Consider the following 60,948-nt stretch of genomic DNA (forward strand, 5'->3'; position numbering starts at 1 on the left):
TTACCATACAAATTTGTGACAATATTTTTTACTATATTCCCTATGCCGTACATTACTTCCCCATGTCTTATTTATTTTATACCTGTCCCTCTTAATCCTCTCTGCCTATTTCACCCATTCCTTTGCCCTTTTGGCACCACCAGTTTGATTTCTGTATTTAGGAGTCTTTTTCCATTTTGTTCATTCTTTGCTTTGTGTTTTAGATTCCGCATAAAAGTGGAGCCATATGATATTTGTCTTTCTCTGTTTGACTTATTTCACTGAGCATAATACCTTCTATATCCATTCATGCTGTTGCAAATGGCAAGATTTCATTCTTCTTTTAATGACTGAATAATATTTCAGTGTAGATCTATCCCACCTCTTTATTCATTCTTCTATGGATGGACACTTGTGCTGCTCCCATAATTTGGCTATTGTAAATGATGCTGCTATAAACATTAGGAATACTTGTATCTTTTTGAATTCATGTTTTCATATTCCTTGGGTAAAAACCGAGTAGTGGAATTACTGGATCATATGGTAATTCTATTTTTAATTTTTTGAGGTTTTTCATGCTGTTTTTCACGGTGGCTACACCAGTTTGCATTCCCATCAATAGTGCATGAGGGTTCCTTTTTCTCCAGATCCTCACCAACACTTTTTGTCTCTTGCGCATATTATCATTATTTTTTAAAGTTTTATTCAAACTTCAGTTAACATACAGTGTAATATTAGTTTCAGGTGTAGTGTTTTGATTTTAGCTATTCTGATAGTTGTGAGGTGATATCTCATTGTGGTTTTGATTGGCATTTTTCCTGATGGTGAGTGATGCTGAGTACTTTCATGTACCTGTTTGTCATCTGTATGTCTTCTTTGGAGAAATGTCTGTTTACATCTTCTGCCCATTTTTATTTTTTTATTTTTTTTTATTTTTTTTTATTTTTAAAGATTTTATTTATTTATTTGTCAGAGAGAGTGAGCACAGGCAGACAGAGAGGCAGGCAGAGGCAGAGGGAGAAGCAGGCTCCCCGCTGAGCAAGGAGCCCGATGTGGGACTCGATCCCAGGACGCTGGGATCATGACCTGAGCCGAAGGCAGCCGCTCAACCAACTGAGCCACCCAGGCGTCCCTTCTGCCCATTTTTAAATTGGATTATTTGGGTTTTTTTTGTGTTGAGTTGTATAAGTTCTTAAATATTTTGGATACTAATACTTTATTGGATATGTTTTTTGGAAATTTCTTCTCCCATTCAGTGGGTTGCCTTTTAGTTTTGTTATTGTTTCCTTTGCTGTGTAGAAGTTTTATATTTTGACGTAGTCCCAACAGTTTATTTTTGCTTTTGTTTCCCTTGCCTCAAGAGACCTATCTAGACATATCTGTTAAGTGGATGTCAGAGAAATTACTGTCTATGGTCTCTTCTAAGATTTGTATGGTTTCAGGTCTCACATTGAGATCCTTAACCCATTTTATTTTGGGGTATGGTATAAGAAAGTGGTCCAGTTTCATTCTTCTGAATGTGGCTGTCCAGTTTTCCCATTGCTATTTGTTAAAGAGACTGTCTTTTCTTCATTGCATATTCTTGCCTCCTTTGTTGAAGGTTAATTGGCCATATACTTATGGGTTTATTTCTGGGTTCTCTGTTCTATTGATCCATGTGTCTATTTGTGTGCCAGTGACATACTGTTTTGATTACTTTAGCTTTGTAATACATCTTGAAATCTGGGATTGTGATACCTCAAGTTTTTTTTTTTTTTCCTTTTTCAATATTTCTTTGGCTATTTGGGGTCTTCTGTGGTTCTATTAATATTTTAGGATTATTTTAGGATTATTTAGGATTCTGGTTCTATGGAAAATGCTGTTGGTTAAGTGGCCGTCTTTAGCTCAGGTCGTGCATGATCCCAGTGTCCTGGGAACAAGTCCCACATTGGGCTGTTTGCTCAGCAGGGAGCCTGGTTCTCCTTCTGCCTGGTACTTCCCCTGTTTGTGCCCCCTCTCTCTCTCCCTCAGGCAAATAAATAAAATCTTTTAAAAAATCTGTAGATTGCTTTGGATAGTGCAGACATTTTAACAATATTTGTTCTTCCAATCCATGAGCATAAAATATCTTCCCATTTGTGTCCTCTTCGATTTCTTTCATTGGTGTTTTATAGTTTTCAAAGTATAGGTCTTTTACCTCTTTATTGGTTAAGTTAATCCTAAGTATTTTATTATTTTTGGTGCAATTGTAAATGGGACTATTTTCTTAATTTCTCTTTCTGCTACTTCATTATTAGTGTATAGAAATGCAATGAATTTGGATGCCTGTGTGGCTCATTCAGTTAAGCATCTGCCTTTGGCCTCAGGTCATAATCCCAGGGTCCTGGGATCGAGTCCTGTATCAGGCTCCCTGCTCAGCAGGGAGTCTGCTTCTCCCTCTGCCCCCCACCCCACTCCTGCCCTCTCTCCTTCTCTTGCAAAAATAAATACAAGCTTTAAAAAAAGAAGAAATGCAATGGATTTGATTTTGTATCCTGCAAACTGGTTGATCCATTTTCATTTCTAGTAGTTTTTTTGGTGGATTTTTAGGGTTTTCCACCTATAGTATCATGTTAACTGCAAAGAGAAAGTTTTAATTCTTCCTTACCAATTTGGATACTGTTTATTTCTTTTTCTTGTCTGATTGCTTTGGCTAGAACTTTCAGTACTATATTGAATAAAAATGGTGAGAGTGGGCATCTTTGTCTTGTTCCTGATATTAGGGGAAAGCTCTAAGTTTTCCCCCATTGAGTATGATGTTAGTTGTGAGTTTTTCATATATAATCTTTATTATGTTGAAGTATGTTCTAACTAAATGTATTTTTTTTTTTTAATCATAAATGGTGTTTCTTAGGAAGCCTGAGTGGCTCAGTTGGTTAAACCTCTGCTTTTGGCTTAGGTCATGATCTCAGTGTCCTGGGATGGAGTCCCATATTGGGGTCCTTGCTTGACAGAGACCCTGCTTCTCCCTCTTCCTACTGCTACCCCTGCCTGTGCTCTCTCTCTGACAAATGAATAAATAAAATCTTTTAAAAAAATAAAAAAAATGATATTTCTTATCTTTTTGATAATAGCCATTCTCATGTGTGAGAGGTGGTATTTAATTGTGGTTTTGATTTTCATTTCCCTGATGGTTAGTGATGTTGATCATCTTTTCATGTGCCTTACGATTTCTTAAAATTTCTTATGCTGTGACCTTACTAAAAATAAAATTTTGGGGGTGCCTGATTGGCTCAGTCAGTGGAGCATGTGATTTAGGATTGTGGGTTCTAGTCACACATTAGGAATAGAGATTACTTAAAAAGAAAAATCTTTAAAAAAATACAATTAAAAAATAAGTGCAATTCTGTTTTTGTGTAGTATTAAAATTTTTTATATTAAGAGATTTTATTTTTTAAGAACAGTTTTAGATTTACAGAAAAATTGAGCAGATAGTACAAAACAGTTTTGTCCCCACCACCTAGTTGCCCTTATCATTAACAGCTTATGTTAGCTTGTTACATTTGTTATAGTGAATGAACCAATATGGATACATAATTGTTAACTAAAATCTGCAGTGTACATTAAGGTTAATTCTTTGTGTTACACAACTCTATGGATTTTGCTAAATACATAATGTCATGTATTTACCATTAACATGTTAATTGCCATTATCATATAGACTATTTTTACTGCCCTAAAATTCCTGTGCTTCACCTATTTGTTATCCTTATCCTTTACTTCCTGCTCCAACTCCTGGTAAAAAACTGATTTTTAGATTTTGTTTCTGTAGTTTTGTCTTTTCCAGAATGCTATATAGTTGAACTCATTACAGCTTTTCAAGACTGGTTCTTTACTTAGCAATATGCATTTAGGATGCCTCCATGGGTGGGTTTGTTTTTTTTTTTGTGGATTTATGGTTCATTTTTCTTTCCCTGCTGAATAATAATCCACTGTACATACATACCACAGTTTATCCATTCAACTTGAAGGACATCTCGGCTGCTTCTAGTTTTTGACAAATAAGAATAAGCTACTATAAACACTTGTATGCAGGTTTTCGTGTGACCCTAAGTTTTCAGTTCATTTGAGTCAATATCTGAGTGTGACTATTGGAGGACACGGGAAGAAACTACCTAACCTCCAAAGTGATTGTATCATTTTGCATTTCTACCAGAATAAGTGAAAGTTCCTCTCATTCTACATTATTTACCAGTATTTGGTAATTGTTAGGATTTGGGGTTTTAGCCATTCTTAAGCTGCGTAGTGATATCTCATTGTTATTTTAATTTGCAATTCCCTAATGATATGTTGTTGAGCATCTTTTCTTTTTTTTTTTTTTTTCTTTGCCATCTGTAGGTCTTTTTTAGTGAGGGATATTTTCAGATCTTTTGCCCAGTTTTTTTTTTTTTAATCATTGAGTTTTAAGAGTTATTTGTGTATTTTGGATACAAGTCCTTTATCAGATACATGTCTCAGCAGAAAAAATAGTTTCTTCCATTTGTGTTTAAATGGTTAAGATTTTCATGCTTAAATTTTTGTTCCATCTGGAGTTTATTTTGGTAAAGGGAATTTCCAGATGGCTACCAGTTGCTCCAAGACTATATCCTGATTAATCCATCTTCATTTTCACTGATTCAAATGCTACCTTTTTTACATACAAAATACCCATTTATTTTTGGGTCTATTTTAGGACTGCTAGTTTCTCCAGTGTGGTTTTTTTTTTTTTTTCTTTCCAATGTTTTGTTCATTTATATGACAGTACCTCAGGTTTAAATGTTCCCCCTTTCAATGTATTTGAGTATATGATGCTAGTACATCAAACACTCTGTTTTTTCAGAGTTTTCCTCAAGACACTATGTCCCTTTCTTCCCACCTGTCAAGTTCATATTTACCTTCCAAGATCCACCTTTAAGGAGCTCTACTCCCTTGCTACCTCTGTACCTCTTCTGTGCATTATACTTTTTTTTCTTTACACTTTTCACACTGTAACTGGAATTGATTTCCTTCCTGTCCTCCCTTCTAGAGTGTGAGTTCTATGAGGGTAGAGGAAATGTAACCCTGGGTAATTTGCTTAAAAAACAAAACCCAAAACAGGGTGCCTCAGTTGCCTTGTTTGTAGTATACTGTGATTTATAATACAAAAACTGTGCTTGGGTTGTTATGAGGCTTAAATGAGTTAATACTCATATCTGGATCAGTAGCTGGCATATCGTAAGCATGCAATAAATAATTGGATACTACAAAGTATTAGTATTATTTTGAATTTTCTGTGCCTAGCATACTATCAGATAGATACTAAGTTATCAAGAAATGTTGACTCAACAAATGAATGAATGAATGCCTAAATACATGAATAAGTAATAAACCTTTAAGATATGTTATTTCCCTGCTTTAATGAGTTCCAATATCCATTTTTAGGGGTTGGATAGCTTTGTCTCAAAACCCACTCATTGTGTACATTGCTGGACAAAACTAGTTGTAAGATATTTTGTCAAAAACTAATCCTATGGTTAGCAATATAAGTTCAATAGCATTTATTGAATACCTACTGGAAAATCTACTTGAGGGAGATGCAAAATTATTTCCAAAAGGCAATCACATCAGTCTTTAGAAAGGATAAAGTACTGTCATACAGTTCAAATATTGCTATCTTCAAAAGAAACAAATTCCCCTTTGATTTTCAGTACTGTCCTCAGTGGGGAAATTTAATTCTTTCTTACTTCAAAAATTATTTTTCTAGGGTGCCTGAGTGGCTCAGAGGGTTAAGCCTCTGTCTTCGGCTCGGGTCATGATCTCAGGGTCCTGGGATCGAGCCCCACATCAGGCTCTCCGCTCAGCGGGGAGCCTGCTTCCTCCTCTCTCTCTCTGCCTGCCTCTCTGCCTACTGGTGATCTCTCTCTGTCAAATAAATAAATAAAAATCTTAAAAAAAATTATTTTTCTACATGGTTAGGAAAAAAAGTATAAAAGGTAACAGTAAAGAATATCCCTCCTATACCAACCTGCATCCTCCCAGTTCTCAAACTTCCTGTAGACAACTACAGTTTTCTTATGTTTCCTTCCAAGGATTTAAGGCCTAAACAGATGTTTATTTAATTCTCCCATCCCCAGTCCACTAGTGGTAACACACTATGGGATCTGCTCTACATCTTGAGGTTTTTAAAAATAATATAGTTTAGAAATATTTTCACATCAGTAGGTAAACACCTTTATTCTTTTTTTTTTTAATAGCTTGTAGTAGTATTCCATTATGGATGTACCACAATTTAACCAATTCCATACTTACAGATATTTGATTCCAATCTCTTATTATTAAACATACTGTGACAACAAATAACTTTATAGATATGTTACTGCACTTAGGTACAAGTATTTCTTAAGATAAATTCCTGGAACTGGAACTGCTGGGTCAACAGGTACATGCATGTGTAATCTTAACAGATACTGATTACCTTCCATACCAATTTATACCCTAACCAAAATATATGAAAATGGCCCATTTGTCATCCTGGATGTTATGCTATTAAGTCATTTAGGGCCCTTCCTGTGAATCAAGTATATTAGGGTTAGGTTTCCTTGCGGTCAGAGTGGAGTGGGGTGTTAGAGATTATAAGGAAGGGTCACAAAGGGGTGCTGGTTACATTGCCAACTTACTGTCTCAGTTATAAACCCAGCCTTCTTTGCCCAACTTTGTGATATTGTACCGGATCCTGTAAACATACTCCCTTTGGAACATTAGGCTTTTTCAACAGAAGGCACAGGAATGACACCACAAGGCTATTGTGTCAGGAAGACACCTTCCTTCCATTTCAGCTTCCTCGATAACATTTTAAGCACTGAAACTCAGCAGCCTAGACACATCTCAGGTTGCATCCTCAGGCCTCTTGTCCCACCAGCTCAGCTCTACACATCAGCTCCAGCCTGCCTTCTGGCAAATCTCTCTACCAGCCCTTGACTCGACTGCTATGATAGCTGCACCCTTTTCAAAAGTGTTTGAATCTCAGCCTTTTAGGTCTCCCTAAAAGTCCCAGTTCCCTTAATGTCTATCCTCCTTCAGCCTAGTAGTGTTAACTGTTATTTTGCTCCTGCTTTTCTGTAAAGTCTTTTATCATTTACTTTCTACCAGCTAAGAATTTCTTATATCTTCCTTGTCCAAATGGCTGATTTGTATCACCAGAATGGACACTGATAGGACATGTGATCATTTTACCAAAATTCATTGACTTGTACTTAAAAATTACGTACTTTTGTATGTCTATTTTTGGTGTACAATTATATGAATTGATTAATACACTGATAAATGTGTATTATTAAAAGATCACAAACAATCTTTTAGTTCCTGTTACAGTTTCTTGCCAACTTTAAACTAGAGTCCATATTTAAGCAGGGCAGATCTTCTAAGGGTTCAAAGTATTCCAGAATTTAAAGTGTACTTTTAAGAATAAATATTTCAAAGCAGGCTTATTCCTCATTTTACCCCAGGACTTGGCAGTGTCTGGCTCATACAGGTGCTCAACAAACACCTGGTGAAGTAAGTACATATTGCTGACATATAGTAACCTAGGCAGGTGGTTACGTAAATCTGCAATGGTTGACCAGGATGATAGCCTCACCTCTGTTGCATGTCCAAAGCTTCTACAGCCATTCAGCTGCAAACCCGTTCTCTCTTCCCTTTGCTCAGAATCTTTGTTGCAGGAAGGCAGTTAAATATGACATTTTATCACTCTACCATTTCTCATGGGCGTATGGGGTGGCTGGTAGCAGCAAAGAGGGAACCTTGAGATCCCAGGGGACCAGGGAAGGATATGGGAAAACAAATGTCCATTTAAATTGGTACAGATTTAGTTTTTCTCTTTATCAAACTGTTGTAGAATGTTTCCTCACTTAATTCTCATAATAACCAGGGAGATAGTTTTATAATCTTCATTTTACTGATGAGGAAACTAAAGGTCTGAGAAAGTAACTTGTCCTACAAATAAGTATCAGAATATGCATCCAGGACTGACTCTATGCCACTTCTCCTCTGCTAGTCTCTCTGATGGAGGTAATGAAATAAACTAGAAAAGATACAATCCCCATGGATGGAAGGGCCTTTATTTGATGTACTCATTCTAGAAGATTCTAATCTTCAGAAACTTAAAAATTAGTATCTCAGAGGAAGCAACTTTTTCTTTTCCCTTAAATGTGTTCCAAACCTACTTGAATATACTTCAAGATACCCTGTAGCATGAGACCATCCACAAATCTTGTGTGTGGTTATATAGTCATAGTCCAAGTGGCTGATGAGGTATACATTTTAAAAATCAGAATGGGCTGGAGTTTAGGCCAGCCTGCCTGTATTATTAAGATAATTTCTCTTTCTTTCTTTTTTTTTTTTTTTTTTTAAATTTCAGATACATCTAGGATCCCAGTAATTAGGATTTAAAAAAACGAACAAATTATGTTTTGGGGGTTGTTCAACAGACAAAGTACACCTAGAGAACATAAAAATTCTTTATTTAGCCTAATCCAGCCAGTACTGAGATAGTCTGCTATGTTAAAAAACAAGACGTTTAAAAAAATTACAGCACAGTTAGCAAGACAGTGACTAATTAAGTCACTAAGTTTAATTTTATATTCTTCACAGTCATTTGATAATCATGTAATGATGAACAATATTTTCAGCCACTTTGGAGATAAGTTAAACTTCTGCAACGGAGAGAATTTTACTAGTTGTCACTGAATTTTATAAAAGAGGTTTAAAACATTAAAGTTTATAGAAATAACACAATAAAGCAATGTGAAAATAAACTGGAAAACACAGAATATACCCAACCCATCCCAAAAGTCTACACCATCCCTTTAATCTGTCCCCTAACACCATTCTCTTACCTCTTCGTTCCCTTTTCCTAGAGCACAGACTATTTAACAATTAAGAAACAGCTACTGCTCTGTAAGGGCTGTCTCGAGCCTAAAGTGCCTTTGTTCCTTTAATTTCTCAGTTAATCCTAGAAATGGTCTTCTGAGATAGAAGTATTACTTGCATTTCAGAGATGACAAACACTGTAGCTGACAGAAAACCACTCAGTCAGGTCATACATCTGGTTATTAAAAGTAGAATTAGGATTGGAACCCAGGTCCATCAACTTTAGTCAGCCCATGCTCTTTTGTTGTTCATGGTGGTACAGGCCACCATTCTGAAGACTGGTACATGGTACTTTCGAGCTAGGATTTTTAGACTTAAAAGTGTTCAGTTCCAGGGCTAGAGGACAATCTGGTTTCCAGGCACTTGCAATTCCCTCCCACATCCCTAAAAACTCCTCACTGCTGCCCCCAAAGAATTAGAGTTGTTTCCCTGGCTTCATGAGCCCTGATACCAACAGACGCAAGCAGCTACTCCCCCCATCTTGGGCATCAAAGTAGTAACTGGGGAACGGTGTGCTTGTATAATTTTATTAAAGGTTGCCTAAAAGCTGTTCCATATAACAAAATTATGCAGAAATATCTACTATGCCTTTTATATTGAAAATTAAAGAAAAGACAATATATTTTATAATTACAGCTATATAATCTAAGTTATTTTTATATATAATCATAGATTTTATATTTCCCCTTTAGAACTGTAGCAGTGTTCTTAATAAGGCTCACTGTCAGTCAAATATTCCCTTCCTCCCAAAATAATTACAACTCTTAATGTTCAACAGCCATTCACATTAAACTTTATAACAGAATTAAGACATTCATACTATAGAAAGGTACCAGTCTTAAATTACTAAAGTTAACATACATTATTGCAATCTAACATAGCTCAATCTATATTTGCTACATTCCTAAAGAGAAGTGGCCACTTATCAGTAAGGGAAACATTTATTGTTGTCATGCATTAGATACTGTGAACAAGAAAATAAATAGGGTTTTTAGAACTATCTTTTAAAAATTTAATTTTAATTAATGAAAATAACTGTGAGACCATTCAGATTGCCAAACAACATTAAAAGGGCCACTATTAAAAATGGCTTAAAATAAATAATTGCTTTTTAAAAATGAACATAAAACTAGTTATACAGTGATTAAGGTGCTAGCCTCAATATGACAAGCAATTAAAATCTAAAAACATTAGTACTGGTTTTAATAATAGCTTGACTTAAGCCAAAAACCTCAATATTTACTCAAGACTTATTTTCATAATTATCTCCTCACTGACTGGTATAAAAACAAAGAGCTCAAGGCCTCACCTTGGTTTACTCACTGCTGGTTTTCTATCTGTTGAAACTAGACAGTAAACTGCATAAAAGCAGGAACCAAGTCTATCGTGTTCACCACTGTGTCCCACAGCACTTTGTATAATGCCTGGGCAAATAGGAGGTGATCAACAAACACCTGAATAACTGAATCAATGAAAGAGAAGAGTAAAATAACTTTATTGATTTTTTTTTTTTTTTGCAAGTCGTTCTGTGCTCAAACTATTAGAAACTGGCAACTCTAATTTCTAGAAATACGGATTTAAAAACGTTACTCCAGTGATTGAAGGTCCTTTGACTCTCTCCCTCTCTCTCTTACACACACACACACACACACAACCACACACACACACACACACACAGTAATTATGACTGCGTGAGTCAAAATTACATTATGAACTATGAGATGTCAACATTATATAAATAAAATTTAATAGTGAAAAAGTGATTTGGAAGCCCTGTGAATTTTTACCCTACACATTTGAGGATGTCACATGGGTTAAGAAAAACACAACAAAATCTCATTTGTTCAGATAATCATTTGAATGTTTACATACATTTTTGGTTTGTTATTTTTTATAACTAATTTACATTTCCTCATATTAACATATACTCCTGTTTAGCATGTAATCAAATTATGTCAGTGAAAAAAAATCCTCATAGTACCTTCATTGAGTTGCTGATTCTAAGAAAACACTGAACATGAACATGTACAAAAGAGGCATTTGAATTAAACAGCATGTGCATTTTTAAATATTTGCACAGTTTGATCTTTACATTTCTATCTGGAGAAAATATGAACAAAATCCAGGTTTACCATGCTAAGATAATGGTTCAGATGACTGCCATAAAAGAAGTACATACAAAACAATGAAAACAAATCACAACTTTAGGTTCCGTGATTACTGAGAGGATTTCCCCTGCCCTAAGTGCTTTATTGTATTTCTTAAAAATATGAGCAGCAGCTTATCGTAAGTCTCCACTACTGTGCATTAATGATGGAATCAGAACAACACAACAGACTCATAAGGATGAGAGGACTGCAGAACAACTAGAAGTCACAGTTTTATGCTTCTTCTTGCTCTGGATAATTTAGAATTTTGCGGTGTGCCTGACGTAAATATTGCTGTTGTTTGAAGTAAACCTTGAATGCTCCTTTTATGGCAACAAAAGCAATTCCACCCTAAAATAAAAAGGAAAATTAGCTTTTTAACATACAGATTTAGAGAAACATAATAATAAAAATAATTTTACTTAGATCACAAAAGACAGCCATTGCTGCTAATTCAGATGAATGCAAAGAAACAGTTCTTTTTTCTACTGGGGGTAAGACAGGCGGAGACACTACATCTAACAGAGACACCTTCCCTGTTCTCCTATTGATTGGGTAATCTCTCCACTTAGCTTTACGTCCATTCTGATATAACAGGGAAAAGGCCTGGGCACATGTGCAGGTGATAGGTGGAGAATAATGACATCAACACAAGGGTTGACTATGTGCTAGCACTTCAAACGAATTACCTCATTTAATCCTCCCAGTAATCCTGATATAGCTATGAATTCGATCTGTATTTATAGGCACAGAGAAGTCAAGAAACTTGATTTAGTTTTTTAAGAAAAGCCCTATCTGTGACAGGATATAAATCAGGCAGTCTGACCCTAGAGCAGAAGCTCTTCACCATAATCTTTGTTGTCAAGAGGGATGGGCGTGATAATTCATGCCTATTCTAAGGAGAGAAATCACCCACAGCACTGTTCTGGAAGGCTAGACATAATGGATCCTCCCCTCTTCTTGCTATTGGACAAGTGGGGATCAAACAGAACCTTAAAGCACAGGAGCCACAAAAGGACTATTTATAAGGTCCCACAGGGGTTTTTTTGAACAAATACACAGTTCATTCTTTTTTGTATAGTCACTTGAAAAAAAAACCCATCTTACCAAGATTGTCCTTTGTAAATTAGAGTTAACACTACTGAACATCAGTTTACCAACTATTGTTGCAATAGTAGGAAAGACAAGGGCTCCACACAAAATTCGGGTGGCAGAGACATGATCTGCTAAAGGATTAGCCTCAGCTGGAATTCGAGGAACAGGACAACCAATGCCTAGAGAAAAAGAAAATGCAGGATATTAGTGCTAATGATTTAGAATATTTAAAATATCTATGCATACTAAGATTCTTTCACAAACACTAATTTGGTGTGCTCATTATAGCCACAATTCAGGGCCTTACCTGGAAATATACTGTTCAAAATTTGTAGTTTATTTGAGTATTTGCGCCATAGTCTAAGCACATAGTCTTCCCAGCGTATCATCTTGCCTAATATCAGCATGACAGGAATAGTAGGAAGTCCAATTAAAAGGAACAAAGGATCAGCTCTCTCCATAACATCCAGACCTTCTTTATGGCCTACAACCTGTGAAACAGACAGCATTTGCTAGAATCATTTCCTTATCTAATCAAGGGTTGTATGCTTGAATTCATTTTAGAGGAAATGCTAAATTTCAAAAGAATACAGAAAAGGGGCGCCTGGGTGGCTCAGTCATTAAGCGTCTGCCTTCGGCTCAGGTCATGATCCCAGGGTCCTGGGATGGAGCCCCATGTCAGGCTCCCTGCTCTGCGGGAAGTCTGCTTCTCCCTCTCCCACTCCCTGTGCTTGTGTTCCCTCTCTGCCAAATAAATAAATAAAATCTTTTTAAAAATTTCAGAAAAAAAATTTTTAAAAAATAAGCTGGAAAGCTATCAGTCCTGATTTATTTATACATGTCTCTCATTCAAGGGAAGAAAAGCTCCTAAGCCATTTCCTATTATATTGGAATAAAAGCTTTTAAAAATGGTTGCCCCACAGTGATTACAATTCAGTAGAGGGGAGCAGACTTCTGGTTTTTTTTTTTTTTTTAAGATTTTGTTTATTTATTTGACACACAGAGAGAGAAATCACAAGTAGGCAGAGAGGCAGGCAGAGAGACAGGAAGGTGAGCAGAGAGCCTGATGTGGGGCTCGATCCCAGGACCCTGAGATCATGATCCGAGCGGAAGGCAGAGGCTTAACCCACTGAGCCACCCAGGCGCCCCAGACTTCTGGTTTTTTAAATTCCTCTTACCTGATTTGATTAGATTGGACTACAATTTTAAGTCCTATTTGTCCTCCAGCAGAGCGTCTCTTTTCCTGCTCTTCCTACTAGGGTAAGCACAGCCAGCCAAGGGGCAGGACCAGCCTTCAGGGAGATGGCCTGAAAGCTCACTTCTCTTTGGTTCTTTCTCCATACTGAGTGGTGTCTGGGATAGAGTGATTTTTCTGGCTGGCCAAATGCTTGTTCTACAGAACTAACTTGGCTAAAAGGCAATTCCAAGGTCTACTGAAGTAGCTCTTGCTACAAGTTCCAGTCATTTTTCCAGTCCAGGAACCCTAGAGTGTCCTATCTATGGGGTAATGAAGCTAAAACAATCCTTCCTTTCTTATCTGGGTCTTGGGGCTATTTCTCAATTGGATTAGATTCCAGAGGGCAAGAAGGACATGATTAATTCTTATTTGTGAATCTCCATACTTCCCTGCAGGAAAATCCTTATTACTGGATCAATCTAGGCCTTATACTTCTCTCAACATCTCCATTTTACTGATGAGCTTCTTACCTTTTTTTTTTTTTTTTAAGTCTTAATTTTTGAGAGAGAGACAGAGAGTACATGAACACAAGCAGGGAGAGGGGTAAAGGGAGAAGCCGGCTCGAGATGTGAGACTTGATCCTAGGACGCTGGGATCATCTGAGCCAAACATAGACGCTTCATGGATGGAGCCACCCAGGCGTCCCACTTGGTATTTTTAACTGGAGATTTTCCCTGAAAATTCTCTTTCAAAGGTCTCAAGTGATCTTCCCTATAGCCAGAGTCTCAACTGCTTCCAAATTAAACCTATTTCTCTAAGTGATTATTTCTGGCAGTTATGACAGGTGAAGGAGACTATTTCTGAATCTTGGGCTTATACCCGAGGTATCACGCAGTGAGGACAGCTTGCTGGGAGGATACTACTAGAAAGACTCCATATTGTTTTTCTGATCACACTTAAGGTCTAAACCAGGAAGAAAGGATTGGGAAGAATCTCGTCTCTATCTTTGATAGGGAGGAGGTGACAGGAAGGAAGGGCAGGCATGGAGGAAAGGGAAGAAATAAGGTAGGGAAAACTAAAAGCTGCCAGAGACACCGAGGAAAACAAGCTCATGAAAAAGTATATGGGGTTTTTGAAAAAAAAAAAAAAAAAGAAAAGAAAAAAAAAAGAGAGATGCTCTTTATGTCAAACTATCATAGCAGATCTTTTTTTTAGGTGGACTACTCTAAGTGAAATAAGGTAAAGCTGAGAATGGTCAAAGCAAACTGAAATTCTAAACAACACACTCAATCCAGGTAAAAATATTTTATAAGTATGTGGGAAGAAGCAAAATGGATGCTTTTAAAATCTGACCAGGGATATAGTCCAGGCTTGTACTTCAGTAATTTACCTAAACACAATGTAATATTCAAGGGCAGGAGGCTAACCCCTTCTAAGTGATCAAAAACTATGGTATAGGCACCTAATATTCTTGTTTCCACAGAGAAACCTAATGCCTTGTATGTGAAGGCTAATAGTTCTGAGTTGCCCTAAAGTGAAATAGTCTGGTTCACGAACAGTTGACCTTTGAACAGCATGGGTCTGAACTGTATTGGTCCTTATATATGTACTGATAGATACTGTACAGTACTGTTATTTTCTCTTCCTTATGATATCCTTAATAACATTTATTTTCTCTAGCTTGCTTTACTGTAACATAGCATATAGTACATTTACAAAAATGTGTGTTAGTTGACTTTATGTTATCAGTAAGGCTTCTGGTCACAGCAGGCTATCAGTAGTAAAGCTTTTGGGGAATCAGAACTTATCCATGGATTCTCTACTGCATGAGGGAGGTTATCAATGTAAAATGAAAGCTGAATTAAGCAATGGGGGTGATTTAACTAAACCCCATGTTGTTCAAGGGTCCATTGTATTTCATAAACCCTAATCCCATACTAGTGGCAAAAGTGGACTGGCCCAGAGACTGTGTCTCCACCTATGCCTTTTCAGGACATTCTGTTTTTAATATCATTTTATTATTTTCAATATAATGATCACTTATAAAGTTACAACTAAATGTGATTTAAATATTCTCAAAGTATTAGCAAATAAATTCAGAAATTTCAAAAATTCCTGTTGGTTTACATTATTCTTTTTAGAATTTGGGATTTAGAAATATAAAGCAGAGTGAATATTCAGGTACAAACTATAGTAAGAGAAAGTTTATTCCTCATGGGTAGCAGTAAAAACCTTACAAGCTGGTGTCTAAGAATAAGGAAACAAAAAAGGAAATAAATAGGACAGACAGTAGCAAGAGACCCACTGTCCGACTTATTATATCTGAAGTGGAGAGAGATGCGTTGGGCTCACCACGCATGCATTCAACTGAATACTGATTATGTGCCAGACACAAGCGTAGGTGTTGCAGATAAAACAGTAAGCTAAATAGATGTCTTTTGGAGGTGAGAGAAAATCAAATCAAACCAAACAAGCATGCAAGTATAAATGCTGCAAAGGAAACAGAATAGTACAACTGTAGTTTACCACCTGCTACTATAGTCAGACTCAAGGGCAGAAAATGAAAGCTGAATTAAGCAATGGGGGTGATTTAACTTTGGTCAATACAAATCCAGCAAATTGTGTATGATCATGTTCACTCTGGTTTTATGCCCCAAGATTTAAAACGATTATTTTTAAGACTTCAATTTCAGGGTGAGATTCAGGAACCAGAGAACATCTTCTCTAAGAATTTGTTATCTGTGTATAAAATAAAGGCCTAGGAATTGTGGGTTTAGATAAAGGTTTGTTTTTCTGCTTAAGAGCTGAAAGCTAGATCTTCATATCCAAGAGTTCACCCACACTAAAAGGCTCAGAGTTTTAACTAAGGCCTAATCTTATAAAGCACTTCCTTTTAAAAGCCTGCTTTTAAATGGGAGACTCAAACAGTGGTGAACTAATAGGTTTTCTTAGTCAGTATTAAGGATAATTTATGGTAGTATAAGTTAAGAAAGGGCAATGCTTATGGGGGTTATCTTTACACTAGAGACAAAAGTAGAACTAGAATGGACATTAAGGTCTTATTGTTCCAGGGTAAAATGATCCCACTGCCTTTGGAACCAGGTTTCACCTAAGGAGCCCCAGATTAGGGAGAGGGATGGGGGTCCTAATGCTTCTTTCTTGCTGTGCGGCAGTGACATGTAAACTCGCCAAATCTGTAAACTAGGAATAATTGATAGTATCACAGATACTATCACAAGACTGTTACAAGGATTAAATATACCAATGTTAGAAAGGTGTTTAGCCCAGTGCTGGGAAAAAAGTTACCTATTGTCTTCTCAATAAAAATGTAGGCAGAAGGTCTCATTCAAATTCCTCACAACTAACAGGGATTGAACCTAAAACTGGTTCCTGGAGAAGTGGAAAAAGAATAGTGGTCTAGGGGCATCTGGGCAGTTCAATGGATTGACCATCTGACTCTTGATTTTGGCTTAGGTCATGATCTCAGGGTCAAGGAGTGAGTCCCGAGTTTGGCTCTGTGCTCAATGGGAGAGTCTGCTTGAGATTTCCTCTCTCCCTCTAAAATAAATAAATAAATAAAATCTTAAAAAGAAGAATAGTGGTCTGATTCCTTAATCTGATTTACTTGTACTTCAGAGTAGTCAGAGAACACTCAAGGGTTAAGAAAGAAACCCCTAAATACTGCTGATGGTACAGTGGGGCACATTTTCTATTACATATATTCACACAGGTGAAAGTCTTCCCAATACTATTAAATCATACAATACCTACCTACTGTCACAGGTAATCTCTTTCACTCTAGGCTTAAAAAAAAAATCTTTTCAAGTGAGACAGTACATGCGAAGATTATTTCTAAATGGTAATTATTTCTAAATGGCAATATATATGTATCATCATAATTTTGAGTCGTCATCTTTACTGTCACCATTAACCAACATGTTCATTTTTGTCTCCTTGCTTGTATCATTTCTTCCCCTCTACAATTCCAAATTACTGCCTTCAAAGGTCAGCTAAAGACTTTTTTTGTAATTTCAAATGATCTTCCATTTTACTGAATTAAAATATTGTTTGTGTAGTCTTCTGTCTGTACTCTTCATATTTGTTTATATAATGTTGTAACTGTTTTCCAATTCACTTATATACAGCTTGTCTTGGGGCTGGGGATTAGGGTTTTCAATTTGTCTTGTGTTTTACATAGACCTCAGCTTGGTGTTAATGTCTTGAATGAATCATACCAATATGGATTCAAAGTGCCAAAATCCGCTTGAAGCCCCTTTTAGAGGATACAAACTATATTCCTTAATTGGCTCTTATCAATGTGTCCCATTAATTATCAAATTTCTTTTAAGATTGAGCAAGCCTAAAATCTTTCCTCAAAAAGAGCCACCCTACTTCTTATGGTCAATTAGGTATTAAGGGAAATCACACAATCTCAGAGGGACTTCGTTTCCTTATCTGCAAAAAATATATGTCTGTATAATGTGTTTGTGCATTAAATAATGTATATATCTACTCTAAGTTTTTGTGTCCTTGTCAGTCCTAGTGAACCATTCTAAACCTCCCTGAACTAATGATCTACTCATTACTGTAATTTTAATAAATTATTGCAGGGGAAATAGTAAGTCAAACAAACCTGCTACTACCTGATTGAATGAGTCATATTAAAAAAAAAAAAACACCAGTATTTTATACAAGCCTTTAAATGTTATTCTCTGTGTATATGCTATATTAGGAATATAAGTATAAGACAGTCTACTTTCAAGGAAACTACCTTCTCACAGGAAAAGCAAGGCCTGAATACAGGAAAAGTTAAATAACAGGTAGCCTAAGAAATATCACTTGGTCAGCACAAGATTAGCTGCCATATAAGGACTGAAAATGTTATGAATGTAGAGGAAAAAGAAATGACAGTGGTCAGGAGTTGTCTGGTAGGTTTGATGGGGGGAAAGCATCTGAACTAAGCCTGGAAGAAGCGATTAGATTTGGATAAGTAGAGGAATGGAAGGACTGGTATGAAGCAGGGAGGGTGACAAAATCCAAAGGACAGAGGTAAAAAAACTAAACAGCATAAGGTTGGGTTGGAGGTCAACAGGCCTCAAAGTAGAATGAAGTGAGACTGTGAAGCACCCTGTGTAACAAATCAGGTTAAGGAAATGGAATCTTTTTCAAGTCAGTGGTTCTTAATCTTTACCTATTACACTCATGACAAATGATGCAATTCATTTTGCAACTCATTCTAGTGACTATATCCAGATTTTGGGGGTGTCATCAGCACTTCATGAAGAAGCCTTGCAGTATCTGTCCCACCATGAATATTAATGAAGCAACTAGAAATGCCATTCACTATGGACCCAGCATAGACAGGTTATGTGCAATTTCTAGAATATTATATAGTGTGTCAACTATTACTGAGTTATTTATGAAACACTTACCCAATCTTAGTGCTGCACTGATAAAGCACTACTTAAGGCAGAGGAGATGGTGAGGTTGGAGTAGATGTTGGAGGTATTATTTTAGGAAGACTGATTTAGAAGGATGGACTGATAGAATGAAATTAAGAGAAACCAATCAAGAGGCTCCTTTAGCCCACAGGTATGATGGGGGAGTGACAAGAAGTCAGGTGGTTAAGACTGTGGAAAAGAAGCTACGGATATATAAACAATATAAAAATGAAAATTGCTTGGACTTGGGGTCAGTGGACTGATAAAGGTCTATGAAGTAGAGCTAAAGGTAATCCGAAGAATGTAGGATATAGACTGATTAGATGGCAAAGAATAATAGCTATCAAAGGTATAGAAAGATTATGATGGGGAATAAACTGATGTTTCAAATTGAGGAAAAAACTAATCTGATTTCAATAATATTGAGTGTGAAATCATAAGAGGTCATTTAAGGAGAAGGGTCAAACTGTGACTGTAGGACTGGATTTGAGGAGAGATTAGGGCCAAGACATAGATAAGCACAAAAAGCACAGGGATGAGAGCTGGAAATCTTTAGAGAAGAAATATAAAGAGAGGAGTCAGGGTCTGGGACTAAATCTTGAAATTTAAGTCTAATAATCTTCACCAACAGTTACTGATTGTAGCAAAAAACAGGAAGCAACTAATCGCCTAATCAACAACAGACTGGTTAGTTAATTGTTCTAATTCCACACATAGAATGCTATGAAGATTTCTGCATACTTATATGAAAAGATATCCAAGGTTCACTGTGGGGAAAAAAAGGGGGGTACAGTTCTAATTTGCTTCCTTTAAGGGGAAAAAGGTATGTGTGTGGGAGAACAAATTTATTTTTTCTTGCACACGCACAAAGAAAGTCTAGAAGAACATTTTATACTAATAATAGTGGCTACCTGGAGAAGCGAGGAGGAATCTGGGCAAACGGGCAGGAGTAAGGTGACTTTTCACTGGATAAGCTTCTTATCTGTTTCTTATTTATTTATTTATTTATTTTTTAAAAGATTTTATTTATTTATTTGACAGACAGAGATCACAAGTAGGCAGAGAGGCAGGCAGAGAGAGAGGAGGGAGCAGGCTCCCTGTTGAGCAGAGAGCCCGATGCAGGACTCGATCCCAGGACCCTGGGATCATGACCTGAGCCGAAAGCAGAGGCTTTAACCCACTGAGCCACCCAGGTTCCCGACTGTTTCTTATTTTTAAGCCATTAGAAGGTTATTACTTGTTCAAAATAATAGTAATAATTTTTAAAACTCTAATAAAAATCTATTTAATAGATCTTCACATAAAAAATATTATCACTGAACACAGTAAAATAGTGAACCTGCATCACTGTCACTGCTCCATAAGTCACAGCCGTCCAATAGATAGAGCCAACCATTATTCCTGCTGCAGCAAATGGACAAGCTTTTGAGATCAGTCTATCCGCAAGATCCAAGACGTAAACAACTGGACCTATAATAAAAAAAGAAAGTAATGTTTCAACACAAGACAGATTTTTAGAAAATGACTTACTCAATATTTTCCATTGATCTAAATATTTTTATGAAGTTGGATGTTCTGATGCTTTAGAGGTAACTATTATAGATGGGATGGGAACCTGTATTTGACTAAATTTAGAATTTCTCAGTTGTCTGCAAAAATAGCCAAGTTTTACTTTCTAAATTCTTGGAAACAGCTTCAAATTTTTTATCTTTATCAGCAAACCTAAGATTAAAGTCTCGAACACAGCTCCTTTTTATGAAGAAAATAGATTCTCACTTCTTCTGTTCACACTGGATACTGAAGAACGAAATGGCCATTTCACCTTGCTCTTCCCAAACAGTTCTTGCCCACGGTTAGATTCTCTAGTACTTAGTAAAAATACCACTTCTTGACTTCACTCATTACTTCCTTGGTGCAGTATGTCAAGGTAACCAAGGCTATTTTCTTGTAGTTATACAAAGTCCATTTATCTTACTTTGATTTTCAATATGGAATAGTTGAGTATTATTTTCTAACGTCTTCCCCCCCCCTACATTTGTACGTAAATTACAGTTAGCTAACATATAGCATACTATTAGTTTTAGGAGTAGAATTTAGTGGTTCATCACTTACATAAAATACCCATCTAACAAACTTCTTTTAATGATCACAATGCTGGTTTTTATGGCATTCCAACAGCTGTGTGTGCCAATTATACTTCTATTATTGTATGCTTACTGTTAAATCTGGCTACTACCTTTCTTTGGAGGGTATTTAGAATAGCTATATTTGGAGGTTTTCTAACTGCTAAAGTCCAATATAATTTAGCTCCAGAATTTTTCAGAATAGTGGAATGGTCTCAGGTCTGAATTAGAGCAAGTCCTAAAGAACTGAGTACCTAAGTTTAGTCACAGAAATATGAAACACTGATTTACTAATCACTACATTTGTTGAATACCCTCTACATACTTGAAACTATTACTTGAGACATTTTCTTGGAAATGTGTAAAAATTATTACCTACCTTCTGGAGGATTACAATCTATAGCAGGATGCTGTATACAAAAACTATTTTTACCGTACAAAGAAATTAATATAGCATGATAAAATAATTAAGATGCATAAGAACAAGCATCCACCTATGGAGCCCCTGATCACTGGGGCCAGTAATATCACTAGTCACTGTATAAAGAAAGACCACACTGTGAAGTAGAAAGAACATCAGGAGGGACATCAAAGGATCTATGATTTCAATTTAGCATATTTACTAACTATGTCCTCTAATAATAGTTACTACTTCTTGAGTGTCTACAGGATACCAGTTGCTGCGCCACAAGAATTACATGCATCATTATTCAATCCCATGATGTAGGGTTTAATCCTTAAAATATACATATTTGCTAGGTTAAGTTTAAAACTCCCTCAGAGGGTACAATAAAAGTCATTTTAATGAGTCACCAAAGATCTCTCAAATGCTGGTACTAAAAGTAAAAAACCATAGGTATATATAAAACCTCCGTACTTCAACTTTCATACTCTCTACTGATAATTCTTTAATCAGAAAATTGAAGCTACAAGACAAATCTAGACTCTCCATGGCACACACACGTACCAACCTACCAACATCACACCTATCTGAAGTTAATCCCTCTACTGACACACCAGACCCCATTCCCTTGCCAACTCAAAGCTCCAGCTCCAGCAACTGTCTCCCATATCATTTCCTCTCTACTCTTTACTGGATTATTTCCATCAGACAGGTCATTATTTCTTCTATCTTAAAAAAACCCAAATTCTGGGGCGCCTGGTTGGCTCAGTGGGTTAAAGCCTCTGCCTTCGGCTCAGGTCATAATCCCAGGGTCCTGGGATCTCTGCTCGGCAGGGAACCTGCTTCCTCCTCTCTAAATCTCTGCCTGCCTCTCTGCCTACCTGTGATCTCTGTCAAATAAATAAAATCTTAAAACAAAACAAAACCAAATTCTTCTCTTGGTCCTTCTTCCCTCACTGCTCCATCTCTCCTTCATTTACAACAAAATTCCTCAAAAGACTTACCTGTTTTCACTCTCTCCTTCAATTCTCTCCATGAAAACTACTCAGACTGGTCACTAATAACCCAAGACTAGTTAAATTCAATGGTGTAATCTCAGCCTTCCTATCTGGCCTAGCAGCAACATCTCACACAGATGTTCCCTTCTTCTTCCCGATATATGGTTCTTCATTATATTTCTAGGATATCACCATTTTTTTTTTCCCATCACCAATCATTAACTTTTCAGTCTTTCTTGGTTCCTCCTCCTCTTGAACTCAGTGAGACTCACCCTGCCAACTCCTGCCTCATGATACTCCCTATTTAAATTATTCTGCACTATTTTTCTTTTTCCCAAAGTACTTATCACCTAACACACTCTAATTTACTCATTCTGTTTCTACCTACAAGGATATGGGTTAGGAAACTATGGGCCACTGACCATATCCAGCCGGCTGCTAGCTTTTGTAAATAAAGTTTTATATGGAACATGGCTACACGCAAAACCTAAAATACTTACTTTCTGGTTTTTAACAAAAAAGTCTGCTGACTTTTGAACTAGAACACAAGCTCCAATGGGAAAAATAACAGTTTTGTTTTGCTTATTGATGAATCCCAAGTTTCTGTGACTTTCAAATATTTGCTCAATTCTCTACTGAGGTACTTACTTAAGACTATGATTTGAAAATCTACAGGTGTTTCTTTTTCACTATTCTATACCAAGCCCAAGTTAACTACAAGACTATTTTCTAACCCATTCAGAATAAAAACTGGGAAGGAAAGAACGTATTTTACATGCTTCCAATGTACCTTCTTCCCTCTCTCCTTTCACCAGGGTACTTGGAACTATCTACTGATGGAGTGAAGCAATACAATTCCTAAAAAAACCATCACTACCACTTTTATATATCATGAACATGGGCTATCTAGAGATGTCTGAATTGTTTTTCCTTTAAACATCTCAGATGGTTCTAGTATAATGAGCTCAATTTTCAGTTTCCTTCCTGAATCAGTGGGTGTGAATTCTTTTTGTGCATGCAAAAACAAAAAATCTGTACACTTTTGGAAATTTTCTACCTATTCCTTGAATCATATACAAAAGATGCACTAGATTAAATGAAGACACTGGCTATTTTACAGTTCCTATTTCCAGTTATTCTGAAATGATTTTATCTATACTTCTATCTTTATTTTGCCTAAACCTCTCCAGGCTCTTTCAGATAGTCTAGTCCAAGAATAGTTTAATATTTAAAAGAAAAGATAAATGTTTAGTAGTAAGCATACCATGAGAATAAACTGTCACCCAGGGGAGGTATTTTTTAGAGCTAAAGACTACCTAGGCAAGCTATGTAGTGAGTTAAAACAATCACTAGATTTCTCTGGATGGCAATCCCTAAATCATACTCTTCCTATTAGGAAGCTTACCATGTCCGTGACTTGGGGTCAAAAAAATAGCAAGTTACTAGGTTCTTCTTATAGTTATATTACAGCACAAAGAATTATGGAAAATGAGGAAAGACAGGACTAGCCCTATAAAACCCCAATTCTAATGAGGAGGCAGAAATATGAATAAGTGCACATTACACAAGTCAAATACCTAAGGGCATAAAAAGGCTTCAATATTTTAAAAAGGCATTATTGAATTTTTAATGTCTCAGTGGGGTTCACCACTAAGTTTTCAATGTACTGTATTTACACAATGGACAGCAATTGAAGAAGCTCTGTATAAATATAAGTTTTGAAAACCCAATAATTTAAAGGGCACTAGGGAAGCTTGCAATTAAAAAAAATCTATTGTGAATTATTTTGTACAATAAAGAACCTCTGTAAAGAAAATACACTCCAATACTCTGGGTAAATTCAAATTTTCACATTTCAGATGTGAATGACATCAAACAGCGAGCTGAGAACTATTGGGGAAACTCCTAAGCCTGTGTCTACTGAAAAAGTAATCAGTTTTATCTGGCATACACTGTGAAAGTAGATTTGTTGCAGCTGTGATTTAAATTCAAATTTATGTACGCATGGTGTTAAAGGCACATCTTGGAAGATAAGAAATTAATGACTTAAGGGCAGGTAATATTTAGGGCTCAACATCTATGTGCACTGCTTACTGTAACAACCAGAATTCCTACGACCTTTCTCTGCGACAGAAAGATACCTTAAAAACAAAACAAAACAAAACAAAACAAAACAAAACCTCTCACCAATTCTTGAGAAATAATTTCTGTATGTTGCCAGAGTGCTAACGTTTCTAACACAGAACACAATTTAATGAGCAAAAATAGGTGCTTCACAAGACAACCTTGCGTATGTTCCTGAGATGATAACCGCTCCAGTTAAGTAACCAATGGTTTATAAGAGTTTTAATAAGCAAAACAGAATGTTTGTAAAAGCCATGCAAGTTTCCAGGTTTTCTTGGTTTGCTTTTTGCTCTGCATTGAACTAGTTTTGATTTAGACCCAACTTTAATGCCAACCTGCTAATAAGCCAAAACAACCCCACTTTAAGATTCAGAACCATCCAGAATTACAATTTTGGACATCATGAAGAGTCCAACAATATAGTTCTAAACTTCTCTCTTTGCTCCAAGTCTTCTTTTCATTGTGTTTTATTTCTGGAATGTCTGGTCCCTACTTGAAGTCTGTATGAAAACCCGACTTTCCAATGAAAACTAATCTAATCTGATAGAGATTGCTCTACCCCACCCTGTTCATGTCCCATGAGGCTTCCTTTAATACTATCCCACAAAATGCACTTACCCCTTTGCTTGTGCATAATGTTAGTACTTTATGTTCTTGTTCAATGTTTGTTCAGTTGTCTCAATATCCTTATGTCTGTCCATGTCAGCATCATCTTAGATTGAAAATTCCCAGGGGGCAGGGGCCAAGTCTGTTTAACTCGTTTTGTACAGTGCCTAGGATAGAACCATGTATAGATAGGTGCTTAAAAAAATGCTTTTGATGATGATTGGCATCACTCTCAGGGACTCCGTAGGCCACAGCTATTTTAGCACATGGTACTTGGCAGTACATTGGGGTACTTTGGCCTGTTCTGCAGGACATTAGAATATAATGGCATAGGACCTAGCTGTAGCACTCTGTGGCAAGTATTTGACTCGACCCATTTGTTAAAAAAGGACCTTTAACATGGGCACCTGGCTGGCTTGTGTAACTCCTGATCTTAGGGTTATGAGTTTGAGCCCCATATTAGGAGCAGAGATTACTTAAAAATAAAATCTTAAAAAAAAGTATATGGTCCCAAGTCAACAAATGTGGAATTTATTGAAGACATGAAATAATATCACAACAACCAACTCAAAAGTTAAAAGTATGTGGAACTCCTAATGGGACAGTAAAGAGTTTTAACCCTTTCTCTAGCATTCATCACTACTTTAAACACTAGACTTCAGAGGCCAGGTTGAAGAGCCTCAGACAAGATTATGTAAATGTCATCCTTGATTGCTCTGCTTGTAGGTTGGGGTTTTACCAATTTTATGTAAGAATAAATATCCTGCAAACTCAGGCTATAAATTACTTTGCTTAATAACAAGAAGTTAGACATTAAATTATAAACAGAGAAGAAAGAATATTTGGTTGGGCAATTTTTTAGATAACTAACCCAAAGCCCTCAAAACAAAACAAAACAACCCTGAGGAATAAAAGATCCAGAGTCAAAGCAGATGAGTACCATTCTTCCATGTGTATATATAGCATATTACCATGAACAGTAACTAAAGATCATCACAGTAATTCTTTATTACATAGTTTGTGCCAAAGGAAAGCTTAAATTTACCTCACAGAATAGAAAGCCCAAAGAATATCTGTGGACTATAAGATCAACTACTAAGTACCTATTAAGCACCTACTGTACATATAGCATTTTACTTTAAATTAAAATAAATGTAAATAAAACTTAACACACCAGCCTCTGCCTCCAAGGAGCTTCCAATCTAGTTAAGGACAACCAATAAATACACATTTAACAACTGAGACACTTTTTTTTTTTTTAGAGGTAACTAGAAGGCTCTTTTTTCCTCCAAGATTTATTTAAGAGAGAGTGAGCGCCAGGGGGAGGGGCAAAGGGAGAGGGAGAGAGAATTTTTTTTTTTTTAAGATTTTATTTATTTATTTGACACACAGAGAGAGATCACAAGTAGGCAGAGAGGCAGGTAGAGAGAGGACTAAGCAGGCTCCCTGCTGAGCACAGAGCCTGATGCGGGGCTCGATCCCAGGACCCCGAGACCATGACCCGAGCCAAAGGCAGAGGCCCAACCCACTGAGCCACCCAGGCGCCCAGGGAGAGAGAATTTTTTTTTTTTTTAATTTATTTGATCACAAGTAGGCAGAGAGGCAGGCAGAGAGAGAGGAAGGGAAGCAGGCTCCCTGCTGAGCAGACAGCCCAATTAGGGGCTCCATCTCAGGACCCTGAGACCATGACCTGAGCCAAAGGCAGAGGCTTAATCCACTGAGCCACCCAGGCGCCCCACAGGGAGAGAGAGAGAGTCTTAAGAAGACTTCATGCTGAGCCCCTTGTGGGCCTCAATCCCATTACCCTGAGACCACGCACGACCTGAGCTGAAACTGAGAGTCAGCCACTAAACCAACTGCGCAACCCAGGGACCCCAACAATTGAAAAACTTCAAGGCAAATTTAGCATATGTACAGTAATATGGTACAAACTTAAGACACGTGTTAATGAAATTTTAAGTAAAGATTATAGGGGGATAAGGATACAATGAGTTTTTTAACTGATGAATGCACATATGAATTTACTAATTAACAGAAGTAAATCTTGACCTAGACTGAAGTCCATGATCTGAAAAGGGGGCATTCTAAGAGACTCTAACGGAGGCAAAAGACTCTTCAACAGATTTACATGTTTTTCTTTTTAAAGCTGGTATACCACTAAGATCAGGAACTGACAGAAACCTTGACTAGATCTTTGACCCAATATGTAGGAAGTTCCTGAGAGACATGCTAAAATGAAAACCGTATTTTAGGAAAACTAATTTTATAACAGATTATTTAAAGTCAGAATAAACTAGAATAAAATCCACAAAATTTTGTATCCAAAACAAGTACAGAGAAAGAGAAAGTAGTTATCAATCCAGAGAAACTTAATGTAAGAGACTTGAATTAGAAAACCCCCATTTTCTTCTAGTTTTATAATTTCAGGTTTTGTACTGAAGCCTTTAATCCATTTCAAATTAATTTTTGTAAGTGGTATAAGATAGGGTCCAATTTCATTTGTTTGCATGTGAATATCCAGTTTTCCCCACACCATTTATGGAAGGGACTATTCTTTCCCCATCAAGTATTCTTGGCTCCTTTTGTCAAATATTAGTTGAACATATATGCATGGGGTTATTTCTGAGCTCTCAATTCTGTTCCATTAGCCTATGTGTCTCTTGTTTATGCCAGTACCATATTGTTTTGATTACCACAGCTTCATAATAAAGTTTGAAATCAGGAAATGTTATGCTTCCCACTTTGTTCTTTCTCAGGACTGCTTTAGTATTTGGGGTCATGTGTGGTTCTATACAAATGTTACGATTATTTTTTCTGCCTCTGTAAAAGATGCCATTGGGATTTTGACAGGGATTACACTGAACCTATGTATGGCTTTGGTAGTATGAACATTTTAAACAATATGAATTCTTTCAATCCATGACCATAAAATCTTTTCATTTATTTGTGTCTTCAACTTCTTACATCAATGTCTTACAATTTTCAGTTCTAGTCATAAGTACTTAATTACTTTTAATATTATAAATGGGATTTTCTTTCTTTTTCAGATAATTTTTTGTTAATGTACAGAAATGGACTGAGTTTTGTATGTTGATTTTGTATCCTGCAACTCTACTGAATTTAATTATTTTAACATTTTTGGGGGGTAGTCTTTAGAATTTTCCATGTATGACATCATCTGTAAACAGACAGCTTTACTTCTTTCTTTCTGATTTGGATACCTTTTATTTCTTTTTCTTGCCTAATTGCTCTGTCTAGGATTCCAAGGATTCCAGTATTATGTTGAATAGGAGTGGTGAGAATGGGCACCCTTGTCTTGTTCTTAATCTTAATGGGATAGCTTTCAAAGCCTTTCAATGTTAAGTATTGTTAGCTGTGGGTTTGCCACATACAGCCTTTTATTATGTTAGGGCATGTTCCTTCCACACAAAATTTTTTGAGAGTTTTTATCATGAAAGGATGTTGAATTCTGTCAAATGCTTTTTTTCTGCATCTACTGAGATAATCATATGATTTTTATCTTTCATTCTATTAATGTGGCATATCACAGTGAATGATTTGCAGATGTTGCACCATTCCAGGGACAAATCCAACCAGGTCATGGCATAGGACCCTTTTAATGTGCTGCTGAATTTGGTTTGCTAGTACTTTGTTGGGAATCGTTGAATCTATATTCACTGAGATACTGGCTTGTGATTTTCTTTTCTTACAGTGTCTTTATACAGCTTTGATAGCAGGAAAATGCTGGCCGCATAAAATGAGTTTGGGAATTTTCTTCCTTTTCAATTTTTGGGAAGAATTCTTTTTTTGCGGGGGGTGGGGGGAGGGCAGGGAAGAATTCAAGAAGGACTGGCATTGATTCTTAAATATTTAGTAGAATTCTCCACCGAAACAATTTGGTTCTGGGTTTTTCTTTGTTGGGAGATTTATATTTCCTTGCTGTTGGTGTGTTCACATTTTCTATTTCTTCATGAGTTGGTCTTGATAGGTAGTATGTTTCTAGGAATTTATCTTTTACTTCTAGGTTATCCAGATTGTTGGATACAATTATTCACACAAGTCTCTTATGATCCTTTGTATTTCTATCAGTTGTAATGTGTTTCCTTTGAAAACACTACACATTATATGTCTCATATTATAGTAAGAAGTACATAGAACTATGGAATATCTTTGAAAAAAAAATCATAGGGGCACCTGGGTGGCTCAGTCTGTTAAGCATCTGTACCTGGGACTGAACCCTGCATCAGGCTCCCTGCTCAGCAGGGAGTCTGCTTCTCTCTCTGCTCCCCCACCCCCAGCCCTGTTCAGGCTCTCTCACTCAGTCTGAAATAAACACAATCTTTAAAAAAAAATCAGACATAACTTCACTGGTGAGATCTAACCACCATGATAAGAAATGAAGGGAATAGAGCAACATATTACCCAAGTTCTTGGGTTGTGAGTAATAAAAAAACCTGGAAAATGGGAAATCCTATGATGACAAATGATCCTTTCATCTAATGAAAAAATTACAAGGAGAAAAGCTTAAATACAGGGGTTTACAAGTCATGCTAGGTTTTAGGTCCATACATAGCTGGAGAGCTGACTCAGGGGATCCTCAGAAAGGTTGTCTGAACCTCAGTAAAAGGGTAAGCCAGGAAAAAAAAAAAAATCCACATGACAACAAAGTAAGCCAACAAGGAAAACTGTCTTATCTTCAAGAAGAAAAGTAGGATGATGAGGATAGTTTCCTCTAAACATTTGTAACTATAGTCAATTGGCATGCTGATTTCAGGTTAGAAATCCATCTGTGCTAAAGGAGAAATCCCAGATGCAAATCTGGAGTTCTTTCACCTTCAGGATATCCATAGCTCACAAATATGAACACAAATGTGAATGTTATCCCCAAACTCAAGAGAAATAAAGCATCATGAAGAAGAACCAGAAGAAAAACAACAGCCTTAGGCTACCAAACACTTTAGATAATGGAATGATCAACCCAATCATAAAAATGATGTAACAAAATACAAGATAACTTATAAATGAACAAAATGGAAGACTATAAATAATTACCAGGCAAATTTAAGAAAAAACTAGAACTTACAGAAAACAAAATCCCTTGCAGATTAGACATTGCTTGAAGAGAGAATCTGGGAACCAGGTAACAGTTAAGAAGAAATTATAATGCAGCAGCACAGAGACCAAAGATGAAAATCCATAAAAGTTAAGAGACATGAAAGAAAATGTCTAACGCCACTCTAATTAGAGTTCTAGGATGGGGGAGGAGCAGTATTTGAAGAGATAAAAGCTAAGACTTTAACAACAACAACAACAACAACAAAAGCTAAGACTTTTCAAGGATAGCCATTTAAATAGGGAAAAAAGTATAAAACTTAAAAATTAATAAAGGGGAAAATACAGTATCAGAGGAAAAAACACTTCAACCCAGGAGATACCCAAGAAAAGGGGGAGGAGAGGAAAAAGTGGTACAAAAAGAACATACAAAATTTGACAATAAAAGCCCAACTGTATCAGTATCACAATAAACATAGAGTAAAATAACTCTGAAGAACTAAAAAGGATGAGAAAAGATGAACAGGCAAATACAACATTATCAAAAAAAGCTGATATAAAGGAGGAAAAGAGTACCTTTAAAGTGGGGATATCTGACAAACACTACCTTAGACAGATGATCAAGGTCGGTATCACCAGTGATAAGTAATGTTGACAGTGTTTGTTGTTGATGTGTTGTGATGAAAATGGCACTTCACCTCTGTGATTTTGCTCCCTAAAGCTCATAACCCCAACAGATAATGGGAAAAACATTAAACAAATCCCAACTCAGGGACATTCTACAAAACATCTGACCATTACTCCTCAAAATTGTCATGGTCATCAAAAACAAGGAAAGGTCTAAGGAACTGTTATAGTCAAGAGGAGCCTAAGAAGACATGACTAAACGTAATATGGTACCCTGGAACAGAATGAAGACATTAGGTAAAAATGAAAGAAATCTGAATAAAATAATAACATAACAACACTGGTTAATTTTAACAAATGTACCACACTAAGAAAATGTTTAACAACAGAGGAAACTGGATATGGGATATATGGGAACTCTCTGTAGCATTTTTGTAATTTTTCTGTTAACCAGAAATTGTCCCAAAACAAAAAGTTGATTTAAAAAAAGATGGTGTAGGGCGCCTGGGTGGCTCAGATGGTTGGGCCTCTGCTTTTGGCTCAGGTCATGATCCCAGCGTCCTGGGAGGGAGTTCTGCATTGGGCTCCCTGCTCGGCAGGGAGCCTGCTTCTCCCTCTCCCTCTGCTGCTCCCCCTGCTTGTGCTCTCTCTCTGTCAAATAAATAAATAAAATCTTTTTTTAAAAAATGGAAAAAGAAAAAAAAAATGATGGGGTAGAGGAGCCTGGGTGGCTCAGCCAGGTAAGCATCTGCTTAACCTTTGGCTCAGGTCATGATCCCAGAGTCCTGGGATCAAATCCCACATTAGGCTCCCTGCTCAGTGGGAAGCCTGCTTCTCCCTCTCCTGCTCCCTCTGCTTGTGCTAATAAATAAATAAAATCTTAAAAAAAATTTTAAAAAGATGGTGTAGCTATATTATTATGTCCATTCTATATCATCGTGTCTATATTATATACAAGTTTAAGGCAAAAAAGTATCATTGTGGATAAAATAGTCATTACTTTATTGATAAAGTGTCGAACTCACTTCTAACCTAAAGGGTAGGTCAGCAAGTGATGGTTTATTAGTCTTTATTCCTCATATGTAGTTACGATATATTCTTTTTCAACAAATATTTTATAATAACAGAGAAAAAAATACCTGAGTGAACATTCATTCTCCTGAGCTTTGATCAATGTTAAGGCAGTAGATATAATTAGTTCTGTATATTGATAGCAGCATGCTGGCAAAGGCAATGGAAAAGCAGGCACGCCAATACACTGTTGGGAAGATTAAATAGGTATAATCTCTACAATAGCCAATCTGATGATATTTATTAATGTTATAAATGCACACACTCTTTAACCCAGCAATTCTACTCCAGTCACTTATCTTAGATATATTTGTGCATGTGCATAAAATTATTTTACACAGTTGTTTTTGACAGCACTGTCTGTAGTAGCGAAAGATTAGAAACAGCCTTTATGTCCATTAACAAGACTGGTTACAGAAATAACGATACAGGGGCACCTGGGTGGCTCAGTGGGTTAAAGCCTCTGCCTTCAGCTTAGGTCATGATCCCGGAGTCCTGGGATCGAGCCCCGCATCAGGCTCTCTGCTGAGCAGGGAGCCTACTTCCTCCTCCCTCTGCCTGCCTCTCTGCCTACTTGTGATCTCTGTCTGTCAAATGAATAAATAAAATCTTAAAAAAAAAAAAAAGAGACATACATCTGTGTAATGGAATATTATGTAACTATAAAGAAAAAAAGCTCTTTTTACACTAATATAAAATGGTATCTACTATATATTGCTGAGGGGAAAAAAAAGCAAATATAGAACATGATCTATGGTATACTTGTCTATAGTATTTTGACATATAATTTAGTTGTGCTCAGTATCTTGCTTGCTTCTCCAGGTTTACTGCTCGTCTTTCTCTACCCTGCTTTGTGCACAATTTGCCTAACATGTGTCTTCCAGGCAACCCTGCCCTCTAGCTTCTGATGTGTTCAAACAATGAGTGGGATGGCTAGATAATCAGAGGGTGGTAAAAGTGTCCCCTCCATCCACCCGGGTTCCCTCACTATAGGTAGTTGGGATTTCTTTCTCTAAAACCATAGACCCTGTTAAACAGCCTCTCTCCTGCTAAAGCTTTTGTCAAGTTCTGTTAATAGATCCCTTCCCATGCATTTTCAGGCCTAGGAATGGAAATGATTTCATACAGTTGCTGATTGCTGGGTATTTTCCTATCCCTTGTTTATTCCTTTAACTCTACCCTATTATTTATAGCTTTTCAGGGTGTGGGAGAGAGAAGAGGGAAAAAAGAATGGGGGGAGAAAAAGAGAAACATCCTGGAATAAAACAATGAAACTTCTAATAATGGTTGCCTCCAAGTAAGAAACTTACTTGGCATTATAGCTGGTGGACATGGTAAAAAGACTTTCATTGAACACCCTGGTATATTCAATATCTTTTGAAATTGGTCCATGTGAATATATTATCTAGAGGGAAAAATACATAAAGTAAACTCAAACACTTAAAAGAGACAAAAAAAAATACTAAGAGATAATGTAGTTGTGGCATCTTCTCTTTCAAACATTTGCTATTCCTAGCCATGTCCAGCAGGGCAAATATGGACACAAATGAAATAAAGAATAGACCATTTGTTGGTGCAAGCCCCTAGCCATCATTTTGCTTCTTGGCCATGTTTCTCCTTCAATTCTAATAGCATCAAATCACTGAAAATTTTTATTTACACATCATACACATAATTTACTAACAGTATCTCAAAAAAATTCAAATTCACACCATCCCTATTAGTTCTTAAAATACCTGGAAACTACTTCTTATCTATATGTGGCCAGGTAGCTGACTCACTGAGTGACAGTAACAAGAAATTCAGCAGTTTAAAATCCTGGCTCCTTCACTTACTTGCTAGAAGCCCATGGGATTCCATTAAATAAATTTACTGAGTCTGTTTTCTTATCTGTAAAATAAGGACAGTATCTAACTGTGCAGAACTTTTGAGAGGCTTAAATAAAATAGCACAGGCAAAGTGACCCACATAGTATCTGGCAAATAGCAGGAGCCTGTTAATAAATAATAGCTATTGATATCACTGTTAGTATTATTTAAAAAAAAAAAGATAACATTACAAAAAAAAAAAGATAAAATTACAAAATAAATTTTGTTTGCTAGATTCTCTAGGAAAGATTTCTCCCAGGAGTCACTCCTCTCATTAACCTAGCGAGTATTTTTCTCTTCTAAGTTTTACACTCAACATCTGATAACCACTTTTTTTTTTTTTAAGATTTTTTATTTTTAAGTAACCTCTATACCCATGGTGGGGCTCTAACTTACCACCCCAAGATCAAGAGTCACATGTTCTACTGACTGAGCCAGCTAGGCACCCCTGATAACCAGTTTTTGAGGGTGATGATTATCTTCAACTTTAACACAGAAGTTTGAATTAATGTTTAGTTGAGAATAACAAGAAAAAAATCAAAATTGTAATAAAAAAATTTAACGTGAAAGTAATCTAAGGGGGCACCTGACTAGCTCAGCTGGTAGAACAATGTGACTTTTAATCTCAGGGCTGCTGAGTTTGAGCCTACTTCCAAAAAAAAAAAAAAAAAAAGTAATCTAAGAATACACCAATAGTCTATGAAGACATAAAAGAGCACAAGTGGCTACATTAATATCAGTTAAAATCAACTTTAAGACAAAAATTATTAGAAATAAAGGACAGTTCAGGGCACCTGGGTGGTTCAGTCAGTTAACTATCTTGCCTTTGGCTCAGGTCACATGTTGGAGTGCTGGGACTGAGCCCCACGTTAGGCTCCCTGCTCAGCAGAGAGTCTGCTTCTCCCTCTCCCTCTGCTCCCCACTCATGCTCTCTCTCTCAAATAAATAAATAAAATCTTTAAAAAAAAAAAAAGGCATTTTATAATGGCAAAAAGAACAACCCATCAGTAAGATATAACCATTAAGAACACATATGCAGCTAACAATAAAACCCATAAATGAAGCAAAAATGGACAGAACTGGAGAAACAGAAATTCACCAATATTTGGAGACTTCAATATCGTACTTTCAATGAAGGATAGGTAAAAGATCAACAAGGAAATAGAGAAGATTTGAAAATACTATAAACCAACTAGATATTTACAGAATACTCATTTTTCTCAAGTGTACATGGAACATTTGTCAGACTAAACCATGTTAGGCCACAAAACAAGCCTTAATACATTTAAAAGGATAGAAATCAAAGTATGGTCTTGGATCACAATGGAATAAAATTAGAAATCAGTAACAGAAGGACATCTGGCAAATTTACAAGTATGTGAAAATTAAACAACACACTTCTAAATAATTAACAGGTCAAAGAAGAAATCTCAGCAGTGCTTAGAAGAATGAAGTAAGTGACTTCATTAAAAAAGATGAGCAAGAGAATGAGAAGACAACTTACAGACTGAGAAAAAACATTTGCAGAAGACATAATCTGATAAAGGAATTTCATCCACAATATACAAAACACTTAAAACTCAACAGTAAGAAAACAATCTGATTTTTTAAAATTATCAAAAGATCTAACAGACACTTCACCACAGATATCAAATTACAAATAAACACATGAAAAGATGCTCTACATTTGCCATTAGGGAACTGCCAATTGAAACAATGAGATATCACAAAACCTCTATTAGAATAGCTAAAATCCAAAACACTGATGACACCAAATGCTGACAAGGATGCAGAAGAGGAATTCATTGCTGTGGGAAGGCAAAATTTCAGCCACTTTGAAAGACAGCTTGGCAGTTTCTTATAAAACTAAACATACTCTTACCACGTGATCTAGCAATTATACTCCTTGGTATTTACCTAAAAAAAATGAAAACCCATGTCTACACAAAAACTTGGAAACAAGATGTCCTTTAGTAAGTGAATGGATAAATAAACTGTGTATATCCGGACAGCGGAAGATTACTCTGTGTTAAAAAGAAATGAACTATCAAGGCATGAAAGACATGGAGAAATTCTATAAATATTTTATATACATACATATATTACTAAGTGAAAAAAGCCCCAATCTGAAAACACTGCATTTTGTATAATTACAATTATATGACATCCTGAAAAAGGCAAAAATATGGAGGTAGTACAAAGATAGTACAAAGTGGCTGACAGGGGTTAGGTAGTACAAAGATCAGTGGTTGACAGGGGTTAGGAAGGGTTAGGTTGACAGGTCATTCATAGGGATGAATATGTGGAGCGCAGAGGATTTTCAATGGAATAAAAATACTATGTGTTATACTATAATGGTGGATTATGTCATTATACATTATATATATTCTATACATATTCTATATCCATAGAATATACAACCACTGACTGAATCCTAATGTAAACTACAGACTTTGGATGATAATGAAGTGTCAACATAAGTTCATCAATTATGACAAATCTATCACTTTAGTGAAGGATATTGATAATGGAGAAGGCTATGCATATGATTAAGCAGGGACTATACAGGCTATTTCTGTACCTTCCTCTCGATTTTGCTGTGAACCTAAAACTGCTCTAAAAAATAAAGTCAGGCACCTGGGTGGCTCAGTTGTTAAGCGTCTGCCTTCAGCTCAGGTCATGATCCCAGTGTCCTGGGATCGAGCCCCATATCAGGCTCCCTGAGCCTGCTTCTCTGTCTCCAGGTGTGTTCCCTCTCTTGCTATCTCTTTCTGTCATAAATTAATAAATATATTTTTTAAAAGTCTACTAAATATATTTTTTAAAAGTCTACTAAAAAAACAAAAACTCAAACCAATAACCTAACCTTCTACCTTAGGAAACTAGAAAAGAAAAGCAAACTAAATCCAAACCAAGCAGAAAGAAGGAAATAATAAAGACTAGTGTGGAAATAAATGAAATATAAAATGGAAAAATGGAGAAAAAAAAATCAATGAAGCCAAAATTTGGGTCTTTAAAAAGATCAAAACTGACAACCTTTAGCTAGACTGACCAAGAAAAAAGGAAAAAAAGATTCGAATTACTAAAATTATGAATGAAAGTGGGCAAATTAATACTAACCATATAGGAATAAAAAGGATTTATAAGGGAATACTACAATCATAGGCCAGCAAATTAGATAATCTAGATGAAATGAGCAAATTTGTAGAAAGACACAAACTACTGAAACTGCCTCAAGAAGTAACAGAAAATCTGAACAGACCTTTATAACAAGTAAAAAGATTGAACTATTACTCCAGAAATTTCCTATAATACCAGGACCATACCACTTCAATGCCACCAAACATTTAAAGAATTAACAACCAATCATTTACAAACTCTTTCCCAAAAAAAAAAAAAAAAGTAAGAAGACAGATCACTTCCCAACTCAATCTATGAGGCCAGTTATTACCCCAATACCAAAACCAGTCAAAGAAATCACAAGAAAACCACTGGCCAATATCCATTATGACTACCGACAGAAAAATCCTCAACAAAGTACTAGCAAACCAAATCCAGCAACGTCTAAAATGTATTAAATACCATGATTAAATGGAATGTGTCCCATGAATGTAAAGTTGGTTTAACATATGAAAATCAGTGTAACACACCATAATAATAAAGAACAAAAACCATATGATCATCAATAGATTCAGAAAAAGTATTTATTCTTGTATGTAAAAACACTCAACAAAAGAGTAACAGAAGGAAACATTCTCAACCTGATAAAAGCCATACAAAAAAACTCAGAGATAACATAATAGCAAATGACAGTTTTTCTCCTAAGATTAAAAATAAGAAAAGGATGTCTGTCCTAACCACTTCCATTGATGTACTGGTGGTTACAGCCAGAGCAATTAGGCAAGAGAATGAAGTAAAAGCATCAAGACCAGGAAAGAGGAAGTAAAACTACATTGACAGATAACATGATCCTGTATATAGAAAATCCTTAAAAACTATCAGAACCATTAAGAGTTCAGCATAGTTTCAGGACATGAGATTAAAATACAAAAATCAATTGTGTACTATATACTTACAATAAGCAATCTAAAAATAAAATTATGAAAAAATCCATTTACAAAAAGTAGAAAAAAAGTGAAATACTTAGGATTAAGTTTAACAAAGCAAAAGACCTACACACTGAAAACTACAGAATATCGCTGAAAGAAATTAAAGAAAAAGAAGCTAATGGGAATCAGTCCCTGCTACTCTTGGGAATCAAGAACTCTGTCCTTGAGATATTCTCCTTTGAATTCTTCTGTTTGGTTAACCAAGATTACTACCTGATCTTAAACTTCATGAAAATGCTTTATTTTTAATAAAAGACAAATGTTTTCCAGATGGTAATCTCTTCATGTTTTAAAGCAATGCTTCTTAAATTTAACATGTATATAACTTATTTGATGATCTCACAAAAATACATATTTTGATTCAAACGGGATGGGGGGAGGGGTTAAAGTTTTTCATTCCTAACAGTTCTCAGATGATTCCAATGCTGCTGGTCCTCAGAGGACACTGAGTTTTTTAATTAGTTGCATACATGCAACTGGCCTAACTCACTAGCAGAAAGAAGAAAACAAACCCTAAGATGGGTGACAAAGTGAAAAGAATGAAAATCTGGAGAGTCTACTAAGTTTTTCATAACTGAGCACAATATATTCCCTATCAGTAATTAACACACACCACCCCTCCATTCTGACCCCATTAAGTACTAGATAAGACGCAGATTTGGCAGCTACTAAACCAGACTGAGTTTAAAATCCATGTAAAACTTAAAATACTTGCTACACAGAGATCATCCCACTGAATGTTAACCATCACCTCTTCCTCTCTGGATATTCTCTTATCTTGTATTCCTTTGTCTAGCCAGTGTTTCTCATGTGTTGTCTGGAGACCAAAGGTAGTCCCTGGCAATCCAGTAACTGCTCTACAATTTGATGAAAATGTAATAAAAATTTTCATCACAAACATTTCCCAAATTTGAAAAGTAAAATAATGAATTTCCAGAAAATCCTTTTAAGTTAATTGTTATGTTTCCAGGGTCACACATACTCTACAAGAATAGTTAAGAGGGGACTCTGTTTCAGCCAATAAACCTTCACATCATGTGAGTTGTTTACATTGGTTAAACACATATTTTGTTAATACCATCATGTGTTAAATCCTAAATTTAAGAAAGATAATCAATGCCTCAAATGTTCACTGAAGACTGAAAGTTCTAGGAACACTTATAACTCAGAATGTCATAAATGATAAATGGTGTATCAAAGTGAAAATAGTGTGATCTAGAAATGGGCTATGACCAGTGAATTAGGATTAGTTTGCACCTCCTTGTTCCTACTGTACTGTAATACATTATTGAACAGGGACTGAAATGTTATAAAACAGGGACAAGAAGCCACTGAAGCGTTCACATAATTTTCAGTCACTCCAGCCTGCAATCAAAGCCTGCATCATGAATTCTGTCTGAAAACAAAGATTAAAAACTGAGTCAAAGGAACTTCAACTTATTTAAAAAAAAAAAACAGGTATAAATGGCCAGTACAAAATTAATGAATATGCTAAAAGAGAAAATAATCTGCTGGCAAAAGTCTATCATCAAATGACACCACAGTACATCATATGTCTGGTACACAGCAAGGAAGAACAATTACTATCACAGATGTACTTAAATATTTTGTTTTATGGCTGAAAGAAACCGCTAGTGTTCAGAGTATGCGTCAACTCTTGGCATTTACATAATATGTAAATCAAGAAATACATGCAACTTTTAACTAATCATCAGTGAAAACATGCTATAGAGAAGGGATTTCCTTTTAACCAACAATTATTTTTGAACTTGATTTGAAAAGGTATACTGGGATCAGGGCCAAGAGCACTAGCCATTTGTGTTGCAAGAAAGAGTATGGTACCTGAAAGCTAATTCACACATGGCTTCATTTACAGATAACAGCTGGCATTTGACAGTAAGTTTTGTGTTCTTGAGTCAGTGTTAAAAACTGCCCTGGAAGGGATGCCTAGGAGGCTCAGTCGGTTAAGCATCTGAATCTTCATTTTGGCTCAGGTCATGATCTCAGGTTTGTAAGCTAGAGCCCTGTGTCGGGCTCCATGGTGGGTGTGGAGTCTCCCTAAGATTCTCTCCCTCTTCCCTCTGTCTCTCCTCCCTGCTCACAAGCACATGCACATTCTCTAAAATAAATAAAATCTTAAAAAAAAAAAAGATAAAATATAAAGACCAAATCATGATATAAATGGCTTAACCAAATAGTCTGACCTTTTCAACACCAACCCATTTTCATCCCTTGCTAAAAACAAAAACAAAAACAAAAAACCCCAATGTCTTAGTATTAGGTATATCTAAAAATGGTATTACCACATTAGACCTAAAAATTTATTTCCTAGAACTGAAAACCAAAAGGACAGATTTACCCACTGCCATCTTCCTAAATGAAATATTCAGCCTCACTGTTGAGTGCAATTCATTTGTCAACTCAGTGCCTCATCTAACAATGTATGTAATTTTCAGTGAGAATTCTTGCAGTAATTTTTGTATGCATCCATTTAAACATCTAAAACGTCTAATCATCTTGTACTTGCTGCTATTCTCAAAAACCTACAGCTGAAAAGTTGAATTATCAGTAGAATTAAAGGGTAGGAAAAGAAGCAGTTAAATAGGAAACCTTTGACTTTAATGAACTAGGTATCAGTGTGGTGAAAGAATGCAGCAGTAATTGCTTTTCCTCATGTTTAAATTATTTTAGAATACTGCTTTAATATTATAGTAGGCTCTTGAACAACATGGTTTGATCTGTGTGGCTCTACTTATATGTGGATTTAAAAAAAAATAAAATCAGTATAGTACTATTGGGATGCTTGGGTGGCTCAGTCAGTTAAGCCGCTGCCTTCGGCTCAGGTCATGATCCCAGGGTCCTGGGATGGAGTCCCGCATCAGGCTCCTTGCTTGGCAGGGAGCCTGCTTCTCTCTCAGCCTCTGCCTGCCACTCTGCCTGCTTGTGCGCTCGCTCGCTCGCTCTCTGACAAATAAATGAATAAATAAAATCTTTAAAAAAAAAATCAGTACAGGGACGCCTGGGTGGCTCAGTTGGTTGAGCGGCTGCCTTCGGCTCGGGTCGTGATCCCAGCGTCCTGGGATCGAGTTCCGCATCAGGCTCCTTGCTCGGCAGGGAGCCTGCTTCTCCCTCTGACTCTGCCTGCCACTCTGTCTCCCTGTGCTCTCTCGTTCTCTCTCTCTCTGACAAATAAATAAATAAAATCTTTTAAAAAAAATCAGTACAGAGCTATAAATGTATTTTCTCTTATGATTTTTAAAAAAGATTTTATTATACTTGAGAGGGAGAGAGAGCATGAGTGAGCAGGAGCAGGGGAGAGAGGGAGAGGAAGAAGCAGAATCCCTCCCGAATAGGGAGCCTGATGTGGGGCTCAATCCCAGGACCCTGAGATCATGACTTGAGCCAAAAGCAGACACTTAACTGACTGAGCCACCCAGGTGCCCCTCTCTTATGATTTTAACATTTTCATTTTTCTAGCTTACTTTAAGAATACAGTATATCATAATATATAAAATATGTGTGAATCAACATTTATGTTAGTGGTAAGGCTATTAGTAGATAAGTTTTAGGGGAGTCAAAAACTATAGGTGAATTTTTAATATTTTTATTTTTTAAGAGACAGTGAGCCCACACAAGTGGGGAGGGGCAGAGGGTGGAGAGAATCTCAAACAGGCTCCCTGCTCAGGATGGAGCAGACAAAGGGCTCAATTTCACAACTCTGAGAGGATGACTTGAGTGGAAATCAAGAGTCAGATGCTTAACAGCATCCCGCTGTAGGTGAAATTTTAACTGTGTGGGCAGGTGGGATGGGTTCATCAGTGTCCCTAACCACTGTGTTGTTCAAGGGTCAACTTTTGGATTACTTTGTCTTTATCTAAAATCCTTCGTGTACATGAAGACCTATCATGTGGTCCATGAATTCTAAATATTTGAGAAATAGTACTTTTTCTACTTTCTTAAGAAGCTATTATTTCTTCCTTCATATTCCTTATGAATTATGCTAGAGAAATACGGACAACCAAGGAAATTTTGTTTGCCCTTATTATTAACTGTCTCACATTAGAAAAGCACTTCATTATCTGCATTTATGTTGCCTTTTTTTTTTCTTAAGGAGGGCTCATTTCAGTATAGCACCTAGAAAACACATATCTAGTAATTATTTCAAATTTCTCCTTGAACTCTCTTCCCCATAAAAGTCATTCTTTGACCTTCCCAGAAACCAAAGTGCCTTCAAAGATCTCTTGATTACAGTCAAGGGTGGCATTAAAAATATTTAACAACTGGTATGGCATAAACACCAAACAGACACCAGTTCATAATCACATGGCTGTAATAGAACACGGTAACTAAATATCAGCCTTAGTTACAGCTTCCTTTAAACAGTGTGCTCTACTTTTTTTTAATGCTAGCCCCATTCTAAAAGATCTTTGGTTATTCCTTGCCTGCCAAGTTGCCGAAAGAAGAAAGCAGTTTTCATGAAGGACAACCACATAAATTGGATTCCAAAGATGAGAGTAACACTATTAAGTCTTTAACTTTTCTACTTTTATTCCTTAATAGAAGAATTAAGGATAAATATCAGAAGAACACATTGTTGTTTTGTTTCTCCCGCATCAATGGTCGCCACAGAATAAGGCTCTTTTGGTCAGCTTTTTTATTATAGCTTTGTTTTTTTATTTTATCCACTGAATCAGATGTCCAAGTTTCTTAGCCAGTCAACCAAAATAAAAACATTTAACACACAAACGGGTGGAATTGAGGATATATTAATAATGTAAACTGTTAACAAAATAACAATTACAGAGGAAACAGAAAAAGAGAAATTTACAAAGAAGCAAACAGATGGGTCACTTTAAAATAAACCTGAGCTCATAGAGTATGTTAAATAACATCACATATATCTGTTGTTTTTAAGGTGCTTACCCAACTTTGGAAAAACTATTAAGTATTCAGCATTGCACTGAGGACATGCCACTCTGGCTGTACTGTTTCCTCTTTGTTTTTCATCTACCCAGCGCTGCAGACAAGCCTGGTGAACCCATTTTGTAGATCCTCTGCACCTGCATGGTCTCACCCATTCAGCTGTTCTGTCGTCTTCGTCAGTGGCAAAACACACCCAGCAACTTCTGGAAATTAAAAGAGAAATAATGATGTTACTTTTAAGACCCCAGTCTTCTTTCCACTGTAGCTCTAACTTAATGGGATGAGCCTACTATTTTATACTATAGAAACTCTACTTTACATTTAAATACCAAGGAAGCAAAAACAATCAATACATTTCCAATAGAGCAGTTTCTTCTTTTTCTGCTTTTTCTGGTATTCTTCTGCAGAATCTATTGTTTTCTGAATTTTGCTTTTATGTAATTTCCTCCATCTTTCTAATAATTCTTCACTCTCTTATGAATCAGAGCCCAAAATGACAACCCTCAAGCTGCTTTTGTTTTATAAGACCTAATCATTCTTTGAGGAGTGGTAAGCACAGGAATATGTGAAATTCAGAATTTTCCCCATTTCAACAGCACTAACCTCTTAACCTCTTCAATGTGGAAAACTAAAGTATTATACAAATAATTTCACTATGGTCTCATTCCATTTTCAACTGAGAAAAAAAAAACATTTCTCTTTCTGGTAAAGTGTGATTATGAGAAGAGAGAAAGATTATTAAGTTTTTGAAAAGAGCACAAAGGGAAGAAATGAAGACATCAGGATCAACTGTTTTAGTATAGTGATATGGTACATTTGGGCCTGAATGTTTCCATTACAGGTATGAGTGGATTTCCTTTTCTGTGGAATTATATTATATTTGAAATCTAGAAGTCTCAACTCTTATATTAAAAATTCTAACTCCTTATATTAAAATTCTATTGAGATGGTTAATTTTAAAACATTTCCCATTTTGCTTTTCAGAGTACTTCATGGGGACGCCTGGATGGTTCAGTTGGTTAAGCATCTAACTCTTGATTTGGCACAGTGCTCAGTGGGAAGTTTGCTTAAGATTCTTTCCCTCTTCCTCTGCCCACCCCCCCTCCCACCTGTACACACACTCATTCTCCCTCCCCCTCCCAGAGAAAGAGAATCTCCAGCAGACTCCCTACTGAGCACAGAGACCGATAAGGGACTTGATCCCACAACCCTGAGATCATGACCTAAGATGAAATCAAGTCCTGAGCCACCCAGGAAACCCTAAAAGAAAAAAAAAAAAATCTTTAAAAAAAAAAAAAAGTACTTCATGAAGTCTAAAATTGTTCTTGTGGGATTAGGTTCCAATTCTTTATTTTTTCTCCCAAATGACAAAAGGTATGACACTAATCTCCACTAGGGCAAATCCAATTTAACTCAGTGAGACCATTCACTCTTTCCTCTATTAAAGTTTGTACAACTGGAAACTACTAATTAAAGCCTGCTACCTACTGTGTATTTTTCATTTCATTAGATAAGTGGCTTCTGTCAGAACAACCAGCTTAACTATGCTCAATGGGAAAGACTATATAATCAGGTACTATAGATACTTGAAGTCTCCAGTCCTTGTAGAACAACATAAATTTTAATTGTGTGTTCCAACTAAGATTTTCCAATTAGAATAGGGAAAAAAGCTTAACTGAATTCATAGTAACAACATCCAAAATTGTGATTTTAGTCAGCTTTCAAATTCAGTCAGGTTTCATATGACTCAGGTAAAGACGGGAGGTAGGTAGGTAGGTTTCTTTAGCACTCTGACCCACCTCAGCCAAGCTGTCTGGGCTCTCATACTATCTTATGGTTATCCAAGAGTGCCCCCTCCTCCTCTCCATCTTTTAAATCTTAAAATTTACTACTTTACCCATTTTTAGGAGTAGTTCAGTAGCATGAAGTGCATTCATATTGTTGTGCATTCATATTGTGCAACCATCATCACCATCCACAGCATGACTGGTATATAACTATATAATCTATGACGATATCCACAAAACTTCAATTGGCAAGTAGAGAGCAAACAGACTTGGTTAACTGAAGTGTTAGTATGTATGTGACCCACAAATGAGGTAATTTTGTAAATGTATTTGTATACCTCTGAGATATGAGATAATATAGTTTTGGTAACAATACATAAGCAGAATACCTAGGTACTTTCTAGGTTCTTCTAAGTTTTTCATTTCAACAATGAGCATATGTAGCTAAGTACATCTAGGTTAGCATTACTAGTCAGCATTAAGGTGAACTGAATAAAGATAATTTTAGTCATCAGGAAAAAAATTAACTGTAAAAATATATCTACTCAGAATAACTTTACTGTTAGGTTGAACCAAATGAAATTGCCTGTATTTGTCTGTTTTTGACAAATACTTGTAAAGCTATATTCCCCATAAATTCTAGTTAGTATTAAGGTTATTTTTCATAAAATTTTATTACGAAAAATTTCAAACTTTCAAAAAAAGCTGAAAACATGTTCAGTGACTACCCATATTCTTAGTATCTAAAATTCTGTAATTCTTGTCATTTTGCTTTGTATGTGCTTTACTACATATTCTTTCATCAATCCATTTTCTTTTTTGATGCATTTCAAAGGTAAGATCCGTATACCCCTGAACACTTTTTATAGTTTTACTTTTTAGAAGGTACTCAACTGACATTTAAAGCATTTTAGGTTTTTCTTCTAATTTCACAACTACGGCAGGTAAGATAGTTGAATGATTATTTATTTTCCATATGATTTTTATGGAAACTTACTAGGAGTTAAGCCCAATAAGAAGTGCTAATACAGGGTGCCTGGGTGACTCAGTTCTTAAGTGTCTCCCTTCTGCTCAGGTCATGATCCCAGGGTCCTAGGATTGAGCCCCACATCAGTCTTCCAGCTAAGCAGGAAGCCTGCTTCTCCCTCTTCTTCTACCTCTCCCATGGCTTGTGTTCCCTCTCTCGCTGTATTTCTGTCAAATATATAAAATCTTAAAAAAAAAAAGTGCTAATACAAATAACCTTGCTTTTATTGTTTGATTCACAGTGATAGTATACAGTTTACAAATTTGGGTTTTGAAGCTAATGATCATTACAGATTAATTGAAATTATCTTACAGAAGAGATATTAAAAGAAACCTTATTGATACCAATATTCTCAAATCCACCAATTTACCATATCCATTTTCTCTTCATTCGTCATTACACGTTAATCTGATGATAAGTCATTTGAGATCAAATACTAAACTTCTGACAACACCAAATTACTTCATCTAAAAATTATAGTTTAGATACAGATAAATATGTAACAGAATTTTCTAATAGTACACATGTTGCCAGCAACATTTACTGACTATGCACCCGGTCCATGTTGTTGCACAAATAAAATAAATGGATCATTGTATCTATTTGGAAAATCCTATAACTTAATTAGGGCCACATCTAGGAGATAAGAGATTTAAGGATCCAGTGAAATTACCATAGGTATATCCATTTTAAGAAGTTGAGGGATCAATTTGGATAGACCAGAGAAGGCTTCAGGAAGGAGTGATAGAAATGAGCAGAGTCAGGGACAAGTGATTACAGAGATTCTTGAAACTATGTTTCCTGGACCAGCAGCTTCAGCATCAGTTGGTATCCTGCAATTCTCTAATTCAACCCCAGAGCTAGTGAATCACAAACTCTGGAGGAGGAGTGTCTTGATTTCTGTAAAGGTGATCCTGAGGTGAAGTCTGAGAACAGCTGGTATAGAAAAATGGCAGGTGAGGGGTACCTGGGTGGCTCATTCGGTTAAACATCCCACTCCTGGTTTGGGCTCAGGTCGAGATCTTAGGGTTGTAAGATAGAGCCCTGTGTAGGGCTCCATGCTCAGCATCAACTCTGCTTATCCCTCTCCCTCCCCTCTGCCCTTCCTCCCACTGGCTCACAGGTCCTCTCTAATAATGAAATAAATTCTTTAAAAAAAAAAGAAAAGAAAAATAGCAGGTGGAAAAAAGAAAAGTAGAGGTTGGTGAAAGCAAAATGTATGAAGGAGGGCACGTGGGTGGCTCAGTTGGTTGAGCAACTGCCTTCGGCTCAGGTCATGGTCCCAGAGTCCTGGCATCGAGTCCCGCATCGGGCTCCCAGCTCTATGGGGAGTCTGCTTCTCCCTCTGACCTCCCCCTCTCATGCTCTCTCTCAATCTGTCTCTCTCTCAAAATAAACAATAAAATAAATAAAAATCTCATAAAAAAATGTATGAAGGAGACATTTACTGGATGTGTTTAAGTTAGAAATAACTGCTATTTTTTTAAAATATAAGTGTCAGTACAGAAAATGTTAAGTTCTAAAGAATTTATTAACTGGTTACAACCTTACTAGATAAATGAGTTTAATCTACCTAATATGTAAAGAACATTAGTCTTTGATAAAAGGGCCAAGCACATGGCAAATTAACTTAAAGTATATCAAAATGGTCAAATAAATATTTTTAGGCAAATAGCCTATATAAGACAGAGTTACTAGTCTTCAGGGCTGGAAAACAGGGGAGGGAACAAAATATATATGTTTATGAATCCTTTCTTCCCTCATTTTTTTTTAAACTTCTGAGAGACTGACCAGGGACATCAGCTGAGAAAGCCTTATAATTATGCTTTCCCTCTTTCCTTCCCCATACCCTACTCCCTTCTTGGTGCCATCTATTTGGGCTATTTATTCCCTAATTCCCCCGCTTCCCTCCTTTTAGAGAGAAAGAGGTGACTGGAAATGATGGGTTTACAGTTTCTCAAGATCTCATAATGGAGGACAGAGAAGAAACTTGTGGTTTAATGAACACCATGATTTCTCTTCTCTTTTAGGAACAAACAGTATCCCATGCTTTTTATGGAAAACCACCCTTCCCTCTATCATCAGTCCTGTATGTGGTTTAGGTAGTTAGTCCTCCCCCATCCCCAGCTCCAGGAAAAGTAATCCTTAGGTTGCTTTAAGGGCATATCCCACCCCCAAATTACAGTAATTGAAGATTGGGCCCATAAAGCTGGTTTTACCAGAGTGAATCTTGGAATTTTTGCTGGGAAAGCTGGTACACAGGCTTTCTTTTTTCTAATGAGCCTGAAGGAAAAAGTGTGAAGCTAAACGAAAGTGTAAGGCTATTACTGCCAGGAGAACCACCATGTGGAGCCTAAAGCACCCAGAGGAAACTGAAATATAGAAACTGATTGTTTGAGACATGGATCAAGCTGTGCTTAAAGCTAAATATACTTCTGCACTGTTCACTTACATAAACCTATAGTTGTTTCGTTTCTTTTCTTTTCTTTTTTAAGTTTAGTCAGTTTGGGGCACATTCCCCACTATGTACAACCCAAACTTGATAGAGTGTGAAAAACTAGATATAAGAGACGGTCCCAGGGGCGCCTGGGTGGCTCAGTGGGTTAAAGCCTCTGCCTTTGGCTCAGGTCATGCTGGGATCCTGGGATCCTGGGATCGAGCCCCGCATCAGGCTCTCTGCTTGGCGGAGAGCCTGCTTCCTCCTCTCTCTCTGCCTGCCTCTCTGCCTGCTTGTGATCTCTGTCTGTCAAATAATAAATTAAAAAAAAAAAAAAAAAAGAGACAGTCCCAGAACAATCATATGATATAAAAAACTCCAAACAGCTTTTATAAGTACACACAGTATTTTTTGTCAACAGCTTTGTTTCCTATTGACTAGAACTTGAACAGAAAAGTCTTAAATAAACCTAATTCCCACTGCAAGTACTTTGAGTCTTCAAGCTTTTCTTAGATAAAAACAAACAACAAAGATAAACCCCAACATTTTGAAATTAAAGATTTTTACTGATGATGCCATACTATTTGCATTTTAGGGTCAATGTAACAATTCCACTTTAATTCAAGTTACTATAATTTTAATGTTGTAATTTATGGGATGTATTCTGAATATCCTAATAAGTGAGAATAACTGGCTATTTCCCATTTCAAAGAACAAAGCCAAAAACGTTTCAAAGTCCATACCCAAGAAGAGGTTATAATTTCTGACCAAACTCTAAGTTTCTCTTTAAGTGATCCCCTGGTCCCCCTTCCATCCTCCAATCTGCTCAGTGTGATGCACAAACATCATTTGAGAACTTACTAGAAATGCAAATTCTCAGGTCCTACCAAAGACCATACAGAATCAGAAACTTTGGGAGTAGGACTTGAAATTACATTTTAAAATTTTGTCCTCCCCCCAAAAAAGCTTAATTATTTTTCTTTTTTAGTGTGGTAAAATACATATAAAATTTACCATCTTAACCATTTTAAGTGTATAGTTTAGTGGTATTAGATATATTCACCATGTTTAGGTGCCTGGATGGCTCAGTAGGTTAAACATCTGCCTTCGGCTTAGGTCATGATCTCATGGTCCTGGGATCGAGTCCCTCATTGGGCTCCCTGCTCAGCAGGGAGTCTGCTTCTCCCTCTCCCTCTGCCACTCCCCCTACTTGTGCTCTCTCTCTTCTCTGTCAAATAAATAAAATCTTAAAAAGAAAATATACATTCACAGTGTTGTGTAATCATCATATCCACCCATCTTCTAGCTCTTTTCATCTTATAAAACTGAAACTCTGTACCTATTAAACAACTCCCCACTCTCTTCCCCTCAACCACCATTAGAGTGGCTTTACGGTTTTGACTATTCTAAGTACCTCATATAAATGGGATCATCCAGTATTTGTTTTGTGACTGGCTTATTTCACTTAGCATATTGTCCTCAAGGTTTATCCAAGTTGTAGCATACTGTAGAATATCCTTTTTTAAAAAAAAGATTATTTATTTATTTGTCAGAGAGAGTGAGCACAGGCAGACAGAGAGGCAGGCAGAGGCAGAGGGAGAAGCAGGCTCCCTGCTGAGCAAGGAGCCGGATGTGGGACTCGATCCCAGGACCCTGGGATCATGACCTGAGCCGAAGGCAGCCGCTTAACCAACGAGCCACCCAGGCGTCCCTATCCTTCCTTTTTAAAGCTGAATAATATTCCACTGTGCTCATCTGTTCACTGGTCAATAGATAACTTGGGTTGCTTTCATATTTAGCTGCTATGAACATGGGTATACAAACATTTCTTTGAGATACTGCTTTCAATTCTTTGCAGTATATACAACCAGAAGTGGCACTCTGGATTATATCTGGTATTTCTATTTTTAATTTTTTGAGGAACTGTTGACATTTTATTTTTTGACCACCTGCTGATAAGTGATCACAATACCTGAAGCTGAGAATCTGCTCTAGCCATCCTTCTTTCCTTTTTCCTTCTTTATTTCCTTTGTAAATCTCGACTTACCATAATACAGAAATAAAATCCCATTTTACACTCAAAGTAAATTTTTAAAATTATTTTGTTTTTAATTTAAATAGTAAGTAAAATGCTTAAGCCCCCCCCCCCACCCCCGGAAAGAGCTAGCTAAATCTGGGGGAAAGACTACGTGATTTCAGAATGTTCTAACTGAGTAAAGAACCTGGACTTTGGAGCCAGACTGCTGGAGTTCAAATTCCTGCTCATCACTTACTATAGGTGTAATGATAGAATCTCTTGTATTATAAAGCAGGGGTTCTTAATCTGGGGTCCATGAAAACTTACAGGGTTTGGCAAATTTGGATGGGGAAAGAAGTTACATACGGTTTTTGCTAACCTCTAAATAAAATTTAATTTCTTCCAATGATAAATGTAAGCAAACCAGAGTAATACTAGCAGTACAGCAACTAGAAATTAGTAGTGGCCAGAAATTTTCATATTACTCTACAGCTAGATGTGCATATCTCAAAAGAACATTTAGCTCATTGCTAATTTAAATTTAGTTCTCAGACCAACCAACAGAGCTTATATTTTAAGCTGTTAAAGCTCATATTACTACATCAGATTTTTAATATGTCGATTTGCTATAGTTCAACATAACTGGTTTCATTTCTGATACTATATATTTTGTTTCATTCTTTCAAAACATTCTGAGCAGGAACCCACAGGATTAACCAGTCTGCCAAAAGAGTTCTCTGCATAAAAAAGGTTTAATGTTAAGATCCCTTACTGTAAAGGATTAAACAAGTTATCATGAAACTGCTTAAGAATTGCCTGGCAGCAGTTAAGCTTCTGACTCTTAATTTCAGCTCAGGTCATGTTCTCAGGGTTTTGACAGCAAGCCCCTGGGAGGGAGGGGGGTTTGGGGGGGATCGCGCTCTGTGCTGAGCATAGAGCCTACTGAAGTTTCTCTCTCTCCCTCTGCACCTCTCCAATTGACCAAATGAACACTAGCAATAATGGCACTGATAAAGATGAGAAAGGTGGTGTCAACTTTACATCTATGCCTAGCTAGATTTTATGGGTACACTTTGTTACTTAAATTTGCACATATAGCAATCCTGCCTGGCACCCTCTTATTCAGTTGAAAAAGTCCTGGATTCCTAATCATCCCCCCAAATTTTTCAATAGGCCACCATCATTGTTTAAGATATTCCTTTAAGTCCTCTCAATTCATTTTCTTCCACTGTCTTTTCTTTCTACCAGCTTTTCTTTTCTTTTTTTAAGGTTTTACCCATTTATGAGAGAGAGAAGAGAAAGCAAGCATGTGGGAAGGGCCAGAGGGAGAGAGACAAGCAGACTCCCTGGTGAGTAAGACCCCAAGATCATGACCTGAGCCAAAGGCAGACGCTTAACTGACTGAGCCACCCAGGTGCCCCTCACTAGCTTCTCTAAATGCCTCCTGCTTGCTGATATACACACTGTTTACTTCCACACCTTCCCAGCTGCGAAGATGGGGCACATTACTTTATAAAGTAAACGGAAATCTGGGAATTATCACGACTGGCTCAGAAGTTAAAGGAACAAACCACTATTACTATAAAATGAAGACAAAAAAAAAAGAACTAGATGAATCTAAAGAATATTACTTATTCCTTAACATAAATGTATAGCCTTAATGGTATTGGTAAGATCATTAAATCTATACATATAACATGCCACTCATTATAAAAGATTTTATCCTACATGATTTTAAAACTGTAACTTTTTTCCAGTGACAGATCCTTCCTAACAGTAAACTTCATATAAACTGTTTAAGGAATACATGGATAATTTGCCTTAAACCTAAGATTATTCAAGATCTCCTCTTAAATCAACTTGAGTATCAACTAAGTATACTTGTTATCTGATGCCACAAGGAATACCCTAAGTGCCAAGAAAAGATGTCAGACACCGTAATACAGAAATGTGATGATGACAGTAAGAAACACAGGATGAAAGAGCTGAGATGTTTCATGAAAAAAGAATGAGAATTCAAGCTGAACTGGGAATGAAAAGGGTATTCTAAGTAAGAAAAACAGCATAAACAAGCTTAGAGACAGAAATGAGCATATGGTCGAGGACAATAAGAAGACCAACATGGTTGGAACAGGTTTTAAGATAAACCTATTACATAAATACTATATAGATATTATAAACCAGTTAGAAAAGGACGGATGACAAACGTAACCTCATTTTATAGGGCTCATTTGTGAGTCATCCACTGATTATTTTTCTAAAGTATGTGGAAAAAAAAGGGGAAGAAACTTTAATTATCAATAAAATAGTCTCTCAGTAGCACATAAATTTACCAAGCAAGATATGTATGGCTATCTAATAAAACAACTGGCAGTAAAGTCTATCTTTACAGATTCAAATACAGGTGTCTATTTGGATTATTAGAAAGGTGGGGGAGATCACAGGCTCCTGTCTTAAGAGATCACTTTGATGAAAACGGGTGCATCAGAGTAGAAGAAATCCGGGAGGTAGGAGAGAGAACATTGAAACAAATTCTAAATTGCTGCTGTTGTATTATATATGGTGCCTTAACAATGTATTTGCAGGACTGTTTTAAGTAAAGAGAACAAGCACTCCTTAATTCAGGACATGCTTTAGAGATCCATTCTCTGGTTAATGTAAAAAAGGCCCCATTTAGCAATGGAAAGAACTGCACGCTGCTTGCTTTGTCTCAGGATTTAATGTGTCACATCCCATGTATTCTGGAACAGGAACTATACCATCAGGAAGACTAAAAACCCCTTTATATGTCTGTTCACCCAAGTGGAATGGAAGTTAAAAGTATCTAGATTCCTCACAAAGATATAACCACAATCATGACACATTACCAAAGGGTAAAACTGAAGGGAAATACACCAAAATGAAAGCAATCAAGCATATATTCATGCCATATATATACTTTGTCTCTGATCTTCATAAACTCTGCAAGCATAATTATTTCCACCTTAAATAAATAAGTAAACAAAAGCCCAAAAGGTTAAGTAATCTGCCCAAAGCCTCATAGAGAGGCACAGATGCAACCTAGGACTCAATTCCAAAACACTGGCTTTTTCACTATACCATGCTGCCATATGTATAGTGAATTCCGAGAAATTTTCCATTTCTTATTTCATAGGACATTAGAACCGGTATAAGAAATTGTTTCATTTTTGCTAAGGTACTTTTAAGCAGTCATAAGGAGCTTTCACCAGAGATCTACATTCCTTCCAGTCTATTCCACTGTGCCATAAATATTACCATCTCTCATCAACTTATAAACTTTCATCATGTAAGGAGTTAGGAGTCATGTATGTATGTAGGACATGTAAAGGATCGCTATGTAAGTCTGGAGAGGAGGGGGAACATATTTCTGCCTAAAATGTTCAGAAAATGGGGAAATGGACATTGGGGAGGGTATGGGCTATGATGAGTGCTGTGAAATGTGTAAACCAGACGATTCACAGACCTGTACCCCTGGGGATAAAAATACATTATATGTTTATTAAAATAAAAAAATTAAAAAAAAATGTTCAGAAAAGCTTTACAAATGAGGCAGAACCTGAAGTGGGTCAAGAATGGGTTTAACTTTGAAAGGCAAGATGCTAAAAAGAACATTTTGTGTTCAGAGGACAGTGAGCAAATCAGTTTGTCCTGGGCAACAGATATGTATGTTCTCATTCTTAAAGGAAAAGTTTTAAAAAGGTAGTTGGTGCCAGTCATACTCTGTGTCTGAAATGGTGCTTTTGCAAGATTATTCTAAGCACTGATATGTAATAAAGAATGTAAAGAAAGGCACAGATTCAAAAGTGTCTCCAATGTACTCCAAGGCTCTTGTGGGTAAAAGGAATAGGGAACAGTTTCTGTTCTCAATGAACTTCCAGGTGAATGCGCATGGTGGTGGTGGTAACGAGTTTGTGCAGAAGACTGTGAGACATGGGATAGGTGCATTTATAAAATTATAATACAGTGTGATTTACTATGATAAATGTATAAAGGTTCTATGGAAACATAGGAAGGGAGAAACTCATTCTGCCTAAAGGGGCGATGTAATGCTTCAAGGTGATATTTGAGCTGAATTCTTAAGATGGGTTAAGAATTAGCCAGGTATTAAAAGGGAGGAAGTCACCTAAAACAAAAATAAGGAAAAGAAAGCATAGGATATCAGGGTGTCTGAGTGGCTCGGTCAGTTAAGCAATCTAATTCTTGGTTTCAGCTCAGGACATGATCTAAGGGTTCTGGATCAAGGTCCAGATGGTGCTCTGTGCTCGGCAGGGAGTCTGCTTGAGGGTCCCTTCTCTCCCTCTCCCTCTGCCCCTCTACCCGCATGCACACATGATCTCTCTAAATAAATAAAATCTTTAAAAAGAAAGCACAGGATATATCCAGAGGGCAATGTAGTGGAATGCAGAGGAGTATGATTAAGGTAGGTTAAGGATGAATTACATTAATAGATATAAACCCCTTAATTAAGGCCTTGAAAGTTTATATTTTATCCTATAGGTGATGTACAGACTGGCAATGGAAATGGGATGGTTATAAACATAATAATGAATAACGGGATGATTATAATCATGCCTTGGCCAATTCTGGTACTACTCTATAAGTCAAACTGGGAGAGAAAAAGTACAACCAGAGAAAGAAGAATCTGTAATATTCGATGAGTGAATTTGGAGGGAAGAAGCAAAAAAAAAAAAAAAAAAAAATTTTTTTTCATGGTTGGTGGACTACAAGGATGGTCTAATCAAAATCCAAAACTTGGAAAGAAAAGTAAAAACCAGGGAAATATCAGGAGTTTAGTTTTAGATATGTTAAGGTGTTAATAATACCATGTACATACAAAATGGAAATGTCTATTAGCCAGCTAGGAAAGAGTGAAAAATGGGAATGTGGTCAGGAATAAAGACACACATCTGGGAGTTATTCAAATAGAGGTGAAAGTGAGACAGAAAGTGGGTACACTCAGAGGAATGTTAAGTGCTGAGGCTTAAACCATACTTACATGATTGAAGGGAGTAAAGGTAAGGTAATATATGAGAGGGAGAAAAGCCAAAGATAGAGAAATAGTATGGTATAATATATTTTCAAGAAGTTAGGGGGTGGCAATCATCAGTTTCATCTTCATTAAATATATGTCAAGGATATGAGGACCAAGCAAAAAAGGCATTAGGTTTACTGGTTAAGAAATTACTGGTGACCTTTACAGGGCACCTGGATGGCTCAGTTGATTAAGCTTCCAACTCTTGATTTTCACTCATGTCATGATCTCAGGGACGTGAGATCAAGCCCCACATTGGGCTCCATGCTCAGTGAGGAGCCTGCTTAATAGTCTCTCTCTCCCTCTCCCTCTGCCCCCCACCCCCCCAGCTCTCACTCTAAAATAAAATCTTAAAGTATACCTTTAGTATACTTTTAGTAGAGCTAAGGACAATAAAAAGGAATCAAAGTCAAATTATAAGGAGAGCTGATAAAGAGAAAATAAGGACCTAAGTATCATAACCAGGGGAATAGATTAAATAATATGTCAATCCAATGAATATTATACATATTCTCGTGAGTATCACAGTATATATATATATATTCTCTTGAGTATCACAGAACTCAGAATAGTATTTAAAAAAGCAAATTGTAGACTGATATATTTAAATTTTAGAAAAAAACAAAACCATTTTATATACACGCTATATATAAAAGCATTAAACAAAGGAGACGGGAAGAAGTTAAACCCATTTATGATGGTGCCATAGGGATGGAGAGAAGATATGGAACTAATGAGTGTGATCAAAGGGGACTTTTTCTATAATGTTTCCACTTTTAACATACAAATAGAAGTAAATATAATTAATTGCTATGGTTTTTAATTCTAGGTATTGGTCTGTAGTTGTCAAAATGGGATAGTGATATCACCGAGGAAAAGATGCCAACTGACAAAATGAGAAACTGCTTTAATGGAAACTAAGAAATGATTGTATAAATCTGAAGATAATATGGTATATTTTCCTATCAGAATAGTCTACATCCTCCAAAGGGATGTGCATCTGTGGTTGGTAACACTCACAGAGTGAGGATTCTAACTCACTTTGCCACTGCAGGAGAGGGGCAGGAAGAGATTCTTCTCTCTGTTTTCCCTCCCATATGACTGTTCTGGAACATTGGCTAAGTGCCTTGCCTACTCCCAGGTACAAGCAAGTGATGCAAAACAACCTCAAGAAATTCCTGAGTGTTTACTGTAAGACTTACATACATAAGTCAAATTTCCAGAAGCAAAACTCAGCAGGCCCAGGTTTCAAACATAAAGCCCATTCCTGCAGTTTGTTACAATATTCTCTGTACTCTCCATACATTTAATCCTAATTTTGAAAAACATAAGCGAAATCAAGAAAATAGATGGTGACAGAATAATGATATAAAGTGTCTGAGTTTATAAATGCTTGTAATTTCAGGGCAATGATTTGTGATCTCAAATCACTCATGAAAATAGAAAATCACCCCCTTTCCCACTACTCTCAAAAACTGTTTACCCATAGCAATTTAAAAGGTTTGAATAATAAGTTTAAGAATGAAAGGCAATCAAAACATTATATATACACTTTCCACCTACAAATACTGCAATAAAATTCATCAAGATAAATGAACAGGGGCGCCTGGGTGGCTCAGTGGGTTGAAGCCTCTGCCTTCGGCTCAGGTCATGATCCCAGGGTCCTGGGATCGAGCCCCGAATTGGGCTCTCTGCTCAGCAGGGAGCCTGCTTCCTCCTCTCTCTCTGCCTGCCTCTCTGCCTACTTGTGATCGCGCGCGCTCTCTCTCTCTCTCTCTCTCTCTGTGTCAAATAAATAAATAAATAAATCTTAAAAAAAAAAAGATAAACGAACAATTGCTAAACTAATTTATCCACAAAGGACAAGGCAATTCGACTTCAGCTATTAATATGCTGCCATTAATTTAAAAACCCTGAAAGAATAAGTAGTATAGACTATGCACACAATCCATTTTACAATTAAACACAATCTCCACTAGAATTTAAGCTCCATATGAGCATTTTTGGTTATGTTCACTATAGATACCAAGGACCTAAAATGGTACCGGGTATATGCAGGCAGTCAATATTTACTATACAAATTCAATAAATACAAATACTTATTTACTACCAAATACCCAACTTTAAACCTAGAAGCAACAGAAAAATATATGTTACACATGTTTCCTTATCTTCTCAAGGATAAAACCTTCATCAGAGAAATAAACATATGGGCAGGTTTCTGAGCTAAATTCTATCCCTCAAAAACTGCCACCTAAAAACTAATTAGGGAGAAGCCAAATTCATTGCAAGAATTATGAATTCTAGTAGGCTGACACATTTTAATCTGTTGGGCTTATCCGTATTCCTCAAATGAATCAATCAAGTATCTTTGTGTTCAATTTGTATGCAGGGCCAACCCACATTAAGATGACAGTAAATATGAAGGAGGTTTTGGCAGGGCGGAGGAAGGGGGGGGAGTATTTCCACACCGGTTGATTACAGGAGAATCTTAAGTACCTTCTATATGCCTAACACATGAATAGCATTCTGTTTTATAAAGTGCTTACATGGGGTGCCTGGGTGGCTCAGTGGGTTAAGCCTCTGCCTTCGGCTCAGATCATGGTCTCAGGGTCCGGTAATCAAGCCCCGGATCGGATCTCTGCTCAGCAGGGAGCCTGGTTCCCTCTCTCTCTCTTTGACTGCCTCTCTGCCTAATTTCTGACCTCTCTCTGTCAAATAAATAAAATCTGAAAAACAAAAATAAAAAAATAAAGTGTTTACATGTGCTCTCATTTGATATAAGCCTGCAAGGTAGGATATCCTCATTTTCTTAAAAAAGATTTATTTGTCTGAGAGAGAGGGAGAGAGAGCACAGAGGGAGTGGGAGAGGGAAAAGCAGACTCCCTGCTGAGCAGAGAGCCTAACAGGAGGCTCGATCCCAGGACCCCAACATCACAACCAGAGCTGAAGGCAGATGCTGAGCCACCCAGGGACCCTGGATATTCTCACTTTATAAATGAGTATGGATAGCCTCAGAGTTTAAGTCCAAAATCACATTTTGCTGCTTACTAGAGGTAAAATGAAAATTTCACAATTACGGTCTCTAAAGCCCAAACTTTTCTCATGAATCTGTACTCTTATCATGAAATAATACCTTATTTCAAGCCCCATCCTTCTAGAAATTTGTGATCTTACTGGTCTTGGGCAGAGCCAGGCATCCATCCATGTATTTTTTTTAAGATGTACTTATTTAGGGGCGCCTGGGTGGCAGTGTTGGTTAAGTGTCTGCCTTGGGGCTAAGGTCATGATTCCCAGGGTTGGGCTCCCTGTTTCAGCAGGGGAATCTGCTACTCTCTCTCCCTATGTGCTCTCTTACTCTCTCAAATAAATGAAAAATCTTTAAAAACTTATTTATTTGAGAAAGTGTGTGTCTGGAGGAGGGGCGGGGCAGGGGAGGGAGAGAAAATCCCAAGCTGATTCCCAGCAGTGTGGAGCCTACGGGGGGGGGGGGGGGGGGTAGTTGATCTTAAGACCCTGAGATTATGATCTGAGCCAAAATCAAGAGTCGGATGCTTAACCAACTGAGCCACCCAGGTGTCATCCATGCGTATTTTTAAAATGCTCTCCAGGTGATTCTAATGTGAAGCCAGGTTGCAAACTACTAAGATAATAAGTCTTTGAATGTTATCTTAAGAATCTATATTGAGATATGTCAAAAAGGTACAAAAGATGAGGGTTACTCAATATTATAGCCATCAGTTCAGTAAACACAGAATTTCCAAGGTTCTATTGAAAAGTTGTAAGTGCCTCAGAAATCCTTGGCTTTTTATTTTTATGGAAATCTCCAAAGAACATAGGAAAGCCAGGTCATCTTTTAGACACAAAAACCTTTCCAAAAGTCATCTATGTAAAACTGAAAGCAGCAGACACTCAAAGGGAAAAAAAAAAAAAATCTAATTACAATATACCCTGCAACAGAATAGGGTCTCATTTGATTGGAAATGGCAGTGGAATGAGGAGGTCTCCTTTAGGCATTAGTAGTCCTTTGCAATTTGCCAGTATGCTAAATTATAATGAAGGAAAAACCTACTAACTTATCAGACCCCTAGACAACTGGGGAAAATGACAAAAAAGTCACACATTTGTTCATCAAATACCTACTGATGATCTATTCAGTACCAGGCTCTGTTCTAGGATTTAAGATAAATAATGAGGAAGTTTCTATCTTCTAGGAGCTTATGAATTACTTACATTAAAAAGAGGGTAGTCAATACAACCTGACCTGAATGCTGACCTCATACTGGGTCATCCCAACTGAATAAAGTAAGTAACATGATTTTAATCAACATGGGTGTCTTAAAATTCTAAGCTCCAGAGGAAACGTCTGTCACTATGGGAGGAGATGTACTCTTGGGTGATTTGTGTTCTGGGTGTGGCTGACCCAAACAGCTTTTATCTGGGTATAATCTCAGTTAAGGGAAGCCTTTCATTTAACTTCTTACAGTTGGATCTTTACTCAACATAAAGAAATGTACCACCTGCTTAACAAGGTGGCAAGTGGTCTGTCGACAATTTAAGTAACCACAAACATCACGCATTAGCCTGTAGCACTGGCTATGCCAGGAATTTAAGACATGGCTAGGGAGAAATGTAGACTGAGTCTCCAAAACTCATGGTAGAACCCATGAACTAGAATCTGAACAGCAGAGGGCAGTGCAACCGACTTCCCAACAAGAGTTTCAGACAGGAGCCCCCCAGAAATGGGCCACTGGCCTCGGTATAAGGCAAAACTTTTTCAGTGAACTCAACGAATCATAAAATATGGTAACTGTTCAGCGTTGGACTCATGTGGCTGTTTTCCATAACCTCTACTCTGGTCTGACCGTTAAAGCTCCCTTGTGAATAGGTTTGACCTTACAGTTTGGGGGTGGGGGTGGGGATGGGACGGGAGGGGGTAAGAAGGAATGAAATCAGACTCCAAGGCTTCCCAAAAGAATGCTTACCCTTGGTTTTTGGAAAGAGTCTTAAAACTGCAGGGGATCACTCCCCTAAAAGATAGTCTGGTTGTTCTTGCCAGTGACATCGCTGACAAACACGTTACAACATAGTTTTGGGGGAGGGGAGGAGTGTAGGAAACCGAAAAAGAAACTAATTCTGTGGGCTAACCCAAGCCCCTCTCACTTCAAAAGAGCGTTCCAACAAAACTAGTCGCCACTCCCTAAGTTTCGCTTTAAGTCGAAGCACCCGTGCCACCCGCTCTGTCCTCCCCCAGCACCGACTCCAAACTTTCCGCCCCTCACACCGCCCCCCAGGCGTGGAACTCCTCCCGGCACGCCGGGCTCCGCTTACGGAGAGGCTCGAGGCCGGGCTCGGGAAGGGCCAGAGTAAGAGCGAGGACCCGCGGCTCGCGTTCTTCCCCAAAGCTGACCGTACCTGTCCAGCATCTGCTGTAGGGCTTGATCCGGCATCTTCCGCGGAGCCGGCGCACTTGGCCCTCCCCACTGGACCTGGTCAGGGCCCGGCCCAGGGACAATAGCACTGAGAGGCGGCGGAGTAGGCCTCAGACCTCTGGCAGCCGCGAACCCGCCGCCCAGCCTCCTGGGGTGGCTCCGCGAGCCCGGAGGCGGCGGTGCGCGTCCTGCGGGCGTCCGGAGGAGGCGGTGGAGAGCGAGGAGGAGGAGTCTGGGGAGGGGAGGCGGCGAAAGCGGCCCGGGTTCCTGCCCGTCGCCCCGGGGTTCCGGTCCATGGACCGCGGGCGCCGAGTTGCTGCCGGCGGAGGAGCTACCTCTGTGAGGTAAGAGTCACCGCCTCCGTGCGCGCCGGGGTCACGACGCAAGGCGTCCCAGAGCAGCCTGGGAGATGTAGTCCTCGGACCGTCCCCGCTAGAGGCTGCACAGCCCGCCCTGACCACCGCCGCCGCGCCCGCCGCCGCCCGGCCGGCGCCCTCCCGTTTCCTTCCTCCAGGGGGAAATATGTCCTTCGGGCCGCTTTCCAGGAA

The 60,948-nt window shown here is 37.2% G+C and overlaps 1 protein-coding gene across 2 annotated transcripts; it reads right to left on the reverse strand.

The window, feature by feature from the left end:
• Nucleotides 1-8,457: 8,457 nt before the first annotated feature.
• Nucleotides 8,458-60,741, reverse strand: MARCHF5 (membrane associated ring-CH-type finger 5). Of its 2 annotated transcripts, XM_080822365.1 has the most exons (6): nt 60,384-60,741; nt 42,648-42,850; nt 20,083-20,213; nt 12,433-12,616; nt 12,138-12,304; nt 8,458-11,381 (listed from the first exon to the last, which is right to left on the reverse strand). In XM_080822365.1, exons 1-6 carry the CDS (start codon nt 60,416-60,418, stop codon nt 11,265-11,267), a joined length of 837 nt encoding a protein of 278 aa, XP_080678491.1. In that variant the 5' UTR covers nt 60,419-60,741; the 3' UTR covers nt 8,458-11,264. The 2 variants fall into 2 exon arrangements, with proteins under 2 accessions (XP_080678491.1, XP_080678492.1); XM_080822366.1 differs by lacking the exons at nt 42,648-42,850; nt 60,384-60,741 and adding an exon at nt 25,010-25,164.
• Nucleotides 60,742-60,948: the final 207 nt, after the last annotated feature.

The sequence above is a fragment of the Martes martes genome (assembly GCF_963455335.1).
Source record: "Martes martes genome assembly, chromosome: 14".
In the NCBI taxonomy this organism is placed as follows: domain Eukaryota; kingdom Metazoa; phylum Chordata; class Mammalia; order Carnivora; family Mustelidae; genus Martes; species Martes martes.

Coding starts and splice junctions, on each gene's coding strand:
- MARCHF5 (XM_080822365.1), bottom strand. CDS start 60,418: ATGCCGGATCAAGCCCTACAGCAGATGCTGGACAG. Junction 20,214..42,647: donor AATAGTTTTTCCAAAGTTGG/GTAAGCACCTTA, acceptor TTTTTATTATAG/GTCCAGTTGTTTACGTCTTG. Junction 11,382..12,137: donor ATTTACAAAGGACAATCTTG/GTAAGATGGGTT, acceptor TTTTTATTTTAG/GGTGGAATTGCTTTTGTTGC.